General features: G+C 33.7%; 2 protein-coding genes across 4 annotated transcripts; one reads left to right on the forward strand and one right to left on the reverse strand.

The window, feature by feature from the left end:
* Nucleotides 1–4,017: 4,017 nt before the first annotated feature.
* Nucleotides 4,018–12,685, forward strand: LOC132719211 (uncharacterized). 3 transcript variants are annotated; one of them, XM_060702962.1, is made up of 6 exons: nucleotides 4,023–4,556; nucleotides 4,967–5,088; nucleotides 8,502–8,607; nucleotides 8,919–9,170; nucleotides 10,121–10,372; nucleotides 11,307–12,685. In XM_060702962.1, exons 1-6 carry the CDS (start codon nucleotides 4,130–4,132, stop codon nucleotides 11,513–11,515), a joined length of 1,368 nt encoding a protein of 455 aa, XP_060558945.1. In that variant the 5' UTR covers nucleotides 4,023–4,129; the 3' UTR covers nucleotides 11,516–12,685. The 3 variants fall into 3 exon arrangements, with proteins under 3 accessions (XP_060558947.1, XP_060558945.1, XP_060558946.1); XM_060702963.1 differs by having other exon boundaries at nucleotides 4,967–5,046; XM_060702964.1 differs by lacking the exon at nucleotides 8,919–9,170 and having other exon boundaries at nucleotides 4,018–4,556.
* A 5,335-nt stretch (nucleotides 12,686–18,020) lies between these two features.
* On the reverse strand, nucleotides 18,021–58,972 carry LOC132719193 (ATP-dependent RNA helicase dhx29-like). Its single transcript, XM_060702946.1, has 28 exons — nucleotides 58,856–58,972; nucleotides 54,992–55,056; nucleotides 54,624–54,694; nucleotides 53,961–54,074; nucleotides 53,535–53,664; nucleotides 52,988–53,133; nucleotides 52,427–52,540; nucleotides 50,704–50,830; nucleotides 49,975–50,214; nucleotides 49,321–49,492; nucleotides 48,471–48,589; nucleotides 46,863–46,969; nucleotides 45,162–45,299; nucleotides 42,108–42,216; nucleotides 33,413–33,612; nucleotides 32,484–32,660; nucleotides 31,108–31,197; nucleotides 30,475–30,570; nucleotides 29,424–29,513; nucleotides 28,607–28,746; nucleotides 28,208–28,381; nucleotides 25,036–25,164; nucleotides 23,647–23,722; nucleotides 22,725–22,946; nucleotides 21,786–22,013; nucleotides 19,938–20,285; nucleotides 19,539–19,767; nucleotides 18,021–18,896 (listed from the first exon to the last, which is right to left on the reverse strand). Exons 2-28 carry the CDS (start codon nucleotides 55,047–55,049, stop codon nucleotides 18,841–18,843), a joined length of 3,900 nt encoding a protein of 1,299 aa, XP_060558929.1. The 5' UTR covers nucleotides 55,050–55,056; nucleotides 58,856–58,972; the 3' UTR covers nucleotides 18,021–18,840.
* Between the last annotated feature and the right edge of the window lie 1,976 nt (nucleotides 58,973–60,948).

A 60,948-nucleotide genomic window follows, 5' to 3' on the forward strand; every position in this document is an offset into this window, starting at 1 on the left:
CTCAACATCCCTCAACCTCCTTAATATACCCTCAACCTCCCTCAACCTCCTAAATGTACCCTCAACCTCCCTCAACCTCCTAAATGTACCCTCAACCTCCCTCAACCTCCTAAATGTACCCTCAACTCCCTCAACCTCCCTCAACCTCCTAAATGTACCCTCAACCTCCCTCAACCTCCTAAATGTACCCTCAACCTCCCTCAACCTCCTAAATGTACCCTCAACCTCCTCCCTCAACCTCCTAAATGTACCCTCAACCTCCTAAATGTACCCTCAACCCCCCTCAACCTCCTTAATATACCCTCAACCTCCCTCAACCTCCTAAATGTACCCTCAACCTCCCTCAACCTCCTAAATATACCCTCAACCTCCCTCAACCTCCTAAATGTACCCTCAACCTCCCTCAACCTCCTAAATGTACCCTCAACCTCCCTCAACCTCCTTAATATACCCTTAACCTCCTAAATATACCCTCAACCTCCCTCAACCTCCTAAATATACCCCCAACCTCCTAAATATACCCTCAACCTCCCTCAACCTCCTAAATATACCCTCAACCTCCTAAATATACCCTCAACCTCCCTCAACCTCCTAAATATACCCTCAACCTCCTAAATGTACCCTCAACCTCCCTCAACCTCCTAAATATACTTGTATAAGACAAGATCACCAAACTAGACTCTGGCAAATACTACTCTCTTTTCCCTGAAATCCTGCACGCCGCATAGAAGGCAAAGGGAACCAGCTAAAGGATTTCAGCACTTTGAAATATAAGAAAGCTTCTGATTGTTAAGTGCTGGACTAGTCACGAGGAAAGTTGCAGAAGGAAGTGACAAGGTACTACTGATAAGATGCGAGAGTTCTCTGTATGTGAACACGATGTTTGCATTTTCAGAAAAAAAAAATTTATATTAAAACAAATTCTGTTGAAATGATAAATATGAAAGTTTTTTAAATTTTCACAAATAATACTTGACTCAATATACCTAACACTTGTTAATATAAATATTATAATCTTCAAGTATAGATTCTTCTGTAAAAAATAAATTTTTGATATATTAGACTACTTTGATAAAGTTAACAAGTTCACTGGTTATTCGTGGAAAGTATAATCTGATTCAGAATCTTGACTTAGGCAACCATATAATTATAAATCATGAAACAAGAAATGTAACAAAAGGCAGAAAGTTTGTATAATTATTGAAAATAAAGACCGTATTCATTGATCCTTTTAAAGAATAAGATGGAAACATAGAAATAAATATACTTGAAGACAAACTTACCTAATACAGAAAAATAGAATGGACTTTATTCTTAGTTAAGTAATTTGTTACAGCTTTTTTCATTGATGACGAAATATTTTGGAAAGACGTATAATGGACATACGTTTAGGTCAATGAAAAATACTATGGTTACTTGAAGAAATTATTCCTATAGAACAAAACACAAAAGGTTTTACAAGAACTAGTAAACTTAAAGTTGCTATGATAAGGTCACAATGGTGTGAATGGGCATAATGCTGCCATTTTTTATCATCATCATCATCATCATCATCATCATCATCATCATCATCATCATTAGTATTATTTTTTATTATTATTTTTTTTTTATTTATTTAGAGAAAACACATTGTTGAATTAAATAGAGCTCTTCTAGAATTGGATGATGGTACTCTCTATAAGATAAGAAAATGACGTATTTCTCAAACTTGTTGTTATGTTGGTGTTATGAAAATGTGTATAAAATGTTTATTTGACTGAAGAGTATAATATTGCTAAATAATCAAGAAACTGTGATGTTATTTGGTTGTCTCAAAATAAAGCACTAAAGGTGGAAAATCCCCTGTCTGTCATATGATGAAGTTTCTTTCACTTTAAAAGTCATGAAAATGATATAAAAAAAAAACCTGCGATGGTTTTATAAAACATTTTTGGAAAGACTAGTACATTATGTTAGCTAAAATTATGTGGGGCTAATATTAGTTGCTAATTGTTGCTCCATAGACCAAAATCTATAAGCAATGACGTGCATTCTACAGAAAACAAGTCAAAATGTTTTTAACATTCAACTGGAAACTAATAATTTCATTAACAGAATTTGTTAGAAATAGATATATTAGAAAAGCAATTAGAACAAGAAATGTCAAAATGACACTAATGTCACCCTGGGACTTAAAATACCTTATCTATTGTCCCAGTGTCCCTTTACCTTTAATGGAAAGTCAGAATATGTAGCCATCATAGTACAGTGGAACTGGCTGTGTAATGGTATGAATATGAATACATAGATATATTTTAAACATAGAAGATTTAAAACAATTTTAATATTCACAGTTATTTCTAGTGCAATATGTTACAAAAATATTGATAAACACACCTAAGTATTATCATATCCACCTCTTACTAATGCGACGCAGGCCCCCTCTCACCCATTTTCCTAGGGTTAACATTTTGGGCCTTATATTGCTGTTCAGAAAAACCTTTAAACTAATACAATAGCTATCTGCAACGGAATCAGAGGTTAAGAGCTTTTTTTTTATCTGATATTGCTGTAAGAAGAACGTTCAACATATGCCATAGCTAATCTGCAACGGAATTAGACATATTGTTTGCTCCAGAAAAAAATAGACTGATTATACAGAAAGAAAAATCGAAAATAAAATAAAAAACAGCCAATAACACGCGGGCCTCTCGTTTCCTTTGTCTTACGGTAAGATCTTTGAGCCTAATATTGCTGTAAAAAACCTCCAAACTACTGCAATAGCAAAGCCGTAACGGAATCAGGCAAATGGTGTCATAACGGTTGGCTCCAACTAGAAAAATGTCCGCGTGAGGCCCGCGTTGTTTTGCACACTAAGAGGTCAAAGCTTAACATGATAGATTTTTATATTCCGTGTTTCATTTTATTTCTTTAATAAATTTATTGCTGCATTTGCAGATCTAGCATTGATCATAATTTTGGACTGAAAGTCGTGAGATCCACACATCAATCTTTTGAAATATCATGCTTGAATTTGAAATTTGATGCTTCATATAAAACTTCCCCGAGGCGGTAACTCTGTTACAAATTCTTGTTGAAAATGCTCATATTAAGCAACAACTTTTATAGTGACATAACTGAATAATGTTGAAATAGAGTTTGGTTCCTAATATGTATAAGCATTAAAAAAACTGTCATGGGTGGGATGTTTGGTTCAAAATACCGGCTTATAGACTTATGAAATTACGATCATGGGTACCTTTTATTGGTAGAATATTGACAGGTGGTCATTACATCAAATGGGAGTCACAATTCTTGAGGGGTCATATTACTTCGCGTTAGGTGGTTAGATATAATATTATGATTTCCAGTCGGTCATAAATTCTGACCGGAAATCGTTATTATGTAGGGGTCGTCATACTTCGTTGTATCGGCACATATTTTAATTAAATATGTATATAATGTATTTAGATTTATAACTGTTAAACTATATCTTAACATATCATAATTGACAAAAAATGAGCCGCGTCCCTACAAAACCAACATAGTGCGTTTGCGTCCAGCATGCATCCGCGCAGTCTGATCAGGATCCATGCTGTTCGCTATCAGTTTGTCTACTTGTTATAGGGTTTGTAAGCGAACAGCATGGATCCTGATCAGACTGCGCGGATGCGCAGGCTGGTCTGGATCCATGCTGGTCGCAAACGCACTATGTTGGTTTTGTCGTGACGCGGCTCAAATGCTATTAATACACTGTAACGACGTCAAAACAAGCAGAATGGTTATCATTATTTAAATATTTTAGATAATAATTGTTCAAGCTTTCATTTTTTTTGTATAGCTTGCAATATATATTTTTCGTTATTTTGAACGCTTTCTGAATGTTTTTTTTTTTATAAATATTTTTTTTTAAAAAAAGAAGAAAAGAGGAAAAAAACAGCTTTATTTTTTTTAATGGAGCTGCTTTTGTAAACAATGATATATTAAATTTTATCTTTGCAATCACTGGGACATGCGCGAAAACAAGTAAGCGCGTGTACACATGTTACGTTTTAAACAAAATGAATGAGTCAGCACAAGATAACACTCTAAACATGTAACCTCTTATTCATAACATTTAAGTTTGAGATTTGTGTAAAGGTCTCTCAAAATGGAAGAGACATCTTTGGATTATAATCTTTTAAAAACATACCGTGAAGAAAACGAAAACAATGCTTCGCGTGCCTTAAAACACAAAAACCGGATTTCAATGCGTAAATCAACGTTTTATGTATTATTACTAAGTGTTTTTATTTTTCTCATCGGAAGTGAAACTCTCGTTTATTTACTGTCAAAAAAGAATAACACTTGCAACTGTATTGTAACTGATAGTTTTATCAAACGAAATTCCTCGCATCACGTTTCAAAACCTTGCACGACATTTTCAATTATGCAGACGACAAAACCAAACCAAGTCACGTTACCTAATCAGACGACAACTTCTCAACAATTCACTTCTTCTAAATCTACGACTACGAAATCAGTGAAGGCTGTGGCAAGTTTGGCGACAACTTTATCTACACGAATAACAACTTCAGGTATGTAACTAGAAGGTGCTGTTAAAAAAGGAACTTTTCTGCATAATGCACTTTAGTATGAGACAGTTTCAAAAGGTCAGCATGAACTTATTCTCAATATGAATGAATTCGTTTTAAATAATTTAAATATTGAAATATCGTTTGCTATAAAAATTACCTGACACTTAAAAAGAGTCTCAGATACCTTTGTTTTCTTTAGTGCACTGAACGCTGTTTTGTTTCTGCTATGTAGATAAATTAAAGCTAATTGTTGATGGGTTAAGGCACACTTATCTACAAAAACTTGTCTTATATAAATCTATGAAATAACATGAATTAGTTTGATATCGCAGGGCATACCTGTCATACAAATATACGTTTAAGATAACTTTACATACTGTAGTCGCCGACATTCATTATTTTCATTATAGGTTGTCCTACCAACTGGATTCCATACGGACAGTCGTGTTATTTCTTCAGCAACCAATTTTCAACATGGTTAGATGCAATGGTAGGTAAACATAACCTGTTAATGAACAGGATTGAGGCAATGGTAGGTATAACATATCCAATAAATGATGCAATTATTAGTAAAACAATAATCATTGGTGACAAAATAGATCCAATTGTTAGCGAAATATATACCTGAAAAGGGAAAGTAAATCAATGGATGACATGATTAGAGGCAATGGTCAGTAAAACATTACCAATAAAGGACATGGTTTGATACATTGGTAAGCCAGTCATAACCCCAAAAAAAGGACATGTTTTGATACATTGGTAAGCCAGTCATAACCAAAAAAGGACATGGTTGGATACATTGGTAAGCCAATCATAACCAATAAAGGACATGGTTGGATACATTGGTAAGCCAATCATAACCATTAAAGGACATGATTGGATACATTGATAAGCCAATCATTACCAAATAAAGGACATGGTTGGATTCATTGGTAAGCCAATCATAACCAATGAAAGACATGGTTGGATACATTTGTAAGCCAATCATAACCAATAACGGACATGGTTGGATACATTGGTAAGCCAATCATAACCAATAACGGACATGGTTGGATACATTGGTAAGCCAATCATTACCAATAAAGGACATGGTTGGATACATTGGTAAGCCAATCATTACCAATAAAGGACATGGTTGGATTCATTGGTAAGCCAATTATAACCAATAAAGGACATGGTTGGATTCATTGGTAAGCCAATTATAACCAATAAAGGACATGGTTGGATTCATTGGTAAGCCAATCATAACCAATGAAAGACATGGTTGGATACATTGGTAAGCCAATCATAACCAATAACGGACATGGTTGGATACATTGATAAGCTAATCATAACCAATAACGGACATGGTTGGATACATTGGTAAGCCAATCATTACCAATAACGGACATGGTTGGATACATTGGTAAGCCAATCAAAACCAATAACGGACATGGTTGGATTCATTGGTAAGCCAATCATTACCAATAACGGACATGGTTGGATACATTGGTAAGCCAATCATAACCAATAAAGGACATGGTTGGATACATTGGTAAGCCAATCATTACCAATAAAGGACATGGTTGGATACATTGATAAGCTAATCATAACCAATAAAGGACATGGTTGGATACATTGGTAAGCCAATCATTACCAATAACGGACATGGTTGGATACATTGGTAAGCCAATCATTACCAATAACGGACATGGTTGGATTCATTGATAAGCTAATCATAACCAATAAAGGACATGGTTGGATTCATTGGTAAGCCAATTATTACCAATAAAGGACATGGTTGGATACATTTGTAAGCCAATCATAACCAATAAAGGACATGGTTGGATTCATTGGTAAGCCAATTATAACCAAAAAAGGACATGGTTGGATTCATTGGTAAGCCAATTATAACCAATAAAGGACGTGGTTGGATTCATTGGTAAGCCAATTATAACCAATAAAGGACATGGTTGGATTCATTGGTAAGCAAATTATAACCAATAAAGGACATGATTAGAGGCATTGGTAAGTAAAACAAAACCAATAAGTGACAAAATTAGATGCAATAATCAGTATAACAGTAATTATCATTATCGGTGACGGAATAGATGCAGTTGTTAGCGAAATATATAATCTGTCAATGGAAGTTAAATCGTATCCATCTACGACATGGTCAGAGGCAATGGTATGTAAACAAGAGCTGTCCGTAAGACAGCGCGCTCGACTTTTTTATTGCTTGCCAATAAAAAAAGTTTTTGCAGTAAAAGGCAATACAAGAATCTCTGTATTTTTAAAGTGGACAATGGCCATGAGCATTAAGATATTTAGTGAAGAATTATTTTACTGAATTCTCCTGGACATGTTTGGGAATCATGATTGTAAACAAGTATTCCAACTTTCAAATTAATATCTCAAACAGTTCAGTCAAAAAGTGGACTGGTACTAAAAACTTAACCAAGATTCTAAGTCGATAAAAGGCCTTAATTTTTAAAACAAATCCTTGACAGAGTTACCTTCTCTTGCGTACAGATGGGGTAATGATGTGAAATAGCATTAAAAGTTTCAAAGCAATATCTCAAAGGGTTAAGGCAATAAGTGGATTTTTACCCATATTCAATGTATTTTCTAAGTCAAAAAGGGCATAATTCTGTCAAAAACCTTGACAGAGTTATGTCCTCTTGTCTGTTGATGAAGGTCGTGATGGTAAACAAGTATGGTCAGTTTCAAAGCAATACCTCCAATGGTTTTGAAATAAAGTGAGGTGGTACAAAAAACTTAACCAAGCTCAATACACTTTCTAAGTCAAAAAAGGGCCATAATTCTGTCAAAAACCTTGACAGAGTTATGTACTCTTGTCTGTAGATGGAGGTTATGATGGTGAACAAGTATGGTAAGTTTCAAAGCCATACTTGTAATACTTCTGAAATAAAGTGGGGTGGTACGAAAAACTTAACCAAGGTGTGACGCCAACGCCGACGCTAACGCCGACGCCGACGCCGACGCCGGGGCGAGTAGGATAGCTCCCCTTTTCATAGAAAAGTCGAGCTAAAAATAACTAATGAATGACATTGTTAGAGGAAACGGTAAATAAAACATAACCAATCAACGACATGGTCAAAGACAATGATAAGTAAAACATAACCAATAATGACATGGTAAAACTAAATGGTCAGTAGACATAACTTAGCAATGACATGGTCCAAGGCAATTGTCAGTACAACATAGCAATTTAATGTTATGGTTTGAGGCAATGGTCTGTAAAACATAGTCAATAATTGTCTTTGACAGAGGCAATGGTCAGTAAAACATAAGCAATCAAAAATGTCATGGTTTAAGGCAATGGTAAGTAAAGCATAGCCCATCAATGTCTTTGACAGGGACATTTGTCAGTAAAACATTACGAGTAAATGAAATTGTTAGGTGAAATGGGCAGTAAACCAAGCGTTCATTGTTACATGTATGATTGCGAGAAAATTTTATAATCAATCAATGAGCTTTGGAAATAAAGATGGGTCCTCCTGATCAATATGAGGATGGGTAAAGCACTTAAACAGATTTCCGTTGTAAGAAATGGTGATAGGCAACACATTATAATTACATTACATTTTTCGTGGTTAGATATGAAGATAAACATAATAAATGAATTTCAACGTTGTCAATGAAGGTGTGTAAACATTATTTATTTATTTCGTACAAAGGTATGACGATCGGTAAAATATAATAAATGATTTCCATAAAATTGACGTTTGGTGAAACGCAATTGATTTGTCCCAAGTCTTAAAAATTACGTCAGAATAATATAATAAAAAATAATAAAGTTCATGCTTAATTACAAACATGATAAATGTGAAGAAAGAACCCGATCAGTTAAACATAAAATATAGGTAAAAGAATGGATTTTTTTTGTAAGTTTTGTAAGATTATTTTAAAAGTCATGAAAATACCAAATATGTTTATTACCAGAACCGATGTCAAAACATGAATGGCTATCTTGTTGAGATAACATCTGCAGACGAAGATCAATTCCTTAAAGAACAAGCTGTATCACTCAACATACATAATAATATTGGTAATATTATTTGTTTTTTCATGGGCGGTGGGGACTGGATGTTGGGATTGGGGATGGAACTTCTTGAAATTGCGCCAAGCGCGTTCTTATGAACCAGAGATAAAGTAGTCAATAAGCACACATTTATAAATTTACATCTACTTCAGTTTAGTTAAACTTTATTGGATTATAAAATGGCAATAACTCAATAAATGAGCTCGAGAGCTTTTCACAAATGGTGTTTCAAGCTATATCTCTTTAATAAAAATTTTAACTAACAGCCTGGAAGACAAATAAAAATTAACAAGTGCTTTTCACCGTAATATTTTCAGATTGCTTCAAGACATCTTCTAATCGATACAACGGCTTTAAAAGCACGACCTACGACGGGCACACGTGTCAGCGATGGGATTCACAAACACCTCACAAACATTCACGAAATCAAGCTGACAGGTTTCCGGACGCTTCTGTGGCTGATGCTGCTAACTATTGTCGAGATCCCGACGATGAAGGGTTACCATGGTGTTACACTACAGACCCTGACGTTAGATGGCAGTTATGTGGTATTTACAAGTGTCCGGGCGGTAAGTGGCATATAAATAGGTTTTCATTTCTATCATTTTCACTTCTATCATACTTCAACCAAATTTCTTCTGAGGTGTTTTTGTCGCGGAGAAGGCACACGGCGGGTCAAGGTCAAATCATCTTAAGTACAGGGATTAGGATTGACCTTTCGTGGGTAACTCCGGAGAGTTGCGTTAACAATGGCCATTTTTTTAGAAAACACTACATAGACAATATTGCTGTCTTCATCCAACCAAGAAACACAGAATAGATTAGCAGATCGATCGCCATGAAACATTGCTGCCGATAACGTACAGAACTGGACAAGTTAGACGCAGAGGTTCATCCGTAGAAGTTCGTCCCTGGCGGTCTGCATAAATAAAACCCATTCTTTTTGTATAAAAATCAAAGAAACTTTATGAAACATTTAATTGCAAAGAATTTGACAAATAGCATGTTATTTTGGTGTGACCTAACGTCCCAATCAAAAAAATGCACTCAAAAGCATTCTCAAGTTACGTTTCGGCAAGTGTTTTTGTGATCAAGGTGACCTTGATCTTTAACCTAGAATATATATAAGACAAGTCAACAGTTATCACTGATCTCTTTATAAATCAATAGGGGACCTACTGTTAATTTCCTTATTAAACAGAACCTCTTCTAGTATATTTGAAAACGCGGAAATAAAACGCGGCAGGGGGCGCGGAGCGAGATTTAAGAAATAAAACGGCAGAAAGGCGGGGCGTAGAGCAAAAACACGCTGAAATCGCGCTCCGCCCCCCCCCACGCCGCCATTTTAACTTGTTAATAATCGACTTTTCGCATGACGGGGCTGCGGGCGAGAACACAAATGGCACAAATCAGCCACCATAGTTTACCAAATATGAATGGTAAACAAATTTCAAAAGTGAATAAACTTCAACAGTTGCAAAATTTGAACGGGAACAAAATTTTACCGTGATATTTTCAGATTGCTTCAAGATTTCTTCTAATCGATACAACGGCTTTGAAAGCACGACGTACGACGGGCACACGTGTCAGCGATGGGATTCACAAACACCTCACAAACATTCACGAAATCAAGCTGACAGGTTTCCGGACGCTTCTGTGGCTGATGCTGCTAACTATTGTCGAGATCCCGACGGTGAAGGGTTACCATGGTGTTATACTACAGACCCTGACGTAAGGTGGCAGTTATGTGGTATTTACAAGTGTACGGGCGGTAAGTGGCATATAGAACAAAATAGATTTCGAAATAGATTTTTATTTTCTATCATTTCACGAAAAAAAAATGAAATAAAATGAAAAAAGAAGATAATAATAGAACAAGAAATATTTGTGAATATTTATGTCCGGATAAATCCAAACAATAACCTAAATTAGATGATCTACGAAAGCTTTCTCTATATACAATGTGTATGGATGTATATCGGCAAGCTTTTTTGTGGTCAAAGTCAAAGTGAACTTGATCTTTAACTAACTGACCTGAAAATCAATATAGGTCATCTAACCTTCCCAATAAATTTCATTGACCGTGTTGTTGTCAATGTCAGATAACCTCGCTATCAAAAGGACATCTGATGATCATGATGGTCCTCTATACTAAACTTAAACACTATATAGATCAATGCATTATTTACCTGAACAGTTTTTGTTTGTTCAATGTCAACATGATCTTGACCTTAATCCAACTGATCCCAAAATCGACAGATGTCACTAACCTTACCACTGTATGGTTGGTCATAGAAAGCATTTTAAACAGGCACAGTGACCTTGACCATTAAACAAATGTCCTCAAAAATAAATAGGGGACTTATGTGCTTGCATAAAACGACAATAAAAACAGGACCTCTTCTACGAGGCGTTATTACACTTACAAGAACTTTTAGAGTGAGTAGTTTTCCATGCCGATCACTGCTACTCGTACTCAGTGACTAGATCTAGTTCTCTTTTGTGTAAGTAATATTTTCTTGTAATATTTTTCAATATATTACTCAAATTACGCTGATTTCACGCATTCTAGCTGAGTATCGCTGACTTTTATTCAAAATGCAACAAATCAGTATCGCTCGCTTAAGGTGAATACAACTCACTGAAGATTGAAATGCGTAAGAAAAAAGAATAATGCCCAAAATATTTACGCTGTTATTTTCCAGGAAACTACTGGGCCGGCATGACCGCGCTCGGTGAAAATTGGAAATGGCTGCACACACAGACAAAATTAGACGAAGGGTACACTAACTGGGGTCAAAATCAACACCGACTTGGTAATTGTGGGGTACTTGCAGCGGAATTAAACTATCAATGGAAAAAGAATAAGTGTTCGTATCCGGCAAAGTTCATTTGCGAAAAAGTGAAATATTAACTAGATTACATGTGTACACTCCATGTGATCCTATAAGCAAGGGAAGCCTTCTGGAAATAAGTATATGACTTCAATGGGCTATTCACATATACACATATACACATCTAAATGTTCTTAGCGGTAACATTAGTATATGTGATAATGATACTTAAGTCGAGTAACTTGTGTGATATGTAGCGCGATAGTTTTGTTGGTATGATGTCTTGTACGAGATGTATTGAATGAGTACTTATTAACTGGTTATACATGTATTATCAAGTATGAAGTAGCCAATAATATTTTAGTATAACAATTTTTGATACGCCCTATAACCAATCATAAGTACATTTACATATTCAGATTTGACTTTTAATTAAAATTAATATCATGTAACAAAATCAGAACAAGTGAAATATTTCACATTCAATTGTCATTGTGTGCTTTAATATTTAGATATCAAGTCGATATAAACAACATCTGTCAGATGGTAAATAACATAAATTTGTTTCAATGCCAGAAACGTTTACGAATTTAACCTTTCAAATTTCATGATACAACATTGTATAGAAATGCATATTATATTATATTCAAACCAATCATAACCAATGAGAGGCGTATTGTTTAAGATGGCATCTGACAGTTAACGTAAAAGACTAAAATCATGGTATTCCGAAAGGGCGATCAACTACCAAGAAATCAGGTTTGGACATATAACGGCCCGGAACATAGACATTGTTGAAAATATTAATAACCTAGGCTTTGTAATGAGCAGAGGCATCGATCTGCATTTAGCTCTTAAATCTCAAAAGCATCACTCGAGGGATGCAAATACCCACTGCATATACACTTTAACCTTTTTGATGCGTATGTAACATCTATAATGTCATATTGTTCTGAACTGTTGGGATTCAGCCAAGCAGAAAAAGTAGAGCGACTTCATAATAAATATCTTAATTAAATGGACATTGGATGTAAAAATGAGTACTAAGTTATGCACTTTAAGGTGAAACGGGACGATATGATGCAAGAGACGGGGTTTAATGATGTCTGGTGTTTTCCTACATCTGTTGTTAGCATAGGGTGCTTTATTTCACAGTTTAAGCTTAGGCTTAAAGACATTTATAAAGGACGACAGTGGAGAGAGGCAGTTAACATTTCAACGGCATTGACTCTATATAAAGAAATTAAAGTGACATTATGCTCATATTTTTATAGTCAAGTTGAGCTGAATTGACTTTATATTTCAAAAGATTAACTGTCAAAATGGTGTTTGACAAACAGTTGATGTTTTGAGTAAAATTATAAATCTGCCTAAAATCTAAAAAGACTGCCCCACTTTTTTATAAACTAAGCGTAATAGGTAAATTTTAATGGATATGTACAGAAATTTCGTTGGGATCTCTGCGTTATTTATTGTTTATGCGAACTTAATTATTAAATAAAAATGAATTATGGCAAAATGAAAACTTATTTTGATATTCACCCCTTAACTCATTATATACTCTTGGATGGGCATAATGCCACTTTAAACAAACATTTGAAATGTCTGAATACTTGACAATACTTAATAATAACAAATTCAGAAACTGCTCGGCTAAATTTAGACTTTCTTCGCACTGTTGAGCTAAAGAGCAGGCACTGTTTGTCGCCATAGTAACCAGATCAGAAGTGAACATAAGTGTGTTATATGTACTAAAGACGATATTGAGGACAAATTTTATTTTGTATGTATATGTGAAAAGTATAAAGACTTGAGAAAATTATATATTACGTCCTACTACAAAAATCGTCCAATTATGTTTAAGTTTATTGAACTGTTAGATTGTATTAATCACAAAATATTGTGTAGACTTTCTATATTTATTTCAAAAGCTCTGAAAGTAAGAAACAGTCACATTAATCTTGAAGTGTAATGACAAGCAAATGCATGGTGTCTAGTGTGTAATATATATTTGCCAATTTCATTTTATGTTTACTGATTATATATGTTTTTCCTTCAATGCAATTTACAGCTTATGTTTGCCAGTTTCATTTGCATGCCATTGAAGGTATTATAGTTTTCATGATTGATGATAAGCTGTACATGCTCTGTTCTGTTTTGTTTTGTTTGCAATTAAAACTAATTAAACTTTCAATCAAAGAAGTTTATTAAGAGACATGTACAATCTATTAACCGTAAATACCACTGTGTTACAATTAGATCCCTCGGAAGAACTGTTTTGAATAACCCTGTTACAGCACAAATAAATTTATCACTTACAATCGCTTGTTTTGGCAGGTGGTTGGATGAACAATAATAAGGTGTTCCGATTAACCCATTAGAGAATAACCTAAAGTTAAATTCCATTAGCAAATATCTAAAGTTTTAATTAAAGGCACTTAAATTCTGTAAGGCTATAGTTCCCTTGATAACTGTAGCTAAAGACAATTTGCAAATGGATGTGACCAGATTTGAAGTGAACCAGTTAATTGACAAATACAACAATAATAATCACTTTAAATGTCCATAAGGAGGGGAATGAATAGTTGCAGCAGAAAAGTTTGCCCGTATGAATTAAGTCATGGTATTTATTTCAAGAACATATGAACTACATGTATCTCAAGAACAACGGTATAATATCCCAAACTAGTCGTGTTATGCTCAAGAAACTAGCGTTTTTCTCATCTGTTATTTTGAGTTGTATTGTTGACTTGTATCGTTTGTTTGTTTGTTTTTTTTTTAATTTAAAAGGTTTTTAAAACCATATATTCTAACTTAAGCTAAAATATGACACAAGCAATGATAAAATCATTAAGGGTATTACATTTTTCTGTATTGTCTTCGATGTGTTTGTTGACGATAAAATCGTATATAAATGAGCAATATACTTCAAAATGTTGAATATCATACATCTTATTTTTTTATAAAGAAAACAAATGTCATCTATAACAATTGCTTCATCACCTTCTTCTTCAACAACAACAACAACAACATGATTATCATCTTCACCACCACTACCACCCCACATCGTCTTTGAAAATACCATCCTAACCACGGCCAACATCATCGCCGTTAGCACCAACACCATCATAGTAATTACCACCACGATTAAAATCAGTAGCATCCTCAGCAATAGTATTTGGCATTTTGTCAGCTTTGAGGTCCCCTCCTTCAATTATATGAAGTGCAGTCAGGCACAATCATATAACTGAACTTAAAAAAAAAAAAACAACAAAAAACAGCACATCAATTTTATAAGCCAGCTAGAAGGCTTTCTTGCACAAGTTCATGGTCGAATCAAACGGACGAGATAGTCAAAATGTTAATTTAAACATTTAGGAGAAAAGACGTTTAAATCCAGGTTGAACCACATAGGCCAAGATGGCAAATTATGAATCCAAGCACAAGAGATAAACGCATTGAAGAACATATCAGGAAGACGTCAAAATTTGGATAAAAACAGAGGTAAATATGTCAAAATCTCAGTTCAAGCTTACACAGGACACAGGGGAAAAATGTAATGATCTAAGTTTAATAACGTATCACGTTATCCGACTGAATGTTAGCAATGATAACAATTGTCTTAAGATAAGACCTTGTAATTGAAAACACAATAGTAATATATCATCGATTTTTAACACTCATTTTCAACACTCGATTCAATCACAAGAAAACCGTTATTTAAGCTTTAAGTTGTACCTACTTTTATTGTCTAAAACAAGCAAACATAGCATTACCATGACAGTTTATATTAGGTATTCAAATTGGTTGACCTAAAATGTGCCTCAGACAGAACTCAAACAGATGCATCCACATACAAAGTTTATGGTTCCAAGAACAATGCGCTCGGATTTATGTTTAAATATTACAGCTTCGGGTGACCTTGACCATTTGTCTGTAAATAGGTAAAATTCATCAGTGTGCATCTACATACAAAGTTAGAACAATGTACTTTCAATGGCTGGTTACAAATCCCAGTGACCTTGACTTCTGACCTCTTGACCTGAAAATTGCTTTGATAGGACAAATGTTTTACCTGTGAAGTTAACCAAGGCGGATGGTGCTCCTGCTGCCACCAAGTGGGTCATAAAATAACACCTCTTTCTTTAAAATTTGGGAGTTAAAAATGCAATTACAAATCATAATCATTATAATTGGATCAAATTCATAAAGGGTGAGTCTTCATGCAAAAAGAACAAACTAAGACTTCATAATTACATGTATAGGATTTTGAAGGAGGAAAAAGAAACAATCTTTGCAACTTTTCAATATTTTAATAGTTCAAAATTAAAAATAATGAAAACACAAGGTGGTTGATAAAAAGGGGGAAAATAATAATCATCGCCTTAGTATAATAATGCATTAACTTCTCATATAATTAAATAGGAGTTAACCTATAACTGCACTAAAGTAACTGAACTAAGGCAACAATATAACAAAATCATATTATGCAAAAGACATTCCTCTAATTAAAATATATCAAGAAATATAAATCAATAATGTAAGTCAAGCAGTATTTATCTTTGAAAAACAGGAAAAAATACCTTGAAAAGAACTAAAACATATATAAATACGATGTATGTATAAACTAGTAGGATATGATGATTGACAAAATACACTTTAATGGACGTTTCCGGGAGTTTTCATAACGACATATGGGCAAAATTAAAACTGTTCAAACGAATTTCTTTAAACTTGGCATGTTGTTAGAATATGATAATAGAGACATTTTAAGCAAAACAAATTTGGGAAGTTTGACTTTGTACATAAAATGTGACCTTAGCCTTTTAAGTCTGGTTTTGTTCTTCAAATTAGACAGTCACACTGACCTTTCTGCCTTTCCTTGGCCTTCAAGTTTGTCAATGGCCCTGTAGAAAAGAACTGAGCATTCAGAATTTGCATTGACCCTAAAATCTGACCTTGGACTTTGAAATCTTTCTGATTTGGATTTTCAACTAGTCAACTACCTAAATGTTCCGGTAAACCTATCTTATAAAAACATTGATACTTTGAACCAATCTGAAGCACTTTTAACATTTACAAAAATTAAATTCAACATTAACAAAACAAAAAAACAACAACAACAAAACCTTACAAACTGAATACATACAGTTGATGCAGAAGCCTATATTTCCACAATAAAAGTCTTATATTTTCTTTAACAAAAACCCCATCAAACTCACCCATTTTTATGTAAATGGTTTCACATGACCTAATGAACTCTGTGACAACTATCAAGGGAGGTAACTGGAGACAGATTTTGGGACCACACTATAATGTTTATGAATTAAATAAATTGCAATGAAAGCCTCTTTACACCTGTTTTGTCCAAAAAAAATTAGTATATTCAACATAAGTATCAAATTAACAAAAACAACATTTACTTCTTAATATCTCAGAACAAGAACATTGTATACAGACTGGCAGATACTAAATAATCATGGATATCAGACCTATCTAGAAGAACCATTAGAATTTGAGCATGAACACAAATCATATTTATGGTACACAAACTATTGTTAACTATATTATCATGGGGTAAAAAAGGATTTCAATGGATAATAATTCAGGATTTGGAAATATGACTATATACAGAAAGTTTGGCAAAAATTTACATATATAGAGGATATTGCATGAGTGTAGGTTTAATACTAAATTTATTGAACGAGTTGAATAAAATCATATTATGGGAGCCTTTGGCAAGCATAATATTCTTTTATTTAACGAGTTCAATAGATTTAGTATTGAATCTTCACAAATATAATATTCTATTTATCACATATTCAAAAAGAGAACGGTTTACAGCTAAAATGTCCAGTTTTCATTGACGCACCTATAGTGTAACGCTAACACTAGCACGCTTTAATGCTATATTTATATATGACGCAAATGACATCACCTCAAAGTGTTATTACACTAGTGTAATATCGTTCTTATTACATGGCTTTATTACACTCCTGTGCTGCAGTTTATATGATAAATATATATATTCATTAGGACAGATTGTTCACAGATGTTAACAAATTTTTTTTGGATGTGGATGATGTGAGCTGTACTGTGTATCCATTCTCAAAAAAGATGATGCTTTAAAACAAAGTTAAAGAATACTTGTATATTAACTATCAAAATTTGGTTAAAAACACCCAAAAATTCCCTTCTGATAACCTTCTCTTTACAACAACAAAACAGAACCAAAAATATGTAAAAAAATAACATTCACATATAATGCTAGTATTTTAAACAATCCCTTTACAACACCATAAAAAACAACCTTGACAAAACTTGTAACAATAATACAACTTGTGTTAATGTCTCTGCCTAGCTAGGAAAATTTAAACTATATAACATAATTGCACCATATATGTCACTGAGACAATGAAATGCTTGCTTAAGTTATACAAATATATATATATAATGTTAACCATATATTCATTGTAAATCATATGTCCATTGTACATCATATATCCATTGTACATCATTTATCCACTGTACACCATATAACCATTGTATACCATATATACTCAATGTACACCATATATCCACCATATATCCATTGTACACCATATATCCATTGTACACCATATATACTCAATGTTCACCATATATCCACTGTGCACCATATATACATTGTACACCATATATCCATTGTATACCATACATACTCAATGCACACCATATATCCATTGTACATCATATATCCATTGTACACCATATATCCATTGTATACCATATATCCATTGTACACCATATATCCATTGTATACCATATATCCATTGTACACCATATATACTCAATGTTCACCATATATCCACTGTGCACCATATATACATTGTACACCACATATACATTGTACATCATATATCCATTGTATACCATATATCTATTGTACACCATATATCCATTGTACATCATATATTCACTGTACACCATATATCCATTGTACACCATATACTATATATCTATTGTACACCATATATCCATTGTACACCATGTATTCATTGTACATTATATATCCACTGTCAATCATATATCCACTATACAACTTATATCTACTCTACACCATGTATTCATTGTATACCATAGACTTAATAATAATTAACATGTCATACTTTACACAACAAAAGAGTCAGTAATGCACCAATAATTTCATCCATTGATGGCACTGTTAAAAAAATAAAAACATAACAAGAGAACTACAAATTGTGAAACCAGTTTCACTTTTATATGTCATTTATTGTACAAACAAATTGATCATTATTGTCAGACTGTAAGGATCTGCAGGCTGGCCTGGCTCTATATTGATGGAAAAAGCAGCTGTGCAGGGGTAAAAGGTTAAGACATAACTGTGTATATGACTGTTAACAAGCTACCTGGTTCTCTCTGATGCCAGCAAATCCTCTATCAATCTAATTAGATGATCACCTGAAAAAATAAGGTATTATAAATGAGCCGTGTCACGACAAAACCAACATAATGGGTTTGCGACCAGCATGGATCCAGACCAGTCTGCGCATCCGCGCAGTCTGACAAGGATCCATGCTGTTCGCTTAACGACCCTATAACAAGTAAAGAAACTGATAGCGAACAGCATGGATCCTGATCAGACTGCGCGAAGGCACAGGCTGGTCTGGATCCATGCTGGTTGCAAACCCATTATGTTGGTTTTGTCGTGACGTGGCTCAAATAACTTACATGTATAGACAAACTTTTAATTTTACATTGCTCAAGTAATTTTTTTTTATTTTAATCTAGTGTTGTTTAAAGACAAGCAATTGAGCTATAAGAATAGCTGATCCCCAAAGTTGTTTAGACAAACTTAAAAATGTGACACTGCTATGGAGAAAAGTGATTAAAATCTATCTTAAGACTCAATGACCATGACCCTTTTGACCAGAAACCCCATCCTAAAGATATAGGTCCTAGACGGTACCAACACATCAGATGTCTTAAATACCTGTCAATAAATGAAATTTGCTGAGAAAATAATGAAACAAAGGATCATTGCTACTCTTTGTGTGTGTTGGATTTGAAGAATTAGATTTTACATTCTGCCTATATACTTACTCTCAATACTGAGTGAAGGATCCTCCAGCTTCCTAGCCAACAGATCATCCAGCAATTTTCTAAGCTCTTTAAATATTACACCTGTCTTGGCATAGGCTTTGTACTTGATCCTGTCATCAACAGTTAACAGTTGTTCTGTATGCTGAACATTGATTTCCCCACCAAACAAGAGTAATGGATATGCTGATACAAGAGTTGTGTCCCTTAGATACACTCTGGAAGATTTCACCTACAAACGAATGAATTACAAGACTATTGTACAACGAAACAAATGTGGAAGAAAACATTGAAACTGTCTCTTTTGGGAAATATTTCTTGCTAAATTGATATATCTCCCCTCTACAAAACTGTTTAAATAATCCTATTGAGTATGACCTACACCAAAATAAATAAGCCTACCTTTTCATGGAACACAAGCCATCCATTAGCTTGTAAATTCCTATTAACAGATGATGGGTGAACACTTGCAGGTCCTTGCTGAGTTTCTGTTACACAAACCCTTTGATCGGGGTTTACAGCTGCATCAACAGGAGCCTCATATGTCACTTTGGCTATATTTGGATACAGTCCAGCTGTTAAAACGGCCTTGACCTTTGCTATAGTTCTAGGGTCAAGGTCATCATGAGTTTTATGTTTACTGATATGTAAAACACCATCTATTCCATAGTCTGTGTCCATACTCGGGTCTTTCAGTGGCAGGGAAAATCCAATTGAATGTATCAGTTTCATAAGATCAGACTTTACATTCTGGAAAAAAAAAGAAATACATGTAAGTTCTGGAGGAGGGGAGAATAAAATCAGATTGTCTGATAGGTGAAAATCGTTGACTCATTTTGATTCAGTCTCAAAAAAACTTCTCTCTCAAAAAAAACTTTTCTAAAAGGCAAAAGCAACCACAATAACAAGAACTGTTAAGAAAAAAAAAAAAAAGAAAAAAAAAAAAAACTTGGTTTAGTTCTTGATCAACATAAACCATATTGTAATGGCTATTTTTAAATTTATAATGTTAAAACAAGTGAAAGTCAACTAAATGTCAAGTTTTATAAAGATTAATCTATGTTCCTCATAAAATGTACATTTGGTGGCATGGCCAAGTAGTTAATGTGATGGATTAGTAATCTTATGATCAGCCATATGGGTTTATACCCATCATGGGAAAGACGTTGTTTCCTTGAGGAGTAAGAAACTTTACACTCATTGCTCAGTACTTTAGCAAGAAACTTTACACTCATTGCTCAGTACTTTAGCAACTCTACACTCATTGCTCAGTACTTTAGCAAGAAACTCTACACTCATTGCTCAGTACTTTAGCAACTCTACACTCATTGCTCAGTACTTTAGCAAGAAACTTTACACCCACTGCTCAGTACTTTAGCAAGAAACTATACACTCATTGCTCAGTACTTTAGCAAGAAACTTTACACTCATTGCTCAGTACTTTAGCAAGAAACTTTACACTCATTGCTCAGTACTTTAGCAAGAAACTTTACACTCATTGCTCAGTACTTTAGCAAGAAACTATACACTCATTGCTCAGTACTTTAGCAAGAAACTTTACACTCATTGCTCAGTACTTTAGCAACTCTACACTCATTGCTCAGTACTTTAGCAAGAAACTTTACACTCATTCCTCAGTACTTTAGCAAGAAACTATACACTCATTGCTCAGTACTTTAGCAAGAAACTTTACACTCATTGCTCAGTACTTTAGCAAGAAACTTTACACTCATTCCAAAGTACTTTAGCAAGAAACTATACAATCATTCCTCAGTACTTTAGCAACGTTAAACTCATTGCTCAGTACTTTAGCAAGAAACTTTACACTCATTGCTCAGTACTTTAGCAAGAAACTATACATCCATTGCTCAGTACTTTAGCAAGAAACTTTACACTCATTGCTCAGTACTGGTCGGTTCCAAGTGTCTCTATAACTTTATAGCTTCCTTTACAATCAAACTAAAATAAATTCTGTAAAAACCAAGATACGCATATTATAAAACAATCTCAGTGCATTTGAACTACAAAGGTCAATGATAGCAATATTACAATAAATCATACAATAACTCATTGTTTAAAACAATACAAATGCAATAAGAAAGATTTCACATCTGTGGTACAACTGTCGTCTGCAGAAAAAGCAGGAATAATGTTCCTGCAAAAATAAGTACATGTTCATGTATTTATACAATAGTGGGTGGAGTAATGAGGAACATAGATAATGTAGAGATAATACTATTACCCACATACCTCTATTTCTAGCATGGTGTTTCTCTTCAAGAAGTTTTTATGGCAGTAAGTCATCTCAGCCTGTCTACTATGTGAGCGAGCATGTCTCCAGCCATGATAAGCCTTGTACACTGTCAGATGGTCCGAGGCTGCAAGGGCTATAGACTGTTTGGCAGCGTTTACAGCATCCATTTTACCAAGGGGGACAACAAATGGTGACTTATCTGTCATAGAGGCTGCAATCACTGCCTACATATATAAATATAGTTATTTAGAGTTAGTTTCAAGTTCATTCATTTTAGAATCATAGGGCCTTTTTTCAACCTTTAACTTTTATTTTTTTTTTTCGGTTTTTACCCCTTTTTTTACATTTTTTTCCAACTTACATGGTTAACCCAAATTTAAACCCCCAAAGGTTTTTTTTGTTTAACAAAACAAAAAAATCCCAATTCTAGAAATTTGTTTGGGTTTTAATCCAAAATCCTGATTTGGGGGAAAAAATGACAATTACACCTTTTTTACCTAAATTTAGTCTAAGCTGTTTAAAATGAAAAACTAAAACCCCCTTTTTAAATTTTGGGAACTTAGTAGATTTGGGGTGAATTTTTAATTTGGGAAATTTTAAGGGAATTTGACGCTTTGAGTCTAAAACCCCCCCTTTCCCCAGTTAAAACCCCTTTTTTCCTTTTGGAGCAAGAAACCCCTTTAAAAAAACCCCCCATTGCCTTAAAATATTTAAATTTCCAGAAACTGATTAAAAAAGAGTGTCTTTTAAAATCTAGCTTCACACAAAAAAAACTAATAAAAAATGAATCAAAATACTAAAATTTAAAAACAATAACCAACAAACTGGGGCCCCGGCTGCCCCCAGACTAAATTTTCCCGGGCGGGCCCGGGTTATACTTGTTACATAGGCTTGTTATTATTGTGGCTAAGCTTCAAAGGGATAAATTTCCTTACCACTGGCTCCAGGCAGCCAAACACAGCTGCATACAATAACATTTTCCCTATCCGGACATGAACAGGCAGTGCCGCCAAGTGGTGACCTAAGGGAGTTAACTTTTCCCCTTCAACACATGCCCCAATCATATATAATAGAGACATGGCTCTACTGACAACCTGGGGCTGTGGCGGATCCAGAGCTTGAGATAGGAACACTTCTGGTTTACCATAGTTACATTTCTGAAAAACATTATAGAAGCATAACACCACACTGATTGAAAAGACATATAATGGCCAAAAACAAAATTCTAACTTTTTCCATAATTTCTGACAAATTATTCTTTTTAATGATTGATCTCTTTCACATCGTCGCCAGATTTCTTATGTATTATTATTCATGATTTCAATGAAAAGAATAAAAGTTGTGAAATGCACAAAACGAAGTGGGTCAGGTTTCATTATATTTATTGATGACCTATGTTTCAGCTATTCAATTGCCTTCATCAGGGTATTCATGGTTTCAACTAAATTTCCTTACATTTACAGTAGAAACCCTCAATTAAGACCACCATTGGGACCGGACCAAAGTGGTCTTAATTGCCGGGTGGTCCTAATTGTGAATATTCTTATCGATGCTTACACACTTTTTGACCATGGTCTATTTTAGTCATTTTGTATACTTATAATTAGTCAAAAGATTCTATACAAAATTACTGTCTAACAATATAATAGAATAACATTCCTACAGCTTAAAAACTCTTTCCAAACACGAATGAATTGCTGTCTAAATTCTAGCATAATTGATAGTCAAATTTCATACTACTATGACATGTAAATCATAAGAACAAATCAGGGGCACCAATATACATAGCAAAGATGTAAATTTTGAATAAAACATGACATAATTTCATACAGTTTCTTCTAACAGAAATTTACCAACCATTATATGCAAACAAAGTTCTTCCAAAGGTACTCTTAGAAGTTCTGGGATGGTGAATGGTTTCATGTTGTCATACCTACAAATATACAAAACAACATAAGTCAATGTTAACATCATCTTCCCAGGTTCTGTTAATCTATAGAAACCTGAAGTTTGTCATGTCACTTAAATCATCTTGTTATCACTGAAATTCTTTTTGTCATCTTGTTATCACTTTATATCTTGTTATCACTTTAATTATATGTTATCACTTAAATTATCTTGTTATCACTTAAATTATCTTGTTATCACTTTAATTATATTGTTATCACTTAAATTATATAGTTATTGCTTAAATTATCTTGTTATCACTTAAATTATCTTGTTATCACTTAAATTATCTTGTTATCACACAAAAACTGGCTAAACAAATTAACAAACCATCTAAACCTTTTCAAAACTAGTTTAAATGTCATGATATTCATTTAGAGTAAGCTCATTGGTCAAGTGATAATTTGGGACAGACAGAACTACTCCAGGGGCTGAAAGTTTGATCCACTCACTCAACTTCAACTAAAATTTCTCTTAAGACTTTACCCTTGAACCTTCTAAATATCCTAAAATGACTTGTCTGTCTTTCAATCTGGACAAAACCATTCATCAATTTTAGGGAGATTTTCATAATATGAAACAGTGAGTGAATAGCAAACAGTGTAGAGTATGATAATACAGCACAGATGTGCTAGCTAATCTTGGTCCTGGTCTGCAATTGTTGCATACAATGTAGGTAGATACAGTGGTGGTCAGCAGGCTAAGTGTTTAATTCAGTTCCTGTCAATTGGTGCTTTACACCCATACACCTTTAAAGACCCATTATGCTCGGGAAATGTTTTTGTTTTAAATTTTTTAAAGTTTTTTTTTTTATTTTTGGTGTTCTGTTATAATTTTAAAAAAATCACTTATTTGCCAATTTCCTGGACCATCTTTTGCATCTGTTGCCTCTTAGCAATAAGTACAGTTATAGGGATTAGGTGATTTGTATGGAGGTCAAAATACATTTACATTTTGCTACTTTTATGAAAAATATTTTTCTCATTCTGCACTCCTTTCTTCACATTATTAGCGTCTAACATCCTCTAAAATCATTATTCAGATGTTAAGAAACTCATGATGATTGCCCTTTCTTAAGAAGGCAAGTTTATTTGTTTCTGAGGCAAATTATGTCTTTGGGAACCGACAACTACTTCTAAAACAAAGATTATCTGTATATAAATAATAGGATGACCCACCCACTCTCTCTTTCTCTTGCAGTGAGTCTTTAATACATGTTTCTAGTGTTAAACAGAGCACACATGGAAAAAAAATTTCAAAGAAAAAAAAAAGCAGGAAAATATTATAAATTGTTCTTACATTTGTTTGGTGAACAATCTGAAACAGAAACCATCCCTTACACGTCCAGCTCTTCCTTGTCTTTGTTTGGCATTAGCTTTACTGATAAAAACTTCCTCCAATGCGTTCATCTGGCTTGTCTCTATATACCTGGAAATAATTAAATCACTTCTTTAATGTATCAGAGAACAAAATTATAAAGAGAAATAAGTATGTCTAAAAACAGCTTTTTGTAAACTAGATGAAAAGATTTCTTATATAAAAGAATCTTAAGTTCTTGGTGGGATTAAACCCCACAGCAGTGATAGGCAGGCAATTGGAAATCACCTATCTTAACCTCTGTCTTACATGAGCCATTTAAAATCAGTGGAGAAATGACCATTTGCCTTTCATAAATAATTGTGCTTATAATATTTGACATTCAGGTTTAACATCACTAGATGCTAACAAATATTGAGATTTTATTCTTAAAATCACAGCAAAAATACAAACAAGAGCTGTCACAGGAGACAGCCAAGCTCGACTAATAAAATACTGGACGCAGAAAGGAGGACAAAACTATGAAAGAAAAATCAATTATGTATAATCATGTATTAAGTTATAGTAAAAAAATAACATTTGTTAAAATAAATTCCAAGATCAAGGGAAATAATTCTAAAAATAGTCACGCTAGAGTTATGAACCTTGTCACACAACATGTATGTAATGATAAGAAGTATATATTTGAAGTTTGAAGTAGATACCTTAAAAAGTAACAAAGTTATAATATTTCTTCAAGAAAATCCTAAGTTCAAAGAGAGATAAATCTGTAAATATTACTTCAAGAGTTAATAAACATTGTCACATAAAATATAATTGATTATAAGGAATAAGTATTTGAAGTTTGAAGTAGATACCTTTAAAACTTAAAAAGTTATAGTAAAAAATAACATTTTTCTAGTAAAAAAAATCTAAGTTGATGGGGAGATAATTCTTGCAATTTTGGTGCAAGAGTTATGAACCTTGTCACATAAGATGCGGGTGATGATAAGGTACATTTATTTGAAGTATGAAGTTGATCCCTTTAGAAATAAATAAGTTACAGTATAATATTTTTTAAAGAAAATTCTAAGTTCAAGGGGAGATAAATCTAAAAATATTGGTGCTAAAGTTATGAACCTTGTCACATAAGATGGGGATGATGATAAGGTTCATATATTTGAAGTATGAGGTGGATCCCTTAAGAAATAAAGAAGTAACAGAAAACAAGAGGGCCATGATGGCCCTGAGGTCGCTCACCTGTATATAGGCCCCCCCCCCAACCCCCCCCCCCCCCAACGTTGCAGGGCCAATTTAACCCAAGGGCTTTTATTTGCACAAACTTGGTAGACACCCATAAGAAGATGTTTCATGCTAAACATCTAAGCTCTAGCTCATTGGGCTTTTTAAAAGAAGATTTTTTAAAGTTTTTACTATACACATATAGTTAAAAACAATGACACCCCTGCGGCCGGGCTAGGGCTTTTATTTGAAAAAAACTTTGTAGACACTTACTAGAAGATGTTTCATGCTTAATATCTAAACTCTAGCTATTGGGTTTTTTCAAAGAAGATTTTAAGTTTTTGCTATAACACATATAAAGAAAATCAATGACCCCCGGGGCGGGGCCAATTTTGACCCCAGGTCTTTTATTTGAACAAACTTTGTAGACACTCACTAAAAGATGTTTCATGCTTAATATCTTAACTCTAGCTATTTGGGTTTTTTCAAAGAAGATTTTTTAAGTTTTTGCTATACACATATAAGGAAAATCAATGACCCCCGGGGCGGTGCCAATTTTGACCCCAGGGCTTTTATTTGAACAAACTTGGTAGACACCTATTAGAACATGTTTGATGCTAAATATCTTAGCCATAGCTCTTTGAGTTCTTTAAAAGAAGATTTTTTAAGTTTTTACTATATGCATATAGGGAAAATCAATGACCCCCCGGGGCGGGGCCAATTTTGACCCCAGGGCTTTTATTTGAACAAACTTGGTAGACACTTATTAGAACATGTTTCATGCTAAATATCTTAGCTCTAACTCTTTTGGTTCTTTAAAAGAAGATTTTTTAAGTTTTTACTATATGCATATAGGGAAAATCAATGACCCCTGGGGCGGGGCCAATTTTGACCCCAGGGCTTTTATTTGAACAAACTTGGTAGACACCCATTAGAACATATTTCATGCTAAATATCTTAGCTCTAGCTCTTTGGGTTCTTTAAAAAGAAGATTTTTTAAATTTTTACTATATGCATATAGGGAAAATCAATGACCCCCCGGGGGGGCCAATTTTGACCCTAGGGCTTTTATTTGAACAAACTTGGTAGACACTCACTAGAAGATGTTTCATGCCAAATATCTAAGCTCTAGCTCTTACGGTTTTTTAAAAGAAGATATTTAAAGTTTTTTCTTTCGGTTGCCATGGCAACCAGAGTTCTGCATGGAATTAAATTCTTTGAACAATTTTTAAAGGGGACCACCAAAGGAACATTCCTGTGAAGTTTGGATTAAATTGGCTTAGTGGTTTATGAGGAGATGTCATTTAAAATAAAAGTTTACGGACGGACGACGGACGGACGGACGCCAGACGAAAAGCGATCACAAAAGCTCACCCTGTCACTTTGTGACAGGTGAGCTAAAAATAGTATTTTTTAAGGAAAATTCTAAGTTCAAGGGGAGATAAATCTGAAAATATTGGTGCTAGAGTTATGAACCTTGTCACATAAGATGGGGATGATGATAAGGTACATATATTTGAAGTATGAGGTTGATCCCTTAAGAAATAAAGAAGTAACAGTAAAAAATAGTATTTTTTAAGGAAAATTCTAAGTTCAAGGGGAGATAAATCTGAAAATATTGGTGCTAGAGTTATGAACCTTGTCACATAAGATGTGGTTAATGATAAGGTACATATATTGGAAGTATGAAGTTGATGATAAGGAATATTTGAAGTTTGAAGTTGATACCTTAAAAAGTGACAAAGTTATAGTGAAAAATATTTTACTGCACCAAAACTTTAATCTGAAATCTGGACGCGGACGCCGGGGCGAGTAGGACAGCTCTCCATATACTTCGTATAGTCGAGCTAAAAATCAAAAACTCATTTAAAGAAGTTTTAACTCCCAATATGGATTATATTTGTAACCATCATTCTGAATTATTTTTATTTACCTATTCTCTTTGACCTTTCCGGCATCTATGACAAACACGACATCTGGTATGGTGATACCAGTCTCGGCAATATTTGTAGCGAGAACAATCTTACGAACACCAGTTGGCGGGACAGAGAAGGCCTGCGCCTGCTCCGATGATGATAACACAGAATGTAAGGCTATGACACGATACCTGAAACACAGATGATCATATAATTATAATCATAATAGATATGTTTGTATATGTTTTCACCTGTACCTTGCTAAATTTTGTAAAGGACTTGTCCATTATTATTCTGATGGTTTTGATATAAACATTTCAGTTGCTCATGAAGCTAATTTTGAAAGTTAAGTATTGATAACTTATGTATTACTATGTGTAAAACTCATCTGTATTAATCATAACCAATCAACTTACTTTTTATGGTCTGTAAATTTGCGATCACTATTCAACATCTCGTACAGTTCTGTGATATCAGCCAAACCGGGTAGAAATATCAGCACAGCGCCATGTACATGGTGAAACTGTTCACTCTTCTCTAGATATATTAATGAGTCCTGCAGTTACATATATAAACATGTATATTGTCAGGTTTCATGATATTATTTATTATTTTATCACAAAAACTTCTTTAAATGGTAATATGCCTATATGCCCTTTTATTAGTGGAACACTGCCAATGGTTTCATTATCAATATATGGTATGTTAGAACAGCTCGGCTAACATGAAGAAATTGTTCATTTTTCTTAAGGCATATAAATAAATCCATTAAACATGTTAAGTTATTTATTCATATTGCCAGGCTGAACACAAGCTTGCTTGCAGCAACTGATTCTACCTGTGCTCCAGTGTAGACCAAGATCAGCCGGTATATCTGAGCCATCTGGTTATAGTCTGCACAGTTTGCTATTCAGTCAGTAATTATTTTCAAACTTTCCCTAAAAATGATTAAATGGTTTTGTCCAGATTGGAAGATAGGTAAGTCCATGTTAGTTATTTAGTGTGGTTAGGGTCATAAATGCTATGAAATTATCAAAGTAGAACCACCAACCTGCCATAAGCTATCTAGATAGCTTCCTCATATGAAAGCATTACAAGTCCCTGTTGGGATTCCAACCCACAGCTATGAGGGGCAAGTGATTTGAAGTCAGTGACCATAACCACTCAGGTGAAGATGTCCAAAGACAATTTGAGTGTCATGTTGCCATGGTAACACAATTGAAATATACAAACCACAATAAGATCCAGGTTAATTCTCTTCATATTCATCCTGGTGATTGTATTCCTTGTCTTTAAACAGTATTTATCAGCTGACAAGTTTGTCTACAAAATATAAAAACAATTATTAAAGGGACTCCACTGTGTTTTGATATTTTACATGAAAATACTTTTAAGTTTTTAGATATGTGTGCAGTATTTAATCAAGGGTTGGTCCAATAATTTGTAAGCAAAATATCACAACATTTGCTCACTCTTATTTAACAGAATAACAATTTTTATTTTTTAACATTACCCAAAAATATATAGCATTTAAAAACCTTGCAACTTGCTTATTTAAATATTGCACAAAATATCAATTTTCAATTTCAATTCTTTTGTACATTTTCCATTTTAAATGCACCAGTGTCAACTTTTTGGTCTACAGTGGAGATCCTCTAATTAAAATTGTTGCCGAATGTAACTTTTACCATCAGCAAAGTGCTTGGATAGTTGGAAAAGGGAATAAACTTCATGGACATAAAAGACATATAAAAACAAAATTTGCAACTCACCCAAGAAAGACAATTTTTACAGGTAAAAGTATCAAAAGATTTTAAATGCTCAAATTACAGTTCAAAGCAGGCAAACATAAACTTTGATAATGAGTTCAATTTACCATGGGATAAATACAAATAATTTATCAAAATTTAATAAACAGGGAACCCTTTTTAAAGAACAAATGATGTGCCTCCTTATTTCACATTTCTTTTTCAAAGAAGTGGTTTTGAGCAAAGAACAAGGTTCACTAACAGGTTATTTTAGACCTGTATTTTAACAAAAACAAAACAATTATATTAAAAAATATATATATACAAGTTTCACAATAAAATGGCTTTAATTTATAAATAATGGTTTTGAGCAAATTTTTTAAAAGATGTATGTTTTTGTATGTTTATGATAATCACCTATTCAATACATAATTATAAGATCTTGCTAAGTTCCGCTAAAAATAATAGCATTAACATTTTTAAAGATAGTCAAATAAATATACTGAAAACTTGTTAGAAGTATTTTGATTACCTACCTGATCTATGGTAGATAAATCATCTTTTGTCCAGAATACATCACCTTGGCTCTGATTACCCCCCTTTTCTGTTATATTTACAGTTGCACTCTCTTCCTAAAAAACAAACATTTGCCAGGTTTTTTTTAGCCTTTTTTAAGGAATTCTCTTTACAATTTTTGGGTGATTTTGTTTATTGAATCTATGGTAATTTTCATGACTTAACTTGGCAATTTTTGTTAAAATAAAATATTTCATTGATTAATTTTTGGAAATTTTTCATTTTCATGTTAAACTAGTTAATCTTTGTATAAACGTGTAATTTTCATAAATAAAATTGGGAAAATTGCAAGTTAAAATGATATAGTAAAAGGCTATAATCTAATAATTTAAAAAGTAAAACAATAAAACAATATTACATGCATTTAGTAGTTGAACAATAAATATGAAGGCTGTAAATAGAATACAACAGAAATATAATAATTACATGTTTAATTTTCCTTGACCAATCAAAATACTTTTAAAATTTAATAGTGCTCATTTTTGGCAGAGTTTTCTTTAACGCTTACAATTTTAATAATTGTGTAACCCATATTTTTTTCAAAGAATTAGGCAATGAAATTTCACAAAATTAAAAATATTTCAAGGCCAAACCTGTACAAGTTGTGATTGTTTGAGAGAATACGGAGAATCCTCGTCTATCACATGTCCGGTCATCTCTACAACATCTTCTACATGAAATACCTGAAATATAAAATAACCTGTATATATCAGTCAGATACGGAGATTCCTCGTCTATCACATGTCCCGTCATCTCTACAATATCTTCTACATGAAACACCTGAAATATAAAATAACCTGTATATATCAGTCAGATACGGAGAATCCTCTTTAAAATACTGCACGTTTGTAACATGGCTTTTCATTGGATAATCATGATGTTTATATAACTTTATATACACGGCTGCTGTTGATTCATGAAGAAATCTTACTTTTTCCTATAAAAAAATGATGCTCCCTGTATTATAAATTCGTTATAAAGATTGTTGACAGGTTATATGACTGTTTATAAATGGCTGTTTGCAATATAACCCTCGCCTAGCGGCTCGGGTCATATTTACAAATAGTCATTTATATAGGGCCATATAACCTGTCAACAATCTTTATAACTAATAATATACACTGCTGCTTTGAAATTATGAAGTCATTTCATGTTTTCCTCTAAAAAAGGAAGTTTGCTGTATTATGAATTCATCGTAAAGATTCTTGGAAGGTTATATGGCTGTATATTAACAGTTGTTTGCAATATAGTGACTCAGGTTATATATACAAACAACCATTTATATAGGGCCATATAACCTGTCAAATAGTCTTTATAACTTATAATTTATTGAATGTCACAACAACACTGTTATTGTCATTTGGAGATTCTCCAGCGATACTGTAGAAAAAGAACATCCAGTGCCGTTCTATACATTACTTCAGACAAAAGCAGGCACAAGAATAGAACCATCAACCACCATAATAGCCGGCTAGAATAACTTCCAGCTGTAAAATAATTCAAAGTCTTTGGCAATATTTAAAACCAACAGACGTGTCCCATAAATAATTCAAAGTTAACAACAAATTGGGTCCATATCTTTATAACTCAATGAAGCTCAACACACTTTTTTATTGGTGTTGAGGGGGAAGAGTTTGATACCATGTCCCATCACCACTGTCAATGTGCGTATTTATTATAAGACCATTTTCCAGCACAACTGGTAAAAGGACCAAAAAAAACAACATTTCACATGAAAGAAATCAAAGTCCCTGTTGAGATTCAAACCCAAACAAGGTGAAGGGCAAGCGGTTTGAAGTCAAAGACCTTAACCACTCGGCCATGGACACCCTGTGTCTCTTAATAATCAGAAATACTTTTCCAAGAAAATTAAATTAAATTCGCTAATTGGTGAGAGAGAAAACTTGAGATCAAACTTTTGTGTCTTTTCTCCTAATAATCAGAAATACAGATAGTAATCTTAACGTACCTCTACAGGAAATGTGCGACCAGGAATGTTAATGACTGGACAGTGACTAAAGTAGGCGGAAAACTTATCAGCATCTAATGTAGCACTCATCAATATCACCTTCAGATCCGACCTCTGTTTGAGCAATTGTTGTAGAATTATCAGCAGGAAGTCAGACTGTACACTACGCTCATGTACCTAACAATAGAATTGCTATCATTTATAAAACAATATGATTTGTCCATGATATTTATTAGTGGGCCTCATTATGTTTTGTAACAATAAATTATCAATTATTTATATCTATTTATTTTTACTTCACAACATAAGCCACTTAAGAACAAAATCAGATTTTTTTTTTTTTTTTTTTGGTAAATTACCCAAGACACACTTTTTATTCTTTTTCACAAAGAAACTTTCATTTTGATAGTACATGAAGATAATTTTTTTTTTTTAACATTGCAGCAACACAAGTCAATGGCAACTTTCTAGCTTTACTGGTAGAGTAAGACCTCAGGTGCCTCTCTACACAATCAGGCACCCCGAGTAGAAACCACTAAAGTTCTGTAATCTAGCTGGACAACTTCCTAACTTGAAAGAATTCAAAGATCCTCTCGGAATTCCTGTAGGGATTCTAACCCATAGCAGTGAGGAGTAAGTAAGTTTAAAGTCAATGACCATAACCACTCTGCCACAGACACACCATTAACTCCTTCATATTGAAACTTTAATTCTTTCTATATTCCTTAAAGTAAGCTGACTGGAAAAGTAATTCTAGCCTCAGTTGCCTTGATCAAATTGACCAGAAACCCCACCCATAAAAGTTAACAACATAATGCATATATCAGACTATAAGTTAAGTTGCTATAAGAAACAGTAAAATGAGGGACATTGTGAATGGAAGTGGCATAAAACTTGTACAATTATCAAAAGAGAAAGTGTAAGAATACCTCATCAACAATGATATGTGTAACATGCTGTAGTTTAGAATCTAGTTGTAGTTTCCTGAGTAATACGCCAGTCGTGCAGTATGTAAGGCAAGTGTTTGGACCAAGCTTGGATTCGAACCTGATCTGGTAACCACACAACGATTCAGGACTACCTGTAATAAAATATGATACATTGTATATTATCAACAACCTCTTTATGACTGTCAAGACAAAACTTTACAGCAGCCCGACACCAGAGTTACGTTGGTTTTTTTTTTTTTTTTTTTATGAAAATTTAAAAATTGTTAAATTTTGCAAAAATGTTGCCCTACCATAAAAAATACAGTGATTAAACACTGCTTTCAAAGAAATAAGCTATAATATGTTAGAATATGCAAAAAATACCTTTACTCTATCACAAACAGGGTAAAAAACCAAGTGATGAAATTAATGCATCAACATTCAAAAGAAAAGTAATCTGGTCAAATAGCCAATAGATAGAATACAACATTAGGTTGAAAAATATTTTATGGACAAGAAACGCAGGACAAATAACCATCTTGAAGGGTGGCACTGAAGATGTAAGTCAATAGTGGACTAACACCATCTAAATGTTAATATTTTCCTTGACAATATGAACAGGAAAAAGCTTACACTGGCCGGCACATAGATTGAGAGGTTAATTGCTGGGAAAACTCCAAAGATATTTAAGAAGGGGGTAAAAGCTATGCAAAGGCTGTACAGACATCAACTTCAATATAACAATTATTATAATAATAGACTGGGAAAGTTATTTTTTAGGGGAAGGTCAGTGGTATTTATTGCCTTTAGAGGCATCTTAGGTCTTTATCCACCAGACTGAGTGACACTGGAATGTTGCCATATGACTTTTACTGTGTTGTGTGATTACAAAACAAACCAAAAAAGGGACATTCATATATTCTAGATCTAGACATGGTTTACTATATGGTTAATTAGTTTTTTTGTTGTTGTTTTTTTTTAACAGGACACCAATGTTATGTCATGGGTTTATGAACGACATAAATATATATGTGCTCTAACTACGTTTATTATCTAAACTATTATTATATGATACAATGTGTTTACATATCAGTGTCCGCGATGGTACTATCTTAAGATCTAGGGGGAACTCTCTATTATAAAGGAGCTGTACGCACCTAGAGTATATGTTACAGTTTACTCATCATGCTACATCTTCCATCTTTTACAAAATTTAGCGTTATATTTAAACATAATTTTATCATATAAGTATAACCGCATAGATTATTTGAATAACGCTTAAAATAAATTCAGGGAAGAAAAAGACTTTATATTAGATGATGATTACAGTAACATAATAGTTTTAATAAATGTTCATTATCATGCAAGTCGTTTAACCCAACAATGTACTAAACATGATTAATACTGTAAAATTTCTTCATTACAAACAATCACTGTCTATTTACAAGCATGTTTACAGCACGTGGCTTCACCTTTCATGGCCCCGGCCCCAGTGAACAAAAATTTAGCATTAAACCGGAAAAATTTTAAAACCACAGGCCCGTTTAAATTCTATCGGTTTCGCTCTGGGCCCTACGTTAATCTTCTTCATTAACACATTTTAAGGCCAGAATTCAAAACACCTGGTGTCAATAAAGGGCAAATTTTTTAGATTTTTAAAAAAATCCTTTACGATTTCCGCGATATTGTTGTCCGTTTTCTGTTTCAACAATATAGACCTATCGCCCGTATTTTTTTTTACAAACCCGCGGGGAAATTTCCCGGGCTTTCTAGAACCCCTTTGAATTCTAGCGGAACTCCAACATTTAAAGGGGGACAGAGGGTTTGCATTTTTATCATATAATCAGATTGACCTTGGGTTCTGCGATTTTTGTTTAAAAACAAACCCGGCCGGGACCCTTTTGGTTTTAAGGTTTTTCCCTTACCCTGGAAAATAGAAAAATTGTCGTAAATTTGGGTAACTGCCCCTGGATAAATTTTCCCCTTTTTAAAACAGCGAGAGGATAGAACAAAAATTTTTAAAAAAAACCCCTTTTTCGGATTTTAGAAATTTTCATCTTTTTTCCTTTTAAGTATTTCGTTTCCCAAATTTTAAACTTTCCCCCCTCAGCCAAAAACCAAATTTTTTTTTGGGTTAAAGATATGGACTACATTTTACCCTGTACAAAATCCCCCTACCTTTAAAAAATCCTCAAATTCTTTACTTAGAAAAAACATGGAAACCCCCCCCAGTTGGGCTATTTTTTTCACATATCCCCAAGTGGAATTTATATCTTTCATTGGGAAATAACAGTTTTAAAAATTTTTAGTTCGAAATTCATGAACATGGGGGCCTAGAATAGTAATTTGGACATGACCCTTTAAAAAATTTTTTCATTAAGTGAGAACAAGTCACCCCCCTGCCCCAAATTTAACCCGGGGAAACTGGGATTTCAAGCTGATTAAAAGGGTCCTTCGTTTTCGAGACCTGTTTTCCAGACCCAAATTTTGACATTTAAAATTTCCCAAATTTTAAAAATTTTTAAACATTTGAAATTCCCCCCAAAACCCTTTTTTGACCTTGTTTTTAAAAAGGCATTTTTTGGGCCCCCCAGATGACTGGAATGCAGCACCCCTTTAACATTTTTAGATCTAGTACCTGGGTACGATTTTTTTCCCCCCCCATTTTTTAAAAAAATTTAAACCCCAGAAACTCATCCCCATAGTTCCAAAACCGGCAAAACTGATGACAAAGCCTTTTTACTTAGGGCCCCCAAACTTTATTTTTGGTTTTTTAATGTACATAATTGTTTTATCTTGTTTGGGGGTTGTTTAAATTTATTTCCCCAAGTTTTTTTATCGACACCCGGGGGAAAAATAAAATTAAACCCCTGCAAACGGTGCCTTCCCAATACCCTCCAAAAAGTTCTGGGGTTGGTTCCGGAAATGGCGTTTTCTGCTTAATTTCCATCTGCTAATGGGATTTTTCTTACCGGACATGTGACGAAACTGAAACCTATATGGATTAATTTTCAAGGACTAAACGCTGCAACCTAGCAGGTATTGAATGCGTAGGCTTTTTCAGCAATCCCTGTTAATAGGGAGATGGTCATTTTCTACAATGACATCACGGCCATAGCAGTACTGATGAAAAATTTTCGTAAATCAAAGACAATAGATAATTAATTCTTTTATAAAATTTGACCCATATTTCTCTGTGATTCCAGTTTAAGCTACGGGACGCAAATGCTATGGACGTTTTTCTTGAAAGGATTACTGCCCCTAAAGATTTTGGAAAGAAGAAATCAACCTTTCAAAGTCAAAAAAAAAAGTTTGGGTTATAATAAGCTAAAAAATGTGTCCCTTTCAAAATGACTTTTTCATTTTTCCCCAAAAGGGAAAACCAAATTTTTAAAAGGCCCTTTTGCCACCGGTAATTAGTGTCCTAAAGCCCCCTAAAACCCCTCATTTGGAGGGGAATCTCTGAAAAAATTTTTTCCCCGGGGGACATAACGACTGAGTAAAACCAAAGCCTAAAACCCCCCTGAAATTTACTTTTTGAAAGTGGGTTGTCTATATCCCCCTTAATTGGCCTCAATTTTTGGCCCGGGGTCGGGCCCCTTTTTGCCTTCTGCAATTTTAAAACGTGAACCCAAAATTAAAATAATCCGGGAGACCCCCACTTCCAAAATTTCTGGAATTGAAACGGAAAGCCTTTTTTCAAAGCACGTTCAAGGAAAAAGCTACTAAATTTCGGTCCATGGGCTTTCCCTCGTGGGAAACCCCCCTACACAAATATCCCTCAACAATTTTAGCTACCCCCCTTTGAACCTATCAGTGCCTCCCTTCCCAAAGGGGCCCCCCCCAACCCAAAAAAACACCCCTTTTTTTCGTTTAAAACCGTTTTGGGCACGAAAGATACCTGAAAGACCCCCAATGGGGCTTTAAATGCCCGTCAAAAAAGACGACTCTTCAATAAATTTGTATTACCAGTAAGCCCCCTAGTAAATCCAATTTTGTGAAATTTCTTGCCCTTTCCAAACTTAAAAGGAATACCCTCATCAATGTTTTTGAGCGGGTAGGGGTAAAGCTTTAATTTTTCAAATATTTTAAAGCGAACGGAGGGTCTAAACAAAACGTTATCGCCAAATTTCCTTTTTTTAAATAACAACCCCAAATTTTTACCCCCCATTTTTTGGGTGTTTAAATCTTTAGGCCCAAATTACTCCCCCTTTTTTTCCCCTTTTTTTAAGTTCCTGTTTCACTTTATCTTGAAAAACCAAAATGGAAAACCTCCCGGGGAGGCCAAAGAACAACGGGTAGCATTTGGGGCAACCCTAAAGTTAAAATTCCCCCGGGGTTAAAACCCCCTATGCCATCAAAAACCTGAAACCCTTTTAACCCTCAAAAGGGGCTTTTTTAAAAAGAAATGCCCTCTTTCTATATTATAATCATTTTGTACAGGAAAAGAGCGAATTTTATGAGCCCCTTTTAAAACCCAAAACACGACTCGCAAACCTAATAAATGGGGGAAATTTTTGGGCTACGACATAAACGTAAAATTTTTTGCCCTTTACCTGGAAAAAAGCATGAGAACAAGGGGAGGATTTTATTTGCCCTTTTTCTAGCAAAAAGGGGAAATTCCCCTTTAGGGGGTTTAATTTAGATGTGGCCCCCTTTTTAATTGGGCCCTTTATTCCCCCAAAAACCTTTAAAGGTAGATAAAAGGGCCCCAAAATTTTTTTCCCGAGAGTTTAACCCATCCAAAGCTAAACCAAATTTTAAAAAAATACAAAGGAAAACCAGTTAATAGCATTTTTTTAGGCTTAATGGGCCTTTTTAAAATTTAGAAAAAAAAGTTTTTTTGTTATTTAAAACTAAATTTATGCAACGGGATACTTTAATTTTATGCATAAAAACAAAAATTTATTAACTTGTCAAAAAATTAAAAACAATTTTTTTATTTTTTAAACTTTTCAAAAAAAAAAACGAAAATAATTAAAAACGATAGAATCACCATTCAGTTATTAGCAAGTTTTTCTACAAAGGGAAAAAATTTTAACTTGTCATAAAACCCCAAATTTGGGGAAAATGATGTAACCCTAATTATTCTTTTTCCCTTTTAAATCAAAGCTGTGAAAAAAAATGTAGCATTTTTTCTGGTAATATGTGTGAAAAAATATAGTAGTAAGAAATAGCTTTTATATTGGTATAAAAAATTTGATTTTTTTTCCGGGTTTAAAATTTTAAATTAAATTTTAAAAAAAAAACTGGTTGATTTAAGAAGTAAAATGGGAAAAAAAGCACCATTTTGGGGAGTTTTAAAGCCAGGTGTATTTTAAAAATTTACATTTTAAACTTCATTAAATTAATTTAAGGGCACAGTTTAATTTTTGACCAAAAATATATCTTAAACAATACACCCTTTTTGGATTAAAGAAAAATAATTCATGGTACAAAAGGAATATCAGTATTGGGGTTTTTGTTTTTTTTGTTTTTTTATTTTGTCTATGCCAACTTTCGTTTTTACTGGTGGATGCATTTGTTTTTAAAAAAAAAAGAACATTGCTGAAAACATACACAAAAACTAATTTGGAAGAAAATATTCATGACAGAAAAAAAAGGCGATAATATTTTAAGTTTTCCCAAAAAACTATAAGGGACAAAAAATAAAAAAGATTTCTGGAAGAATTTCAATTATTTTATGCACTGCGAAGATAGTTGAAATAATAAAACATTTTATGTGGAACAGTGCATCAAATTTTCCAATAAAAATACTCGCAGACTTTGAAACATCTTGACATAGCTTTTGATAAATTCATGACATGAACAAAATCATCCCCAAAGGGAAACGAGTGCGTTTTTTAACAAATTGTAAAGAAATCATTAAATATTCATCACACAAAAGGGAAACATTCTTGAAAATTTTCTTTGCGGTTTTAAAAATTAATAGTTTTTGTCTTTTCCCGAGAAAAACAAGATATGGATTTTCCCCGAACACATTAAAATGAATAAATTATTTTCAAGGTTTAAATTTGCAAAGCTTAAGGTTAAAATTTTTTAATATGATCCCACACATTGTAAAAAGCAGTGTCGAAAAGTATAATTGATTGCTGATTTTTTCAATTGCGTGTAGAAAATGGGTCAAATATCATATAGTCAAATAAGATGTGTAAAACAGTAAACAAAATGTTTTCCCAAATATTGATAGTAAAAAATAAATTAATTTTACTACATTTATTTATATATTCATTTATTAAACGAAAAATTAATTTTTAGGGATTTTTTGCATATACAACAATTGACCCTTTTTTCCTTCAGGGTTTTTTGAACTTATTTTTTTTGCTGTAAATTTTTTAAAACTTTAAAAGTGTCTTTATAATGGGCATATTTTTGCTTTCTTTGGTTGCGAAATAAGTCTGTGCGACTATAATTTGAATGATCAAAATTCAATGTATCTAAAACCTTTCAGTGTAAACATGAGGGGACCTTCCCATAAAAAGAGGGGTTCCCCCCCAGAATGAGAGAAGCAGTTACTTTCAGTAATTTTGAATAATTCAAACAGAAAAAATAATAATAAGGTTATTTCCCCCAAAAAAAAAAAAGACTTGTATGACAAACCAAAAAAGTGGTTTGCGACCACATGGGTCCCGATGATCAGGGTCCTGCTGTTCACACAGGTTTTTCATTTGTAATTGGGTTTTTGGGAACAACAGCATGGGTCCTATCAATACGTGGGTGCACAGGGGGTCGGACCCTTGGGGCGCAACCCCTTATTTGGTTTTTTTATACACGGCTCAAAAAGTACATAAAACATTTTTTTTTTAAGTTTGTTAATTTTTACGCCATACATTGTAAAATGTACTGTAAAAACTATGGCATATATAATGGTTTGGCCAAACAAAATTTCAATTGAATTTCCTACAAAGTTGCTCCCCACCTATTTTTGGTTTTTCCCTTTCCGCTCACTTTGGTGGCCAGACTAATTGCGATTACGTCTAGGTTGTGTAACACAATTTACATTTTTACTCCATAGTCAGGCAATCCTGAAATATTTGTTAATATACAAAATGTAAGAAATTTTTATAACTATATTAAACTAAAAAATAATCAATAAAACATTGGAATAAAATACTTTCCCCAAAAAACTAATTTAATATTTAAAATCCTTTTATGAAAACCCTAAAAAATCTTGCTTAATTTTTTATATTCCATGGATTTCAGCATTTATGTTTTAAATGTCCCAAAATTAAAAAAAAAAAAACTATAAAAAAATATAAGAAAAAAGATTTTTAGCTTTAACTTCTTTTTAAAATCTAAGCTGATTCCCTAAATTTTTCCCCCGAATGGTGGGGAATTTCAATATGGAAAATGGATAGAAACCTGAGGCTTTTTTTTCTTCTTTTAGGAGACCAACAACCCAAATGTTACCATAAACTTTATTATAGCTTCTTTTAGGGATGAACACAAAAAAATGTTATCAATAAACCTTTTATTAGCTAGCTTTTTCGGCATGACAAGACAAAATTTTTACCCATAAACCTTCTATTAGCTACTTCTTTTTACATGAACACAACCAATGTTATCATAAACCTTCTATTAGCAGCTTTTTTCAGGCATGACCAGGACAACCCAATGTTACCATAAACCTCATTAGCTAGCTTCTTTTTAGGCATGAACAGACAAAACAAAGTGTTACATAAACCTTCTATTAGCTAAACTTCTTTCACATGAACAGGGAACCCAAATGTTATCATAAACCTTTATTTGCTAGCTTTTTTAGGGATGAACAGGGAACCAAATGTTTCATAAACTTTATTAGCTAGCTGATATATCCTTTCAAAAAAAAAAAAGACCCTTAACATGGCCCTCCCCCCCTAAGGTTTTGGCTATTTTAAAAAAGATTTATTGTAGTAGACAGAATTAATTCCATTTTAAGAGGTTTTTTTGGTAAAAGAAAATGATGACTATAGGATTACAGATTTAAACCTTTAATACTGATGGCTGAAAAAAAAAAAGGGGAATTTCTGAAAAATAATGCAGGGGGGTTATCTTTTTGTGTCTGATCCTCCTCAGAAAATCTATCCACCTAAGAATTTCAAGTTCAACCCCAAAACTTTTTGGAAAAAAAATTTAATTTTAAAAATTAAGTATGAAAAGAAAAAAGGGGAATAACTCAAAAATTATAAAGGGAGGTTTTCATTCTTTGCAGTCCCCTCCCGGTGGATTATGCACCTAGAATTTTATTTTGAATCTCAAAGGGTTTTGAGTTATTTTGGGCAAAAAATTTAATTTGAAAAAAAACAAAGGGCAAAAACCAAAATAATTTCAAGGTAGAGTTATCATTCTGCACTGCACAGAAAGCCTATTGGAAACATTTTCTTACAGAAACGGCTACTTTCTCCTATAATGAAAACTTTTCTTAAAATGAAGATGTTGTTTATTTGTTTGTTTCTTTTACCCCTTTTCCCAACAGTATTTCAGTCATATAGGCGGGTAGTTTCCTAACCATCGTTCCTTGAGAGTTACACCAGTACTAGACTACCTTCCTCTGCGCTAAACTACCAAAGCATCTCCCGGGGATCGAACCCACGCCAGAGAGGTAACTGGATTAGAAGTCATCGACTCTAACCCCTCGACCATGGAGGCGGTTTTGTTAAATGAAGATATTGCATGTTCCAGGTTACAGTCTAACCATTAGGTGACTTTTAGATACCTGTACATATTTTTACCTCAAGGATAAAATGTGGAATCTGTTTTACTTCTTTGCCACTATTCCTGTCTCCCCGGCAACCAATACAACATGTATGTTTCTGTAGAACTTCCTGGATGGAATGTTTATGTTGGCCTATACTGGGAGCTGTTCACGTGTTTTCAGTAAATCTTTATACATTGATGAGTTTTTGATTGGGCTGTGTATATCTCCTTCAGGCGATGTGTTGATTGTGAACTTCTTACTTGGGAAGGTTTGCTAGTTTTGTGGTGTACTTGAAGTTGCCTAAAATTTTCGATGAGAGAATCATACAAAGTTGAAGAAAATCTTTTTTACTTTCTTATTTAGCATTGAAAAATGTTCATTTCGGACCAAAATCTTTTTCAAACTTTTAACAGAGGGTACATTTTTAAGGTTTATTCATTGATCATGTTAAACGGTTTTTTGGCAATCAGTGTCTTCATCTTGGGATTGCCAAACTTAAATTTATCTAATGAAATGTTTATTTTTCCCCCGGGCCCCTTATACTTTGTATAAAAAAACAGCGTTATGCTCCAACTCTTAATCAAGTTGCATGAGAGTATCTGTATAACAAAAAGGATTTTCTTTCTGCCAGGTTGTATTTGTGCTAGTGAATAGTAAGTAACTCATGTACAGACATAATTATTATAAACATAATGTTCCTTGCCTATCATCAAACAATTTATGAATACTATCACTTATATTTAATTTCATCATACATGTTTGCCCAATGATAAAACACAACTAAATGTTTCAAAGCACAATCCTGCTACTGTCTATATTATCAGCAGGATAAAGTTTTGCCGGATAAACTTATCTCACTCCAGTCATTATGTCACATAGTCAGCGACAAAGAAGAAGCTGTTCTATCAGACTGAAATCATTAAGATATCCAAACAAGAGGGCCATGATGGCCCTAAAGTCGCTCACCTGTATATAGACCCCCGGAGCGGTCCCAGTTTAAACCCCAGGGCTTTTATTTGAACAAACTTGGTTGACACCCATTAGAGGATGTTTCATGCTAAACATCTAAGGTCTAGCTTGTTGGGTTTTTTAAAAGAAGCTTTTTTCAAGTTTTTTTCTTTACACATATAGTTAAAAACAATGACACACCTGGGGCAGGGCCAGTTTTGACCCCAGGGGTTTTATTTGAACAATCTTTGTAGACACTCACTAGAAGATGCTTCGTGCTTAATATCTAAACTCTAGCTATTTGAGTTTTTTCAAAGAAGATTTTGTAAGTTTTTGTCATACACATATAAGGAAAATGAATGACCCCCGGGGCGGGGCCAATTTTGACCCCAGGGCTTTTATTTGAACAAACTTGGAAGACACTCACCAGGAGGCTTTCATGCTTAGTATCTAAACTCTAGCTATTTGTTTTTTTTTCAAAAAAGATCTTTTAAGTTTTTGTTATAAACATATAAGGAAAATGAATGACCCCGGGGCGGGGCCAATTTTGACCCCAGGGCTCTTATTTGAACGAACTTGGTAGACATCCATTAGAACATGTTTCATGCTAAATATCTTAGCTCTAGCTCTTTGCATTCTTTAAAAGAAATTTTTTTAAGTTTTTACTATATGCATATAGGGAAAATCAATGACCCCCGGGGCGGGGCCAATTTTGACCCCAGGGCTTTTATTTGAACAAACTTGGTAGACACCCATTAGAACATGTTTCATGCTAAAAATCTTAGCTCTAGCTCTTTGGATTCTTTAAAAGAAGATTTTTTAAGTTTTTATTATATGCATATAGGGAAAATCAATGACCCCCTGGGGCGGGGCCAATTTTGACCCCACGGCTTTTATTTGCACAAACTTGGTAGACACTCACTAGAAAATGTTTCATGCCAAATATCTAAGCTCTAGCTCTTTGGGTTTTTTAGAAGAAGATATTTAAAAGTTTTTTCTTTTGGTTGCCATGGCAACCAGAGTTTTGCATGGAATGGAATTCTTTGAACAACTTTGTTAAGGCTTCACACAAGGAACATCCCTGTGAAGTTTCATTATGATCTGCCTTATGGTTTCAGAGGAGATGTCGTTTTAAAAGTGTGAACGGACAACGGACGACGTACAACGGACGAAGAGTGATCCTAATAGCTCACCCTGAGCATATGCTCAGGTGAGCTAAAAACAATATAAAACCAGCAGGATATATATTGATTATATGATTGATGTCGAGATGGGAGAAGGTTTTCTTGGGTTCACTGCGAAAGTGAATTTTGCCTTGCTAAAGCTCTCCAGATAAACCTTCTCCATCCTGACATTAACTAAATATTCTCTATATCTCTTTTAATTTGTCTCTATTTATTTTGTAATCATGTTACATATCAACTGAAAAAAAAAATCGAAATTCGTTACCAGAGCTTCTCTCTGAGACTGACCCTGATTTTACAAATGTTCAATTGTTATTCAATCAGGTTAAATTTGAAACTGTGTTGCTGCTGCCTTTTCCCTGCCTTTACTGTAGATCTATTTGGTATTTAATGACAATATAGCACTAGTTATGTGGAAACCCCAATCATAAACATGTTTTACACAAGCTGAATGTGAAGTGCTATACAACTTTATGAGAATACAATCAAATTTTATAGCAAAATTACTGAGAAACAAGAGGGTCATGATGGCCCTGAAATCGCTCACCTGTATATAGGCCCCCGGGTTGGGCCAATTTTAACCCAAAGGCTTTTATTTGAACAAACTTGGTAGACACCCATTTGAAGATGTTTCATGATAAATATCTAAGCTCTAGCTCTAAGAAGATCTTTTAAGTTTTTACTATACACATATAGGGAAAAACAATGACCCCCCTCTGGGCGGGCCAATTTTGTCCCCAGGGCTTTTATTTGAACAAACTTGGTAGACACTCACTAGAAGATAATTCATGCTTAATATCTAAACTCTAGATCTTTGAATTTTTTAACAGAAGATTCCGCATTTTTTCCTTCTAAAAGATGATGGTATACAAGTCATAGTTCACAAGTACACACAAACTAGGTTTTATTTGTCCACAAAAACTTCATTACAAGAACATACCAGACCCTCGTGCTCTTCAATATCCTCCCAGGAGTCTAAGACACCTTCATCGCTCACTCTAGTTGTATCTGAACTTTGACCTTTAGATCCAGATATCTGAATCTTAGACATCAACTTTGCCAGATACTGGTCTCTTGGCTGAAATGATGCATTGGGGTTTTTTTTTAATATAAAATGTGGATACAAAAATACAATTTATGTAAGGAAGTCACATATATTTGTATTTGATAGATAATTTTGGTCCCTTACTAATGGGCATTAAAAGTGGTTCAAGGTCAGTTGTTTGTTTTTTTCTGCATAGCCTTAGGTCCCAAGCTGATAAATCACTGATTCTTATCTTGTATCATTTTTATTATGTAATATATAAAGTAGGGATGGCAACGAATATCAAAATCAATACTCGAGTACTCGGTCATTTTTCCCATCGAGTACTTGGTTACTCGGATGATTGCCAGTGATCTTCAAATTTTATTACACAATATCAACACCGTCCGCATGCTACTTTCGTTTTTTATTTAAATTCATAGAATTCTGTAGATAGTAAATAGGACTGCACGGGAGACAAATTAATTATAATTAAATCAACAACATAACATTTTACAACGTTTTAATTAATGCAATATCAAGTTTTAAACATGTATAACAGTTCATATATATTTTTCTTCTTGAAATAATATAGACTGATCGGCGGGAACAAAAGTTTAACCTGGTCTAAATACTAGTTACCTTTATTCTTACATTAATGATAACAATCGGCCCTTTGTTGTTTTCAAAACAGTTACTTCAGCAATACAATTAAAGGTAATTAAATATCATAAGAGGCTGGATGACATAAGCGACACAGGTGCGCATGTCAAACTGTTGATCGCCTCATTAAATTCATGGTATCATTTTCGCACCGCTGCAAGGATGTTTTGATTGCATTTAACAGGTATTTATGAAGATACATGCACATTTCCGAATTTCTGAACTAATTGGATATACCAATCTTTCTAAATCGCATAAAAAATAGAAAATACATATTTTTCCGAGTAATCGAATATCAACTTTGTTAACCGATATTCGGACGTTTGATCGAGTACTCGGTTAACCGGTTACTCGTTGCCATCGCTAATATAAAGGATATTTAATGAATGTAGTTTCAGTATTGAATTTATTGAATGAGTTGAATAAAATCATATGAGCCGCGTCACAACAAAACCAGCATAAAGGGTTTGCGATTAGCATGGATCCAGACCAGCCTGGGCATTCGCGCAGTCTGATCAGGATCCATGCTGTTCGCTATCAGTTTTTTTACTTGTTATAGGGTTGGTAAGGGAACAGCATGGATCCTGATCAGACTGCGCAGATGCGCAGGCTGGTCTGGATCCATGCTGGTCGCAAACCCATTATGTTGGTTTTGTCGTGACGCAGCTCATATTATGAAAGCCTTTGGTGAGTTTATTATCATTTTATACAAGCTCAATAAATTCCGAAATGAAGCTGAAAAAATTTATCATTCTATTTATCACATACCCAAAATAAAAAAAAATTTGTTTATTATAAAAAAAATCACTTTTTCATTGATGTGCTCTAATAGTGTGTTTTTAAGCTATGTTTGTATAACGCAAATGAAGTCACATTAAAATATATGCACAGCCATGTAATATAATTTTCAAGGTGTCACAAAAGTCAAACATGTATGTAATAAAATTAGCAAACCTTATTTTCTTTAGATTTTTCATCTTCAGCTGCCCTTTTCTCGGCATCTGACCATTCTAGCCAGACATCCCTGTATGGGGGAGGTAGTAACTGGTACACAGATTGTCCTACAAAAGTAAACAAAACCTCACATACTGATAAAACACTGCCATCATAAATAGGCTCTGTTTTACAAAACTTGCAACATACCTATTTGACTTTGTAGAAAAATATTCAATGGGTCCCTTTTCACTATGCTATGCTTTCTAATGCCTGTATTTTCTGTATGAATTCTTTTAGTTGTTCAAAACCTTTTCTCAAATACTCCTTAAAGCTTTTGTGTTGTGTTTTTGCTATTAGGTGAAGTGCCTAATGCAGCTATATCATTGTTCAATGATAATACTTTAACAGTTAGTCAGGTACCTTTGATTATTTAAGACAACCTTATCAATACTGTTCTAAAACTTTGAAATGAGCAGATCCCTCAGGTGGATTAAAAATGAAATGAAAAGTGAAAATTAAAGACTCAATTTGGTAAATCCAGTATATATGAAATTTTTTAAAAGTTCTTAATAAGCAGAATTCAATCTACAACGCTAAATATTAGGCCGCAAAAAGAACAAAAAAAAAACAACATCACTTAGTCTAAATAATGTAATTCTTGTCTGTTTTGTCCATTCCTTTATTCAAACTTACATTTTTTCTTCGGATCATTTTTTCCATCTAAAGTAAACCATACACATATATAAAGAGTAATACAAGAGCTGTCCGTAAGACAGCGCGCTCGACTTTTTTATTGCTTGCCAATAAAAAAAGTTTTTGCAGTAAAAGGCAATACAAGAATCTCTGTATTTTTAAAGTGAACAATGGCCATGAGCATTAAGATATTTAGTGAAGAATTATTTTACTGAATTGTGTGATACCCTTGAACACTGCAGCAAAGTTTGAAATGTTTAAGTCAAAAGAGGGCTGGTAAGAAAGAAAAAAAAACTGAGTTGAGCCTTAAATAAATTTAATAGTATTAAACCAAGATTCTAAGTCGATAAAAGGCCTTAATTTTTAAAACAAATCCTTGACAGAGTTACCTTCTCTTGCGTACAGATGGGGGTAATGATGTGAAATAGCATTAAAAGTTTCAAAGCAATATCTCAAAGGGTTAAGGCAATAAGTGGATTTTACCCATATTCAATGTATTTTCTAAGTCAAAAAGGGGCATAATTCTGTCAAAAACCTTGACAGAGTTATGTCCTCTTGTCTGTTGATGAAGGTCGTGATGGTAAACAAGTATGGTCAGTTTCAAAGCAATACCTCCAATGGTTTTGAAATAAAGTGAGGTGGTACAAAAAACTTAACCAAGCTCAATACACTTTCAAAGTCAAAAAAGGGCCATAATTCTGTCAAAAACCTTGACAGAGTTATGTACTCTTGTCTGTAGATGGAGGTTATGATGGTGAACAAGTATGGTAAGTTTCAAAGCCATACTTGTAATACTTCTGAAATAAAGTGGGGTGGTACGAAAAACTTAACCAAGGTGTGACGCCAACGCCGACGCCGACGCCGGGGCGAGTAGGATAGCTCCCCTTTTCATAGAAAAGTCGAGCTAAAAAGGAATCAAAATAAATTATTTACCTTTACATAAATGATAGAGAGCTAGTGTAGCAGCTAAATGCTCCGCCTCCTTTACATTACCACATAAAATATCAGGACATAAATCAAGTACACCATCTTTCTGTCTGTCAACTACCACCCTGTATGTAATAGAATTTGTACTTCCAATCAAGGGTTGTATTATATGACAAATCACAATAATGATCATGCAATGTTAACGCTAATCCATTGAAAATATTTAATTCAAAAGAGGCATAACTAAAAAATATTATTTTCAGAATTATGACCCTTGTTTCACAACCACACCTTGTCAAGATCAGCAAGTATTACAAATTTCATGCTGATAACTTTTCAAATGTTTGAAAAATGGGCTACAATGATGATAACAACAACATCACAGTGATCAAAATATTCTGTTAGCTTTCAGGATGTCAGTTTTTGTCAATGTATATAAAAACCAATTGACATTTTTCATTTCTTATTTTCCCATAATTTGTTCTTGAATAAAATTACAGTAAAATTATACAAAAAATTAATTGGAGTGACCTATACTGAGGTAGATACAGTACATTCTTCATTTTTGTTCAAATTAGACTTATCGTTTTATGGTAATATTGTAACCATTGTAACAATCTTAATGAATGCAGGAAAACCAAACCTTAGCTGCCCTTCCATACATCGATTTAGACAGAACCCATCGCCTACCACGAATTTTCTAATGTATTTTCTCTATTTGAGAGTTCAAAAACATACCTGGTATGGTTCAAAACCACTACAGTGAGAGGACAGTAGATCATATGGCATGGACTTCACCTTGATAAATATCAATAACTGACAGTGATTCACTTGATACATGTATATTTTGACTAACCTGCATTTAAAAGCATTCCCTCGTGGATTTATCTTCACAAACTTTGGCGGAGGACTTTTCTGAAGATGTTTACGGCACCAGTCATTCAAGAATTGTTTTGGCGATTTCCCTGTCCACTGTTGACGTGTGTACTCGAAGTTACGTATCTCAAAAGCCATTTTGACAATGGTCTCTATAAACAGGCATAAAAATTTCTGGGAAATTTTTGAAAACAGACAAATGTCCCCAAAGCAGGCTCCAGTAGGGGAACCATAACCTTTGATTTGCATCAAAGGTATGGTTACAATAAAAAAGAGTGTTACAAGAATAAAGAAACATAAAAAACTACCTTCTTATATTTACAGTGAGCCCAATTGTATCAAAAAGCATCCATGAATGAATAACAAAGATATGACCAGACACAACCATCAATGTACTTTTTTGACTTTCACGTATAACCTTCACCTTTTAAACTCTTGAAAATACCATTCTGTATCATGTTAACAAAACTACATGCTATTATGAGTTTAAAGTCCAGAGCGGGTTTGAACACAATTTCATGTGTGAGGGGCAAATTATTTCAACTCAAATACTTTTACCACTGAGTCATAAAGGTCCCTTCTATTTAATCTTTTATGGTAAGAAAACATACCAAAACCAAAACAAAATGTTTACCTTTAGGTGCTGGTTCCTTTGCAGCATTATCAAATAATGACAATCCCATATCTTCTCCTTCTTCTGATTGGTCACCTTCTTTGTCTTGTTTGGCACCTTCTGATTGGATATCTGGCTTATCATGTGACTTCTCAGCAGCATCTGATTGGCCTACAGCTGCACTATCACCTTTACTTTCTTCAGTATCCCTCAATTTCAGTACAGGATCGAAATCTGGGTGTGTTTCTAAAGAATCCATTTCTGAAAGAAATATTATAAAGAAGATATCTTCAGAACAATTTGTTTCTTTTTTATCTAATATACACAAAACATGTATGACATAATAATTATGACAAAATTTGATTTGAGATAATACATATTTTAAGATAAACAATTGTTTAGTTTCTATTTCAACATATTCTGGAGAATTAACATCATTCTTAATAAAGTTTCACAATCATTTTATATTTCTTATGTTATATGGAAAGAAATTAAAAAGTTATAGAAACTATTTTTTCTTTTCCTTTCATAACATACTTTGGGCAGGAAAATCTACTGAATTACTAGCAACTATAAGATATCCTATAGAAAATATAAAGAAAAGTAAAATCAGCCATTGAAAGATATCTTAATATACCCAAAGCACTTTGGAATATGTAAATGTTTGTTTGTGACGTTTTCTAAGTCTTCACCTACTTCTATTTCTCAGTATACCCAACAACTGATCACAAACTTAGGATATAAACTTGCCTACAATTATCTCCCTTATTTGTTTGGACAATTCCTTTACTTTGGACTTGTTCCCAGCTTTCTTTACTTCTGAGGCTTCTTCTTTTGCATCAAGCAGCAAACCAGTCAACTCTACATATCTCTCATTCTAAACAATAAAATGACAATGGTTTTTTTTATTATCTTTTGAATATAGGCACACTTCAGACCAGGTACCAATTATATACAATAAGGACTCAGACTGTCTTAGTGACCCCCTGTATATAGAGACTGTCTGTCTTTGATGACCATAGTTAAATACACCAAACAGTATTTACTATATAAATGGTCTGTATGTAGCGGCTCCCTCTCTTTTCCGAACAATAACCATGATTAAGTGTCTCCCGGTACGGTATATAAACTGTGCAAAGAGACTTTTGCAAGGGGAGTAACCTGAATGAACCTTTCGCTCATATTGTTGGGAGTATTTCGTCCTGCGCAAAAAGCATTGTGGGTTAAAATGGAGACGAAAAGAAAAATTTTTTCGTTAGAAGAGAAATGTAATGCCATAAAATTACTTGGCATGCAGGTAAATAAAACTACTGAACAGCTTGGCGTTGGCAAAATGCAGATTCAAAACCTACGTCTAAGAAAAGCTGAGATCATGAGTGATGTTGAAAACAATGTACCTTTGTCAACAGAACAACATCAACATTGTACAGGTAACAGGGTATTCATTTAGAAATTTCAAAACTTTACTGCTTTAGTGTTTTATTGAATGTATTTACATAGCGAAATGGCAAGACCAAATGTTCTTTACCTACTTATCACTAAAAATAAACACATGTTCTTGAATTGTGCATTTGAACACTAATGTGTTTGCATTTATTTATTCGTGTTTTTATAAATGATATGTGGTATGTTTAATATATGTTTAATACAGATAAAAAAATATAAATAAACCCTATGTATGGTACTATCCTACTTTTCAACAAAATGTTGGCAAAATATGTTCATATATCCGAATTCTGAAGAGACTGTTCACAGCGACTCCCTGTCTATAATGACCTTTTTTCTTTTCTCCCATTGAAGGTCACTGTAAACAGTTTTTACTGTATTTAATATTAGTTTTCCTAAAAACAATTTCCAAAGCAAAATTGGACTTTAAAATTATTTTCTATATTAGATAAACCTTATTTTCCCCCTAAGACAATATTGAGCAATAATAAAATATGCCGCTTTTGCAACTCTGTAAAAATGGTATTGCATGGCCGTGCAAATAATTGGCCTGATGTCATTTGTGTTATATAAAAATAGTGTAAAGACATGCTCAATGTTAGCGTTACACTATAACTGTTTCAATGAAAATAAATTCCGTATTGTACTTTTACTAACTTACCAAAGTGAAGAGACTGTGTGTAATAAGACCATACCCCCCCAACTTTCCCTATTTCACTCACGCCAGTTCAAGGTAAGTATCTGGTTTAAACATATTAATTTAAGCTCTATTGAGAAAAAAATATTAATCTAATTATAATATTAGATATTATATAATATTTAATTATAATATTAGATATTAATCACTTTGGAGTTTGCTTCCTTGAACCAACCAGTACTGGTGTCATATGAAGAAAAATGGTCATGACCGGCTCGAACCCATGATCCCTGGATTGAGAGGCAGACACCTTAACCACTAGGCCACTGCTCAAGTATTTAGCACAACATCACAACACTCCCCTCTCACCTATCCAACAATTACACTTACAGGATCTTTTTCTGCTTCTTCTCCACTTAAATCACCTTCTTCGTCCTCATCTTCTGATGCATCATCAGCATACTTTAGTATCCAGTCTTTCTGAGATACTTTCTCTTTCTTTGGCTATTCAAGAATGAAAAAATACATATTTACCCTTAGAGAGCAAGTGAAATTACTGACAGACCTAGCAATGGCATTTTCCTATAATAGTTAAAAAAAATGTAGTATATACAGAATGTGTACCGTGGGTTCTGATGAAGCACCAACTTAGATACTAAGATTGCAAGCCAGTGAGATAGTTTCAATATGTTTGTAATATCAAGTTAAAGTATGACCCGCATAATGCATTGGCTCCACATTGAAGAGTATTCAAATAGGCTAGAACTACTGTCAACTACATTGAAACTGATGGACGCAGTGTCCTTTAAGGTATATAACACACATTAAGGGGGCTCAAACATTAATACAGATTCAGCCTTACGAAAGGAACAATTAGATACATTTGTTTTCATTCTTAACAAGCTTCAAATTTATAAGAAAGCAAATCATTCAATAAAAAGGCAGTTATACCTTCTCCGGTTTAGGCTCCTTTGGTTTTACTGGTTGTAATGCTGCCTGTGCCACTGGGAGGTTGACCTGCAGATCCACATCAAACTTAGGTCGTTTCTTTTCTTCTTCAATTTGCAGGGTTTGGGAAAAGTTGGCTGGAAGCTTATCTATAGAGAAACAACACTAAGTACAATTATTTCTTGGTTTGCAGTTATAATTGCTATCGGTAATTTTCAAATGATAACTAAAGCAAGAATCAAAATTGACAAAGCATCTCTTCTTTGCATTATATTAAATGCATACTATGTATATAATATTACTTTTACTTCTGGGTTAACTGCATTGTAAGCCATGAACAACACATCATCAAAACAAAAACAGCACATTGCAGAGGGGGGGGGGGGGGGGGGCAGTGGCATATAGGTGAAAGATATTTCTAATTTTTTCTTTACTAATTTTTCTATTATTCTGTGTACTCACCAAGTGACAGATGCATTAAGTATAAAGAATCATATTTCCTTTTAGATTAATATATTGTAGTCAATACTAAGTACTCTACAATACTAACCATTTTGTAGGTTAAGACACAGCCAATCTAGAGCATCTATAAGATCTCCGCCATGTAGTATTGTGTTCTCCATTGCTTGCTCAATCTGTTTATGTGTAAACCCTGCACCACTTAAACTAGTGTAGATATCCTAGAAAGTATGTACAAGCATAAAATATGTTTTATTACTATTGCATACATGTATTTAACCCATCATTATTCTTCCTGGTTTGTAAAATGGTGGTCTGTAGCTGTATTTGTAAATTTTGGTCTGATTTCAAATCAAACCAACACGGTGATTTCAAGCATTATTTGATTGGCTAATTAGACCTGTCAATCAAACCCGGCAGAAAGGTCAATTATTTCAAGTCAGCAAACTACATCAATTGGCTGTGGAGAAAGTACCTATAATGTTGTAGAATGCAAATTTACAGTAATCTAACCTACCATTAATTTTTTCTGTGTCAATCTCTTGGAAACTTCTTTATCCAGTTTTCGTTCTTGATTTGATGACTGTATCAACTCCAATAAATCCTTCTCTAATGTAGTTGGTATAGTAATCTATATAACAGAAAGTGCAACGGGTCCACGTCACTTACTAACCAACTTTACTAATTTACCATCTTCACTAACTTAAATCTTCACTAATTAACCATCTTCGCTAATCTACCATCTTCATTACCCATTTTCACTATTTAATCACCTTCATTTACCATCTTCACTAATCACTTTCACTAATTAACCATCTTCATAAACCATTTTCACTTATCATCTTCACAAATTAACCTTCTTCATTAATTAAGCATTTTCACTAATAATTCATCTTTATCAACCATTTTCAATAACAATTCATCTTAAATGATTGACCATCTTCACAAATTAACCATCTTAACTAATTAACCATTTTCAGTAATTATCCATATTCACTAATCAACCATCTTCACAAAGTAAATCAGTGCATATCTCGTTAACTCTTTAAAATTCTGCTAGAAAAAAATTATTCAACTTTCACAATACTAAAATTAAACTAATTTCATAACAGTTACTAGTTGCTGATCAAGGTAAAATTCAACAAACTTATATCACAATCATCACAATATTGATCATTACCTTAGGTAGTTCTGAAGAAATTGATGCTCCATTTTCTGTTTTTACAGACTGTAGAGAATAGGTCTTTTTGCCTGAAAGAAAAAAATGGTGGACCAAAAATAACTGTTTAGTTGTCGTTGTTTTTTTTTTAAATTTTGGTTCAGGTTTAACTTTGGGTAAGAGTTACTTATTCAGTATCAATTGATATACATGAAGCTGAAAGCCAGAGACAAACTATATTACATGCCTGTCTTATGACAATCTTGAATAAAATGTACAGGTACATTTGTATATTGCATTTTTATTATATATGATTTCAGATGAAATAATTTCATGTAGAACAAAAAACTGTATGATGTAAAAATTAAAATCCCGACATCTTTGCAAACCTTTATCTTCTGTCTGCTTAGCAGCTTTTACCTCTTTCTGTTGCTTTTTCTTACCCATTTTGTTTCTGAAGTGATAAAACAACAACAATGGATTACATTAAATATTTTTTAATTAGGTCTCCTCATGTATTCCAGTGATGTAGTGTGTAATGTACTACCTAGACCTACTGCTTAATATGGTAATACTGTAACAAATTAAACACTCTGAAAAAATGCCATTGTTGCAAAACTATGCATATATGATAAATACTCAGTGATGGTGAACATTTGAATTAGAATCCCTCTTGAAACTTATTTTGACTCAAAAGAGTGTACACAAATTTATTGTTGTTTTCTTTTATCTGCATGTTGACCTTGACCATAGTGAGCTGATATTTGCGCATGACACTCCGCCTCACATGTATATCATCAGTGATTTTTTTTTTTCGAAATTGACCTCGAATTTCACTTTTTTCACAAGCGCCAAAGAACATAGAATATTCTTAAAAATGTGAAGAATATTCACTGACCATGTTAAATTAAGACTTATTATGCGTATATGTAGAAGATTTGCTCAAGACTGGACATTTCATCATCCTGTATGCACATCATTATGTATATTTATCAAACAGGAGTAAAAAAAAAAAGGTTTATTGGTTGAGTCCTATTCCTATATGATGGGATAATCTTTGGTTCAAGTGCCCAGGTCCTGTATGCCTTAGACTAGTCCTATTCATAATTTTGATGCCCTGAGACAGATATTTCAGTCAATAAACTATTTGTGCATTACAACTTAACTTTTAGAATAGCATTATGCACCAACAGTTTTAACTATGGCCCTGCATGCAATTATCCCACCAGAATAGCAGACCCTCTAAGCTGGGAAAGGGTAGAAGATAATGAGGAAATAAGTTTTTAGCTTTCATCTGTTCACCCACAGTCTGAATATGTCAGTTTTGGCACAAAATGGTCAAATGTTAAAACTGCATTGCCCTTGCACATTACCATAAGATTGTGCACGACGGGCCTTATCATCATGATTATTGTACCAGTTTCAGGCCTTTTCCAAGCCATTTTGGGAAAAAGTACCTTGCCCAGTTTGGAAATTTTGCGTCCTAAAATTGCTGCATTAGGAACACTACTTCATACATTTTAAAACTTCCTTCATGCTATTTTGTTAAAAGAATTTGGCAACCAATGCAAATATCATTCTGATACAATGTTTGGAAAAGGGTAAGCTTGTACCATTTCCCGCTGGCACCCGGTACAGCCGGTACAAGTCAACCCGGCCCCAAGTCAACCCGGCCGCAAGTCAGCCCGGCCCCAAATTGGTCAACCCGGCCCCAAACCAATGTTATTTCTGGTCAACCCGGCCCCATTTTTTTTTTATTATTTATTTTGCTTTAAAATATAAACACTTATCAAGAAATGAAATAAAAATTAACAACAAAAACAACAACAAAAGTTTAACGCTGATATCTTTTATTATTTATGTTATATAACAAGAGCTGTCGGTAGGACAGCAACGCTCAACTATTCTTAGTGCTTGATAGTAAAAAAAATGCTTGATACAGTTACCTCCTCCTGTTTACAGGTTGGGGTCATGATGGTGAACAAGTGTGCAAAGTTTCAAAGCCATATGTCTATGGACTTTGAAAATATTTGAACTATTACAAAAACTTTAACGTAAATTCTAAGTCGAGAAAGGGGCATAATTCTGTCAAAATGCTTGATAGAGTTACCTTCTCCTGTCTACAGGTTGGGGTCATGATGGTGAACAAGTGTGCAAAGTTTCAAAGCCATATGTCTATGGACTTTGAAAATATTTGAACTATTACAAAAACTTTAACGTAAATTATAAGTCGAAAAAGGGGCATAATTCTGTCAAAATGCTTGATAGAGTTATCTCCTCCTGTCTACAGGTTGGGGTCATGATGGTGAACAAGTGTGCAAAGTTTCAAAGCCATATGTCAATCGACTTTGAAAATATTTGAACTATTACAAAAACTTTTACGTAAACTCTAACTCGAAAAAGGGGCATAATTCTGTCAAAATGCTTGATAGAGTTACCTCCTCCTGTCTACAGGTTGGGGTCATGATGGTGAACAAGTGTGCAAAGTTTCAAAGCCATATGTCAATGGACTTTGAAAATATTTGAACTATTACAAAAACTTTAACGTAAATTCTAAGTCGAAAAAGGGGCATAATTCTGTCAAAATGCTTGATACAGTTACCTTCTCCTGTCTACAGGTTGGGGTCATGATGGTGAACAAGTGTGCAAAGTTTCAAAGCCATATGTCAATGGACTTTGAAAATATTTGAACTATTACAAAAACTTTAACATAAGTGGTTACGCCGACGCCGACGCTCGGGTGACTGCAATAGCTCTACTTATTCTTATCGAATAGTCGAGCTAAAAACTATCAATATTAACAAACAAGCAACACATGCATAGTTTACTGTTTTTACCGTCGCAAAAATAGGTGACGTCTGTCTTCAACCTTAACCTCTCTACGATAGATGTTTTAAGAAAAAAAAAAAACTTTTTTATTGATATATCATGGAAAAGAAACCTTAATGTGTTCAAATCATTACTATGTTATTGTATCATGTATGTTAAAAAAAAGAAATGACCAAAAGCACACTAAAGTGTTTCCATGAACAGTTTTTAAGTAAGATTAATTATAGAGATGCTGCCATCTATCACAGGTATCGCAGGTCACTGCCTCCTGTCTGTCACGCACAATATATCCACAATCAATACAGTTATCAGTCATAATGACATAAAGTGATTAAACACAAAACACTATCAATTTTTCGAAGACTTGGTAATAGTCCAGTACTGAAAGAAAGATTGTTGGACACTTAATTTATACAAACCTTTTAACTCGAAATTCTATGCATTTCTTCCCAATTATCGCATTAACACTCACGAAACCATTTTTAATTTACATCGAATAAAGACATGAAAGATAATACCAACTTATTTAAAGGATTTGTTTTCACAGCTATACCTTTTTTTATTTTTTTAACTGTTTGAGTATCACATCTGAAATAATGTTGATGTACATATAATTGTTGATGTTATATAATTATTCATTATCACTATTGCGTATTAAACTGTTAAAGTCTTAATCGGCACAATTAAATTTACTGACACTTTTATGCCAGTTCATGTTTTTTTTACTATTGTTCTATAGTTAATAATATTCAATTAATAATAAATCATTTTTATTCCATCATACAACAAAATGACCTGAATAGTTTTCTTTGAAAATATATATTTTGGGGCCGGAATGACCGATTTTGGGGCCGCACTGACCAATTTTGGGGCCGCATTGACCAAATAAAAATACTGTGGGGCCGGATTGACCAATTTTGGGGCCGGGTTGACCAATTTTGAGGCCGGGTTGACTTGGGGCCGGGTTAACTTGGGGCCGGGTTGACTGTAATTCGGTACAGCTACCCTTCATGACAGACGAATATAGTTCGTCACCGTATTTAGTGCCTTGCATTATATATCACGGTAAATTTAGTGTGTCCCGTGTTTTAGGTACATGTCACAGATTTATGTCGTCACGGAATTAGATATTGTCACGGGTTTTAGGTGATCCCATCAAGAATTTCAGTTCAATTTTGAATAATGTTTTACAGATGAGATTGGGAAAAATAAGCGTGTTTGCCATTGGGAATATGTCTGGTATTTAATCTGATTCGCAGTGACACTGGGAAAAGACATAAACTTATCAGCAGATTGAATATCCAAGTGTCAAAGTATCGGCTTTTCTCCGTGACTGAGGCAATTGTTAAAACTGACAAACCTAAAACACCGGGTGACCGGCAGTGAAAGAAAAAATATCAAAAATATAAAAATTACACAATTACACTTATTTTCCAACATAATTTATGCGTTTAAATTAATCAAAGGTATTGTTGGGTCAAATTAGTTAAGTAAGCGCAGCAAACAATTAATTTGCAGAAAAAAACATCATAAATTGACAAATTATATACCTCCAAAATTAAGAGTATTTTGGATGCTTTAATCAAAGTGCTGAAAGCACTGGAAGCGACGGTCCAAACTCCTCACAGTGATTATCTCCCTTGGCAGATTGTAATCAGCAGGGCCAAAACACCTTTTTTGGGGGAAGGGGTCTCAGCCTTTTTCTTAGGGAAAATATGCGTGATTTTGGCATACTTTGGGAAAAGGGGTCTCAAATTTAACACAAAATTTTAACAAGTTCTTCAAAATAGAAAAGCAAAAAGCACTTGGAAATACTAATAAAGCTAAAAGACCTAAATTCAACACCATTATTTAATTTTGTTCTAAATTTTATGGGAAATTTCAAAAGACTGGGGAATTTGAGGACTAAACTGGGGAAAAAAAGAGGCCAGTTTGGTTGGGGAATCAGCCTATATTCGGCATCTACAAAGAAGATTTTGGCCCTGAATCACTGCCTTCACAGACGTCACATGATGATGATGAAAGTCAAATGACGTAACGTCATAATTTAAATGTAAATATCGATCGTTATACGTAGAAAATCTAACGTCATTTTTATTTCTGTTTTTTTTTTAAATTTTGGTATCTACGTTCGTTATATTTTATCAAAAAATTATCAAAAGTGTACAAAATAATGAAAAATAAATTCAAAATCTAAAAAATATAATTTAAAATATCAAAATATCGATATTTAAATGTTTGTGATGGCAGAGATCTCTGTACTGATAAGAGGAGCCATTGCGTAGCAGATTGGCAACGGACATGTAAATGCTCAAACTCCTGACAGCCATTACCTCCCTTGGCAGAATTGTAATCACTGCCTTCACAGACGTCACATGATGATGATGAAAGTCAAATGACGTAACGTCAAAATTTAAATGTAAATATCGATCGTTACGTAGAAAATCTAACGTCATTTTTATTTCTGTTTTTTTTTTTTTTTAAATTTTGGTATCTACGTTCGTTATATTTTATCAAAAAATTATCAAAAGTGTACAAAATAATGAAAAATAAATTCAAAATCTAAAAAATATAATTTAAAATATCAAAATATCGATATTTAAATGTTTGTGATGGCAGAGATCTCTGTACTGATAAGAGGAGCCATTGCGTAGCAGATTGGCAACGGACATGTAAATGCTCAAACTCCTCACAGCCATTACCTCCCTTGGCAGAATTGTAATCACTGCCTTCACAGACGTCACATGATGATGAAAGTCACATGACGTAACGTCGAAATTTAAATGTAAATATCGATCGTTACGTAGAAAATCAAACGTCATTTTTCTCTTCTGTTTTATTTTTAACTTTTTGTACCTACGTCCGTTATATTTTATCAAAAATATCTAAGGTACAAAATGGCAACCTGTTGACATTCAGTCGCATACATCACTGTTATCTCCCAGTTTCTTGCAGAAATCTATATCATTTTTTGGCCCTGCTTTATTAGCCAGTCAAATTACTTCAAATGCGGGCTTTGATTATATGACGCGGGGCCGAAAAAGTGATATAGATATTGGGCACTGTTTTATGGCAGGCCATTGTGTTATTGAACGTGGCAGGTGCTTTTTTATAGGACTAATAACGTATAGTTATTTAATAAAGCCTTGTTATAAGAATGATGGGCTTCTACACTTTCCTTAATTATTATGATCTCTGATGCCTGTGTTGTTGTTGTTGTTGTTTTTCCCCAGACATATGAGAACATCTGTATGGCTGGCGGTGTAAAAACTATACATGATAATGAAGAAAATTACCAGAAGGAAAAGACAATGTTTTTATTTATGAATGATAGATTTACCCAAGTATAACAAAATAATCGGTTGAAAAAGATGCCAAGCTGGTGCCTGCATCAAATTTTATTTTTTTAAATATCACAATGTCATGCTTGTAAAAGAAACAACAAAAGAATTACCTTTTCTCTCTTTTTTTCCAAGTCAATTTATTTCCTACCAGACGGGCCGCTAGAGAAATTACA

This window comes from Ruditapes philippinarum, unplaced genomic scaffold (assembly GCF_026571515.1).
Source record: "Ruditapes philippinarum isolate M1 unplaced genomic scaffold, ASM2657151v2 ctg69_1_1_1_1, whole genome shotgun sequence".
Taxonomy (NCBI): domain Eukaryota; kingdom Metazoa; phylum Mollusca; class Bivalvia; order Venerida; family Veneridae; genus Ruditapes; species Ruditapes philippinarum.

What these genes read in the sequence shown, in the direction of transcription:
- LOC132719193 (XM_060702946.1), bottom strand. Translation starts at nt 55,049, where the DNA reads ATGGGTAAGAAAAAGCAACAGAAAGAGGTAAAAGCTGCTAAGCAGACA. An exon ending in AAAAATCTAAAGAAAATAAG is followed by an intron (nt 45,300 to 46,862) that starts GTTTGCTAATTT and finishes GCATCATTTCAG; the next exon opens with CCAAGAGACCAGTATCTGGC. An exon ending in TGAGGTAAAAATATGTACAG is followed by an intron (nt 33,613 to 42,107) that starts GTATCTAAAAGT and finishes TTGTCTTGACAG; the next exon opens with TCATAAAGAGGTTGTTGATA.
- LOC132719211 (XM_060702962.1), top strand. Translation starts at nt 4,130, where the DNA reads ATGGAAGAGACATCTTTGGATTATAATCTTTTAAAAACATACCGTGAA. An exon ending in TGAACAGGATTGAGGCAATG is followed by an intron (nt 5,089 to 8,501) that starts GTAGGTATAACA and finishes GTTTATTACCAG; the next exon opens with AACCGATGTCAAAACATGAA. An exon ending in TATTTACAAGTGTCCGGGCG is followed by an intron (nt 9,171 to 10,120) that starts GTAAGTGGCATA and finishes TGATATTTTCAG; the next exon opens with ATTGCTTCAAGATTTCTTCT.